Source organism: Talpa europaea, assembly GCF_964194135.1.
Source record: "Talpa europaea genome assembly, chromosome: 2".
Taxonomy (NCBI): Eukaryota; Metazoa; Chordata; class Mammalia; order Eulipotyphla; family Talpidae; genus Talpa; species Talpa europaea.
Window position 1 is genome coordinate 85,240,676 of NC_140068.1, and position 50,974 is coordinate 85,291,649.

At 40.1% G+C, this 50,974-nt stretch overlaps 2 protein-coding genes across 2 annotated transcripts; one reads left to right on the forward strand and one right to left on the reverse strand.

Moving 5' to 3' along the window:
• Nucleotides 1–17,600: 17,600 nt before the first annotated feature.
• On the forward strand, nt 17,601–35,663 carry PLA2G7 (phospholipase A2 group VII; the record flags this gene model as incomplete). The annotated part of the gene is made up of 11 exons (XM_084228874.1): nt 17,601–17,709; nt 22,959–23,080; nt 23,511–23,655; nt 25,156–25,249; nt 26,211–26,279; nt 27,409–27,535; nt 28,715–28,828; nt 29,843–29,934; nt 31,623–31,793; nt 34,249–34,397; nt 35,512–35,663. 11 exons carry the CDS (start codon nt 17,601–17,603, stop codon nt 35,643–35,645), a joined length of 1,326 nt encoding a protein of 441 aa, XP_084085000.1. The 3' UTR covers nt 35,646–35,663.
• A 5,593-nt stretch (nt 35,664–41,256) lies between these two features.
• On the reverse strand, nt 41,257–50,431 carry TDRD6 (tudor domain containing 6; the record flags this gene model as incomplete). The annotated part of the gene is made up of 3 exons (XM_084257495.1): nt 41,257–41,537; nt 42,841–42,965; nt 44,407–50,431. The coding sequence occupies 3 exons, from the start codon at nt 50,429–50,431 to the stop codon at nt 41,442–41,444; spliced, it is 6,246 nt and encodes a 2,081-aa protein (XP_084113621.1). The 3' UTR covers nt 41,257–41,441.
• Between the last annotated feature and the right edge of the window lie 543 nt (nt 50,432–50,974).

Consider the following 50,974-nt stretch of genomic DNA (forward strand, 5'->3'; position numbering starts at 1 on the left):
TCATTGCATTTGGGCAATGAAGGCTCTCTCCCTTCTGCAGACTTGTGTGAGGAGTTGCCATTTCTGATCTGATCAAATGGCGATTGTCTTTATTGAACCAGGTCCTTTGTTTTCAAAGCTTACACTCCAGTATGCCTCCACAGATTGCCAAGACTGTCATTGCTTGAGAGGGATGTTAATCTGGTTCAACTACTCATAGTTGAGAAATCTCTTCTGAGGTGTGAAAGGGCTTGCCCAGCACCCCAAGGAGTTTCCCATAAACAAACAAACACAAAAAAAAATACAAAAAAATGGAGTTTCCTATGAACCCCGGGCACATTTGTTCTCCATTGAATGTGTCTGTCCTTTGCACCTTAGTGAGGAATACACATTCCCTCACCCAGCTGCTTTTGCAGACAAGACAGTCGTTATTCTTTGAAGCTCTCTCAGCATAAAACATCAAGTGCCAACCAGGTCTGTTCTATAGAGTGGGAGCCCTGGGGATGTCAGCTGGAGTTTAAGAATGTGTACTTCTTTCTCTGCGCCCTTCAAGATGGATATTTCCTGTGAAGGAAGGCAGTCATCTGATTGTTTATACCTTAGTGTATCTTAGGCCTGATTTTTTTTACCCCCGAGGCAATGATTATGGCTCCAACTGACCTCTGGAGAGTTGAAAAATTTCCATAAAAATGAAGCATTGAAGAGGAAGTTTTAGGTGAAGAGAGAGTGAAGGGGAATAATTAGCTCTGAAAATATATTGTGCCAGAAATCTGCAGCTTTGTGGTTTTAAGAACTGGATAGTGAGTTTTTACTGCCTTTCTCTATGAATTCAGGCACCTGTTATGTGCCCTCACTGTCACTTTGATTCATTTTATAGGCATGACTCATAACACACTAATGGAAGCAGGCTAATAATATAGGCTTTAAAAAGCAAAGTTAGCAGTTATGGAGAAAGAAAAGTCTACTCTAAAAATAGACACAGATTGAATTAAGTGCACTAGTTGATTTTTTGTACAAGCATTGTTCATTCCTTCATTGACTTCAAAAAATATTTACTGAGTGACTAGTGAATGCTAGACACTGAGTAGAGCCATGATACAGAGACGATAAATGGGTACTGGTGTCTCTGCTTGTATGGAGAGGGAGGAAATGAGGAGAGGGGGGAAGGGGGGAAGGTGGGGGGAGAGAGAGAGGAGGGTGGGAGAGAGAAAGAGGAGGCAGGGGTGGGGGGAGAGAGAGGTTTTCTAAAATTGGGCTTTGAGGAGAGGAGACTTCTCTGAGAGATAGCATTAAGATGAGCCCCCAGAAAATGGGCAGAAAGTTCCACAGTTCTGGTAACAAGCCCCATGTGTTCTAGGCACAGTTGAAAGGTGCTATAGACTGGACTAAGGGAAGGGAGGAAAACTGAGGAATGAGATTGATGGGCAGGGGCCTGGTCACGCACAGCCTCATACATTGAGGTAAGCAGTTTGCACTTTAAGCCAGTGGGAAGGTATTTGGGTGCTATCTGGAGCATGTTTCTAGCAGAAGTGGAGAGGTTTAAGAAGATCAACTCCAGAGTCATTGGCAGTGGCAAGGCAGAACGTGGTGGCAGTGGTGGGTGGAAGCAATTTATGAAGGTGGAGTGGGAAGTTATTTCATATTTCTCTGTCTAAAATTCCCCATCTACATTACGTGGATGCCATTGCTACATCTGGCCCATTTATTTTGTAAAAATAAGCTCATGAATAAGCTCTTATGGGTAATGTAAGATTTTATTGCTATTTGCTAATATTGTGTTACTTTGAACACTCCATGCCTCATTTGCAAAAACTCTTATGCTAAGTTTCAATGTCTTTTTCTTTATTCTTTTCAATGAATTTATTATCCATAAATATTTCTCTCAGTTCAGAATTTTGGGAAACCTTAACTAAGAGCTGTCACTAAAACACCACAGACCGCAGTGAAATTAATGTTCAAATAGCAGCTGACTTACTTTTGAAAGTTGAATGTGATCAGGTAAAATTCAAAATAGAATATTTGAAGATGGAAGTTGTAAAAAATATGAAAAAAAGTTATCCTGCCTTTATCCTGGATACACAGATATCTGAGTGCAAAGATCTGTTAATAATTGAAAAGCTACAAAGTTTCTGAAGGACTGTGAACTGGGCTTGAATGGGACTGTTTTCCTTAAGAAAGTGTGCTCTTTTCGTGGGAACTCTTGAACTTCCCCTAATGATCACTGACTAAATTTTTGAGGCTAAGGGGAAGTTTTGAAGTTGTTTACCAAGTTGTATAGGGATGGCCTTCACAGCGATGACCTGCCACAGTGAAGCAACCCCTAGTTCTCTTTCTTGCCTCATTTTGATGAGCAGCTTGCTAGAAGGAGAGGCATCTGTGTAGATGAAAGTAGCGCTCATTGTTGAGCACTATGTTGTGTGCACAGGGAGAATCTGCTCTTAGCTGCTGGATGGTCTCTGGTTTGTCTTCACTTGCTAGATTCCATTAATTATTTATTAGTCAGTGTATCTGAATTTCAGATTAAAGTAGCCACTCTGATGATTCAAGTTGCAGACCAACCTGACCGTAATTCTGGGACCTGTACAGTTTTGTTTTTTTTTTTTCCTTTTTGCATAGAAGGACTAGGGTATAAGCCAGAGGTGTGGGGCTTGGGGAAGTGGGGGCTGAAAGGATTTACCAGAGACAGAGCAGGGAACAGAACAGGCAGATTGAATGAAATACACTGTTGAGGGGAGGAGCAGGCAAGCGAGGAGAGGTCTGCTGGGCCATGTGGGTCAGCTCTCTGGCCAGGGATCGAACTCAGGCCCTAGCAGTGTTAGCGCTGAGACTTAACCCCTAGGCCACCAGGGAGGGCCTGTACAGTTTTTCTTTTGCTGTATTTACTATCATCATCTCAGGTTTCATGGGTGAGGTTGTAATTGGGCATGTTCAAGGGAGAGGCTACAGTTTCTCCTGGAGGCCACTAATCTATTGTTTGACTCTTAGAACACTGTGAAAGTGTTCTCCAAGATCCAGATGCACGGAGCACTCCTCCTTACATGGCAGTGATGGGCTGGGGTGGAGTGGTTTTCCCTGCCAGATGGTCCCATTTGTCACAAACCTCACTTACCACTGCTTTTTCTAATGCATGGGTCCTATGTAACCTATTTATCTTACCTGAATCATTCGGCCCTGACAGATTTCTGATCATTAACCTAAAGTTTGGGGTTATCCATCCAACCTATCCATTCCACTGTTACCCTCATCCAGTGCAGGAAGCCCTTCTTTGATAACCTTCCTGGTACATCCCTCCAGCCCACCCAACCTACCCTACCCCCACCTATGCTAAAACCTCTCCTCTGATAAAGAGAATATTGTATTTATTGAAAAGCTTCTGCTAACATAATATAGGTCCACATAAAATCTGCCCTTTCTCTATAAAACTAATAGGTGTAATGTGCCTTCTTGACCTACCCTTGGTAAATATCTCTGGTTCCTTCAACAGTTCCTCATGAACTTACTGCCTTGTTCTCTTGTCAGTCTACCTGTTGTTCACTTACTATCCCTTTGAATAAACTTGCGTTTATTAAACGAAAGATTATTAAACTGGTAGGCCTTAGAGCCTACCAGTTTGGTAAGCTGTGTTAGAAGTGGTGTGAATTGTGCCAGCATGCTTTCATCCTGCAGCAACCGCCCAGTGATCCTAGACAGCTTTTAACATTTGTGACCTTAAACCCCCATAGGACACCACACATCTGAACATTTGTAAATAGGATACAGACAAGTTCCATGTTCAGAATCAGTTACTTCAGTTTTACTTGCAGTAGATATGTACTTATACTCACAAAAGGCTGTTTTATAAATGACTTCCTCAAAAAAAGTTTTTTATTTACTTTTTTGACCTTATTTCTTGTCTAGGTTTCAAAATAATTACACAAGAGCTGTAACTACTGCACCCAAATAAGAGGCTTCAGATACTTTGCAGAAGTCAGTGTAGTGTTACACATTTGAAATAATATCCAGATCAAGTTTTATTTCATTAACTAGTAGATTAGAGAGAAAACAATTTTTTCTCTAGTAGGTATAATCTTTTTCCTAGTTTCAATATTAGCAAGTATGCAGTAGGAAATGTTTATGTTTGTAAAAAATAATCATATAGCTTAAATAAAGTTAGAACCTCAAAGTCCCAATATGCCCCTGCATTTACCCCTCTTCAACAGCCCTAATGGGGAACCAGCTAGCTGCGTTTGCATCCTTCTCAAGACAGAGAACTCTCTGTACACTGTGAGATAATGCACCTTATGTGGCCTGATTTTTAAGAAGTTCTTTGTATTGACAAGGTTTCTGCTTCCAGTAGCCTGTTTCAAAATCAAATAAATATTTCTTCTTAGTTAAACAAGGATATAGTTTTTTCAGCATCCCCTAGGCCAGCATTAGAGCAGGGTTTCTCAATCTCAGTGTTACTGACATTGTGGGCCAGATATGTCTATGTTCTGGGGCCTGTCCTATGCATTGTAGGATGCTTAACAGCACGCGGGCCTTAACCCACCAGATGCCAGGAACAGTTCCTCTCCCAGTGGTGACAACAAAAATATCTCCAGACATTGCCAAATATCTTCTGGGATGGGGGGAGGGGTTGTGGGGGGACGACCCCTGTGTAGAATCGCTGCTACAGGATGATATTCCAGCTTCCTTTAGCCTGCTTGGGAATGAAGCAAACATTGTTTCCTTATCAAACAAGAGTATACAAAGAAGCTGGTTTTAAAATATTGCTTGTTGATCTGGATTTATGTTAAGAAACTGAAAATGGAAATGCCTTGTGACTCAGCAATCCCACTCTTGGGCATCTATCCAAATAACATGAAACCATCAGCTCAAAATTTTATATGATCTACAGTGTTTATTGCAGCACACTTTATAGTAGCTAGGACATGAAAGCTATGTAAATGCCTAGCGCTAGAAGACTGTGTTAAGATGTGTTACATCCATATGGTGGACTACATTTCAGTCCTAAGGAAAGATGAAATGTTGCCATTTACAGCAAAATAGAAAGAGTTTAAGGGAATTATACATAATAAAGCAAATCAGGATGACAAAGACATATACTGGATTTTTACATAGCAGATGATTCTACAAAGCTAAATACTCTAAAGTCTAGCAGGAACTAATAAATAAAGTGAAGTTTCTGAAATTAAGAGTATGGGGAGAAAGGGTCAAAGTTATATATCAGGGATGGTGGTGGGAAAAATAATACTTATAGAAAATTATATGAAAAAAATGATATGAGGTCACTTACATCTAAATTATGATGTTTTCACTTGTGCCTTAGCAGAGGAGTGGATTGTGCCTAAGCAGAGGTGTAAAATTAAAGAAGTCTGAACTTTCAGTGTTCTACCTTTCTGTAGTTTTTGAATTTTTAAAGGATTAAAATATAACACCAATGAAAAATAGGAAAAGATACTTTAATTAAAAAGATAGAAGTTAATTTGTTAGAAATAAGGATTGGAAGATTGATCATCTCCTGCCTTCATACCACTGTACAAGTCTAAAGCAGACTTTTATCTTCTTCCTCAATTACTTTTTCATTGGGATAATTATGAGATGTATATTTTTATTTGTTCTTTAGAAAAAAGTGGAGAATTTTATTGGTCAGAAATGTTCCACAGTCTTAATTCTGAGATATTTAAACCACTGTCTTTGACTTTAGTTGAAAGTAAATTGGCCTATTATGTGTTCTCTCATCTCATTCTGTAACTTGATGTGCTCTGTATTAGTTTTCTATTGTTGCCGTAACAAATTATCACATTTATGGGCTTAAAACAGAAATTTACTATCTTACAGTTCTATAAAGTCAGGTCTAGCACAGCCTCAATGGATTAAAGTCAAGATGTCGTTAGGAGTGCTTTTCTTCTGGAGACCCTCAGAAAGAATGTCTCCTTACATTTTCCAGATTCTAGAGGTCACCCACATTCCTTGACTCATGGTCCTCTTCCTCCATTCAAAGCTAGCAATGGTGGGTTGAGTTCTCTCATCTAACCTCTTGGGATCCTCTTCTGTCACACTCTTTTAGTTTTAAGAGCTCAGCTGTTTGCTTTGGGCTCACCAAAACAAGGCCCTCCTAGTTTTGCAATTGACTGATCAGGAGCCTTAATTCCATATATAACCATAATCCCCTTGCCATGTAACGTAGGATAGTCTACTAAGGATTAGGATGATGCTAGATGTTATGGTATTTTGCCTTGTGGAATCATCTGCAATAAACATAGGATCTGAAGATTAGGATATGGACATTTCTAGGGGACAAACGGGTTATTATCAATCTGCTTACTGTATAACCCCCGTTCAAAAGTTAATCAGAAAGAATTTGACAGAGTGCTGATATCTTTTCTCTTTACCAATAACAACAGTTAAGGCATGTGCTCTAATCTCAGCTAGGACTGGGCTTCTCTAGAACTTATTCATTAGCTCTTCACAGAAATTCTGAACTTGGTAGTGGCCATCTTGCCTGCTGTTTCAGTTTTTCTTTTATTTCAAAAAGGGAAATGATACCTGATGGGAACTGAACAATGACAGAGAGGGGGAAATGAGATTAGCAGAGGTCAAGGTAGCAGATGGAGATCTTAACTGATTTTGAAGAGCAAGAAGGAAGCTGTGGTTTCAGTGGTAGACATGAAATGCACAGAAAAAAAGGCATTGCAATAAGAAGATAGCAACTTTCAAATGTATTAAAATGGCCTCTGAGTAAAGGTTTTCTTAATTTTCCAGGATATTTTATTCGTGTCCAGAGTCAACATTGAAGGAAATAACTTTCAGGTTTTAGTATTTAAAAAAAACTGATTTTTTAAATTAAATATTTTCATTGACTTAAAATATTCAAAAACAGAAAAGTGGAAAGAAGATTAAAATTTAGCTTTAGTTTCTAGCTATGTAAAACTCTTTAAAGGTGACAAACTTATAAAAATGTTAGTTCTTTGAATCTATTTTGTTTTTCATTGTTCTGGTCATCTCCTTCTCCTCTTTTATGTATCTTGGATCATGGATAATTCTTTGTATTACATTTTTACTTAATGCTCATCATAAACATTTTCATGGCCATACAAATTCTTTTTATTTATTTTAAAGATTTTTTTTTTAATTATGCACACAAAAGCTGGGGTATAGGCCAGAGGTGCAGGGGGTGGGGTGAGAGAATTCACCAGAGACAGAGTGGGGAGCAGAACAGGTAGATCTACTGAAATACACATTGAGGGGAGCAGAGGGCATGACAGGAGAGGTCTGCTGTGCCATGTGGGTTAGCTCTCTGGCTGGGGATTGAATTCAGGCTGCAGTGGCTGCCTATAGCTTGGTAGCACTGAGACGTTAACCCATGTGCTACCGGGGAGGCCCACAAACTCTTTTTAAAACATCCTTTTAAAATTATTAGTAGTAAAGCAATATACTTGATTATAAAAAGTGTGAAATATTGTGGGGAAAAACAGTTTTACTAACGATATGATATTGTCTTTTTAGTAAGAATTTTTGAAATTTCATATTTTTTTTCCATTGAAATGACATCATAAACAATTTCCTAGATCATGTTAATAACAATAAAACCCCACTGACAATTCCCTTGTTATTTGACATCTGTAGAGTTTCCATGTGGATGTGTGTGTCATGGCTCCTATTCAGTGGGAGTAAATGTTGTAATGCATCATTATATTTTTATGGTTTTATTCTCCTGAGTATATGATTTTTGTGTGTGTTAATCTCAGAAGCTTAGCAAAGACATCAAAGGTTATATATAATTCAAGATTTTCCAAGTTGCCCTCCAAAAATCAGCATACCTTTTCTACTCTCAGTAGGTTGCTCACTTTGCTTTGATAAATTTTGCTGTATAGTTTACCAGTTATTGCTCTGTCTGGCCAGTTAGAAATTTCTATGTTAGCCTATGCTGGCTTGCCCTACATTATGCTTTTATGAGGGCTGCTGTGTCAAAAGTTTCAGTATTCTCATCTTGGAATATCCAGTTCTAGGAGAAATGTCCACAGTCAATACTAGGCTTTTCAGGGTCCTATGCGCTCAAATATCAATGCATTTCTAGTTAACTCATGTCCCCTGGTTGAGAAAAAGGCATTTTTCTGTGGAAAGAGAACTTTGAGAGCTAAAATCCTGTGAATAATTCCTCTGTGTTCAGAGTCAGCAGCCTTGTGTTCATCCTCTTAGATAACTCAATGACCATCTGGAGATAAAAGAGCCAGTGTTCAAGGAACCCAGTGGCCTGTGACCTGTTATAGTAGTTCTTTGTCCAGAAAAGCAAGCAGCACTGTTTTCCTTTTAATAGTATGGGAAATGTTTGGTCATATTTACCTAATATGTATATTACCTCCATAGAGGATTGGTGGTTGTTTATAATAAAGGCATGTAAAACAATGAAAACAGTTTACATAAGAAATAAAATTGGAGAAATGGATTAGAAATCAGAGGAATGTAGTGTTAAGGATTCTCGGGGAACATAGAAGTGTGAGAAACTTTAAAAGATGAAGAGTATTGGACTTTTTTCAGAAGCAACTTAGATCTATTTGGGAAAAGAAAATGGACAAGAAAATATTTTCATTGTTAAAAAGTGATGGTGAATTCAATGCAAAATAATAGTATGGAGTGAGCATCATTTATAGGTGCTGAGGAGACTCAGGAGAAATTGCTGTTGACCTTGATTGAGTCCAAGAGCCCTTCAACTTAGGAAGGGTGAGGTCAGAGCATGGGAGCACGAACTGATTAAGGAGAGAAGAGGGTGAGCTTTGTCTGGAATAGAATGACAGGCGATCTGGAGAAACACAGTCCTGGCATTCTGTTTTCCTCAGAGAAGAATGTTTCCAGGTCTGCAATTATAAAGAATTAAAGCACTGGGTGAAGGAGAATGTATCTATTCAAAGAGAGAACTTTAACCTAATGGGGTGTGTGTTAAGGAATAAAGAAGTGGGGGGTGCTGTGAAGCCTCTGGGACACAGGATAGCTGAACACACAGCTATGTTCACTGAACAGGTGGCAGCTCCAGACCCCTCTACTTGACACCCCCTGTAACCTGCAAATCTACAAAACCATTCAAGCACACCCATACATACTCACATGTCACTGGCTAAGGACATACCATTCTTCTGTGCCTGAGTGAGTCCTGTGTTATTCAGCAGATGTTTACTGTATATCTGGTAGAGATGAAAGGCCCGTACTGCTCCAGAACAGTGGGAACTGTCACTACCTGTAGGGCAAAGGTCACACTCACATATATTGTGTGCCAGGGTCTCTGCTCTGGCCCCTGCTCTTGCTGCCAACATCCATCTGCTCACATCTCCCACCATCCCTCTCCCTGCTCCCCCACCCTCAGCCCAGGCCTGTGGCTTACATTTTCCTCTCTGTGAAGTGTCTTCCTCCTCTCCCTTGATCAGCTTGGGTGAGTTTGTGTAGGGTAAATGGTTTTCAGGCTTTTCTGCCCTCCCACCATTAGGATTGCCCTGCCTGACGGGGCACCTGCAGTTGTTACATTGTTGTAAGCTGTGTTATTTACTTCTATGGGCCATGGCTCAGTATTGAGATATTCGTGGAGAGAAGTAGAAGCAAGAGAGAGACAGGAGAGAAAGAACTCCAGAGAAGCCCAGAGTGAAGACTTGCCTGGGGCTTGGAGGCCTTCTGGCCTCCTGGTGCCCCCCTCTACCCCATGTACCTGGTTGCTGCCATGTACCTGGGTACTGCACTACATGTAAAAGCTTAATGAAAACATGAGAAAGCCACCGAGGGCTCCAGGACTCTACCCTGTCTGCTGGATCACCCCTGCATTTAAAAGGGACTTATACTGCAGGCACACACAAAAGGTTAACAAAGGTTTATTTACAAGGGAAAGGGAAATGAGGAAATGTACAACTCAGGGAGAAAAGAGGGAGATAAATTCTTAAATGTGTCCTAGCTGTTCCACCAACCTGGAAACCCAAATGACCAGCAGAGACCAAACCTGCCTGGCCAAGAGCACCAGCCAAGTCACCCAGACCCCACTAATATGGCTTTTATTTACAAACAGAGAAAATGGCTAGTTAACTCCACTCTTAGGTCCTCGCAACTTCCCTTTGGGGATCATGAAATTTGTAGTTCCCAATGTCTTGATGGAGTGGGGGTGGCATCCACAAAGCCTGTATGGAGTTTGCTCAGGACATCCTTTCCCCCAACAGCGCTATAGTCTGCTAACAGGCCTTCTCTTTTGAGAGTCAGTGGCAGAGTGGCCTCTTCTGGGAGGGCTTCCTGTGTCTCCTGACACAAATTGAGCTTGCTCTGAATCCACTTGTCAAAGTCTCTCTGGCTCCAGACTGCATGTGAAGAACTTCCTGGCCCTCTTCATGCCTCCTCAGCTCTTAGCAAAAGTGGGATGAAGACCCCGAGAAGCCAGTAGCACTGCAAATACTAGCGTCCTCATCCTCTGCATGCAGTTCATGAGAAAGACAACACCAGGTCCCAGAGCATAAAGCTCATGTCCCTGTTGCTTTAAATCATTCCATCCCAGGTTTTTCTGATTGAAATATTCAGACAAAATCACTGCTTTTCTATAAAGATATCTACTTCAAATTTTCAAACCAAACATAAGCATACCTGTTAGGGGGAAAGGATGTCCTGCATCCACAGGCTTTGTGGACTCCACCCCCACGACACTGGGAACTTCAAATCCCATGATCGAGAGCCCACAGTCAGGCAACCCATTTTATATCGGGGTTTGCCCTGTAACATACCCATACTTGCCTTAAAAATTTTGATTTTTTTTTCCAATTTGTATTTTTCTAATACACCTCAGAGGGCTGAGCTTATTGAGCAAGTCTCTGAAACCCACTATCACTTAGCCAATCTCCCCAAGCTTCAGTGTGTTTAACTACAAAACAGAGGTGATAATGCCTGTCTAACTGCCTCCTTATACCTCACTAGAGTGCCAGCACATAGTACGTGCTCAATAACAGATTATTTATGCCTTATCACCTTTTTTTACCCTTGACTAGTAATCAAGTTTTGGATTCGGGAAGTCAAAATGTTTCTTTCCTTGTCCTAAAGAGTTTCTGCTATACATCAAGCCAAACAAAACCAAAATAACTAGTTGAGTTCCTGGAAAATGTTGTCTCTTCTCAGATACCTTGTGATAAGCTGATCAGAAGTTCCACGCTCTTACCTCCTTACTCAGCTTTTCAAGCAGACAACTCCCTGATCTAACAGACTGTTAAGAAGTATCTGGGTGTTCAGAAGTGTGCTTTGTCATGACCTCTTCCTGGTCCAACTTTTTAGAAAATGTAAAACTAATTAAACAATGCATATTAAAATTTCTTTCTTACAGCTTCTTAAGGCTTTTGCCATAACATCATTTAGTTTCAATAAAACTCATCCAGACTGTGTTTCACTATTAAATCTCTTGAGGACTGAAACGTAGATTTCTTCAAATACAGAGCGAAATTTGTTTCCAAAGAGAATAGTTGTTCCATTTTTATTTCCAATTCTTATTGAAAATAGAATTGGTATGCCAGGAACAAAACTGCTGAGATTGTCCCACCCCTTAATTGTTGTCTCCTACATGCCTCCCTCAAACACATGAGTTCCAACACAAACCGTTCCCTGAATAATTCAAGCTCCTGATGGGGAGACTGTCTTCACTGCAGAGCTGCATCTCAGAGCACACCTTGTTCCCTCCTGCCTGATTCTCCTCAGTGGGCACTAGAGAATCAGAGTGGTCACTGCTGCTGGACCTGATTTGGAGGACATGAAAAGTCGTCTTTTTTTCCCCCAATAGCATGTGGGCCTTTCCTTTTGAGTGAATTTTGGAGGCTTTGGTAAAATGCCTCCATAACTTGTTGAAAAGAAAGGTGTTCAGAAGCGTGCTTTGTTAGGACCTCTTCCTGGTCCAAGTTTTTAGAAAATGTAAAAAAAATTAAACAATGCATATTAAAATTTCTTTCTTACTGCTTAAGGCTTTTGCCATAATATTAGAAAAACTCTTGAACACCCAGGTACCTCTTTTTTTTTTTTTTAAAGATTTCTTTATTTATTTATACAAGCACTGGGTACAGTCAGAAGCGCGGGAGGATGAGAGAATTCACCAGAGCCAGAGCGGGGAGCAGAGCAGGCAGAGGGACGCATTTGTGTGTGTGTGTGTGCGTGTGTGTATTTGGGAAGCAGGGGACTCACAGACAGGGTTCTGAAGAGGTTCTGACCAGGGCTTTGTTTAGTAAGACCAATGAGTCATAACATTCTTGTTGGTTAAAAGGAAAACTTTTGTAATAACCAAAGGCACCCACAGGAGAGTGATATAAAGGGCTAAAGGGCCTAAACTAGTAGGGTTTGCATCTTGCTCTGCATGGGACACACAGATGTTTTTTCAGAATTATTGGATGGGGATTATGCACAGATGTTTGTGCAAGGTCAGAAATTGCTGGAAATGGGGAAAGGGTGGAGGGACTGCCCCCTCTGTGCTAGATACCTGTGCTTCTTCAGTTGGCCCCTGGACCCAGCTGTCTTGTATCAGCGGGGGCAGTGTTGGCATCTTTCTATCCCACAAAGCATATTAGAAGTAAGGGAGGAAGGCAAGGCATTGTGTGGTACTGGAAGGTGGAGAAAGGAGAGGTATCTCCTTTGAGCCATTTTGTCACTCAGTGCAATGGAGCGAAAGGAGGAGACCTGCCATTTAACCCTGCCCACGCCGCATGCGCACTGTGTGACTGCAGGCAGGCTGCATGGCCTCTCCACATTTCACTGATCTTCATGCCCCAAAGTGAAAACTAGAGGTGCTGAAATTGGCTTGTCTTCTCCTATGCCCACTAGACTGTTATTCCCACCACCTCTCATAAGAACTCTGTTATAGCATTCATTATGATTGTCAGAGTCTCTCCCTCTGCTGGGGATTTTGAAGACAAAAATCACATCTATTTAAAATAGCTTTTATTCTGAACATAGTGACTGATACTCTTAAAATGGAGTAAATGAATATATGAACAAATGAATGAGTGAGTTAGCTAGTCATTAAATTATTTAGAAAATTATGCTAAATTATTTTATTCTTAATATCATTTGTGGGTGAGAGCAGAGAGCACATACGATAGCTGCAGGATGGCAAAAAAACTCTAAATGAAAGTAAGTACTCATCTTGCTCCATTGCAACTGTTTCCATGCACTATATTCTGGGATTGGCTGTATCAGAATCCCAAGGAAGTCCAAATACAGATGCCCTGACCTGCCTTCAGAAGATTCTAAGTCAGCAGGTCTGGGGTGGGGCTGAAGAATCAGTATCTTCAGAGGTTCCCCAAGACCCTTAGCAGCTTCCACGAGGTTTGGTTGGGAACCCACTTGTGCCATTTAAACTGGCTTTGATTCTGCCCTGCCTGCTCCACTGTGGATCGAAGGTGATGACCCTGTGTTGCTCTGGTAACAAGCAAAAGGGTTATCACCCCAGTTCTGCTTGGGGAACTTGGGGATGCCCTGCCAGCAATTGGCCATCTCTAATTCTTCCAGAGGTTATTCACAGGGATATGTGGTGAATACCAGGTTGGTGTTGGCAAGCTAACCTTCTGGTCAGGACTATGCTCCTAAATATTGTTGTTGATCTCCTTATGTGTTTCACTTTATCTTCTGTTTTTCTCCTCTTCATCCCCAGTGGTCTTCAAATGAACTGGATGACGCACCTCTTAATCAGGACTAGGCTGGCCCTCTGTTCATGTCCCTGTAGATGCTTTCTGCCAATGAGGTTATTTGATGAAAAATCAAGTTGTGACAGACAACAAAGGGTAGTGGTTGGAAGCTGGTGAGCAGAGAGCTTGGCTTCATTCAACTTCTTCTCTTGCTTATTAGGGAAACTATAGCTTCTTCTCTGAGAACATAGCATGCTCTGTAGTTTCCAAGGGTCTTACAATTTACTTTAAGGCAAGAATAAGGAGACAGCCTCATCTCTACAGAACAATTCTAACTTTTAGTTGTCATTTTTCTCAATCCCAGAAACAGTTTGTTTTTGTTTTTTGGTTTTTTTTTAAGATTTATTTATTTAGGGCCTTCCTGGCGGCACAGGCAGTTGAGTGCCACACTGTGAAGCTGTTCACAGCCTCTGCAGCGTGGGTTCAATCCGGGCCGGCCGGCGAGAATCCCACATGATGCCGCAGACCTCTCCTGTCGCACCCGCTGCTCCCCTCAGCAGTGTATTTCGTCAGTCTGCCTGTTCTGTTCCACGCTCTGTCTCTGGTGAATCCTCTCACCCTCCCGTGCATCTGGCCTGTATCCCCGGTTCTTGTATAAAAATAAAGAAGAACCGGGGATACAGGCCAGATGTGTGGGAGGGTGAGAGGATTCACCAGAGACAGAGCGTGGAACAGAACAGGCAGACTGATGAAATACACTGCTAAGGGGAGCAGCGGGTGAGACAGGAGAGGTCTGCCACGCCATGTGGGTATCTCCCTGGCTGGCCAGGATCGAACCCACACTGCAGAGGCTGTGGACAGCTTCACAGTGCATTTCTCAACTGCCTGCGCCACCAGGAGGCCCCCAGAAGCAGTTCTTAAATGCTTTCATGTCATTAAAATATTGTTCTGATCATTAGCTCAAGAAGATCATGGTATCAGGGCAATAGCATTCAGAAACTGCTGCTACTCAAAGTTGGTATGTTGTGGTTACAAGCAAGGACTCAGCCATTCTGGGCTCAAGCACTTGCTAGCCGGATCTTTGGGGCAAGTCCGTTAAACTCCCAGGGTCCCATTTCCACATCAACATAATGGGCATCATTAAGCCCCCCTCTTTGGGCTTAATTGGCATCATTAAGCCTCCTTGTTTTGATGATGATTGAATAATATACCATGTGTTGGAAGCTATTACAAAATGCTTGGCACCTAATAAGTCTTTCACTGTTAGTAATATTATCCATTTAGTGAAGAAACTTCTTTTGAGCAACTGCTACATGCCATTTTAAAAAGAAAAAGGCAAAATATGGTGATGTGTACTCATATGAAAAGACACTATAACTTATTATTAAACTACAAACCTAAATGGGATATGTCGTGTGGAGTTTTGTAAATAACTTTGAAAACAATATATGTAGTTTGCATTGATATGTTTGTGTATGTGTGCATATATTCAAATATAGAAATACATCTGGGAAAATATGTTAGAAGTGATCATCTATGAAGATATAGGTCAAAGTTTTATTGACTTTATCCTGTCCTATTTGAATTTTTAAAATCATGCATTAAATTTATAATAGAATTTTAAATAATACTAAAATAAAACCAAAATCAACTAAAATTACAAAAATCTAAAGACCTAGATTATACATATTTTTTTCTGACTATACACACACACAGACACACACACAGAGAAACCTGGTCACCCTCCAAATAACCCAAGAAGCTTAGAGCACCAGATATAATTTCCCCAATGACCTATTTGGATGTGAATTCTTGTGGTAAGAGCAGTCCTCATTATAGCCTGTCTTCTCAGAAATCTTTCACACTGAATTCTCGTTGCCGTAAGAATTTGTTACCCAAATCATTTAAGAATTTTGCAATGTCCCTTGCAGTTTTCTTTCTTTCTATATCGTATGTTCTAGTCTTGTCTCAAACCCAATGTAAACTCTGCTACTGAAAGGATTATGTCAAATTCTCCAATATTTACAACTGTTGACAGACCAGATGGTGTGTAGTACTTGCTTAGTAAACACCCACTGATTGAATGACTGCAGAGCGAGTATTAGTCGTGTTAGACTGTTATGTGTTGCAATGATGCCATAACTTAACCCAGAAATTTCAGTGACTTAACAGAGCAAATGTTTATTTGCTGCTAATGATAGGCTATATAAATTTGTGGGGCTCTTCTCTATCAGAGGGGTCCAGGCTTCTCTGTCTCAAATACCACCTGTGGCTTATGAGTTTGCGCATCAGGGAAAGGACAGGATGGAGAAGACACACTGACTCTGTCTCAGACCATATCCATTTAAATGTCCATTTATAAAAAATCAGTCCTGTGGCCCCAGTCTAGTCACAGGAGGTCAGGAAATGTGAGGGAGCATAGAGACATTCCTGAGTACTAATTGCCTATGCTATATTATATTTTCTTAGAAAATAACCCTGCCAACTAATTAGCACCCCATTATATCAAGGGCACCAACACTCACATGGGTTATCAAACTTGGCTTGGTTTGTGTTAGTAACCATGTGTGTTAGAAACCATTAGGAATCTGAATTTACTCATTCAACAATGCCAAGCTGTTCTAGGTCCTAAGAATACAATAGGGAGGGGAAAACTGTCCAAATTCCCTATACAAACAGAACTGACTTTCTAGTGGAGGAAGATAAACAATTAACAAATAATTTCCAGAGAGTGTTAGTTTGTGATAAATATTAAGGAGAAAAATAAGTAGTGGGGAACATAGGGCTGGTATTGGTGTAGAGGAGGGGGTGGGCTGCAATTTTAAATTGATTAGGACAGCCTCACTGACAAGGTAATATGGAAACAAAAATAGAGGGGTCAGGGAGCCAGTCTCTTGGATATCAGGTCAAAGAACCTTCCTGGAAGAGGAATCACATGCAAAGATGTCAAGAGGAGTTTTTGGTATGTTTGGTGAATAATGGCAAGGAAGCAAGTGTGGTTGCAGTGAGTGTGCTAGGGTAGCATTGGGAGTCCATTGTCTGCAAATTGTATAGACTTAGAAGTGTAGACTTAGTATGTAGAATGCTTTATAGGTTACTTTAAGGCCTAAGACTTTTTCTCTGTAAGCTAGGAAGTCATTTGGGAGTTTTGAGCGAAGGAGAGTCACAGTCACTTTGGCTGGTATGTTGGCCAAGGCTGATTAGAGGTTATTTCCAAAGTTCATGATAGAGGTGCTGATGACTTGGATCATTTCCATTTCCATCACCCCAAAAGTTTGAGGAGAGAATTTTTAAAGGGGAAAAGTGATGCACAAAGAGTTTTTTGTTAATGAGATATTAGCATGGAGCCCCATTCTATTCTATTCTATTATTGCCATCAGTCTCAATTCACTCATTGAGTCCACAAATTGAGTACCAATTATCTGCCAGGCCCTCTGTTAGGCACTAGAGACAAATAATACCTGACCTCTGCCTTTGGGAAGCATTCAGTGTAGAAAGATTATAGAGAGCATCAAAAATACATCATCAACATTGAAACAACCACAGCTGCAACAATATGATCATTTTATAACTATAGTGGAATCACAAGCCAAAACTTGAGAGATGACTATGTGTTAGATATGCCTATAGATATGATTTATTCTGATTATTATGTGTGACTGTTTCTTCTATTTTGATGTTATTTTTCATAACCAGACTACACTGCTACAAAGTTAGAGAGCTAATGACCAAAAAAAAAAAAAAAAAAACTAATGCAATAGCCTGAAAGTATTATTTTTGTGCTTTACACAGTCCAGAATAACTAAGGATCTTGCTGCCCTGCGCATATCAAAAGCCTAACTTAGTAAATGCATGCTCCATTTTCCCCCAAATGTCTTCTGTTAATATATATAAAATCATATAGCTGGTACCTTAGTCTTACTGATTCTTCAGCCTATAAGTAATCTCTATTGCATGTTTTTTTTTTCTCTCTTTAATAATCTGCTTTGAAGAAAGTTAAACTGAAACCACTCAGCTTCCACGATGGCACCACCCAAATTGCATGCACTTTTCTGCCTCTGCAGCTGCCTTGCACTGGTTCATCCTTTTAACCAGCAAGACTTAAATCCTGTTGCCCATCTGAAGTCATCAGGTAAGAGGTGTTTTGTTTAAGGGCTTGAGCAGCTGATTTGTTGTCTACCCCAAGTGGCCCCAGAAAAGTTGCATGTGTGACTTTCTAATCTAGTGCTATTAAGGAGATGCCCATGGAGGGAAGCTTAGACAAGCCCAGGTGGAGTGGCCAGAGGGGGACAGCCACCTCTTAAAAGGTACATTCAGAGCCCCCAAGGACATTTATTACAAAGAGATAAGTTCTGCAGTGTTGTGAATTTCTGCTATTTCCAGAGCATTGTGATACATGAACTTCTCCATCCCATTCCCTCAGCTGAGCAGGGTAGGTGACATCTCAATGGTGTCTTCACTGTCTGTACCCACTGATCTGCACACCTGGAAAGATGTGGCTCCTTGGATGTAGTTGTTCAGGCTGGATGGGTGACTCCTACTGTAGCACTTACAATGGACCTTTCACAACCCAATTATAGATACATTTTCCCCTACTTTGTAGTAGGGGGAAATGAATGCATCTGTAGGAGAGGGACTGTATTTTATATCTGCATTTGCACAGCAGATGGCATAACCTCACACATCTATTCGTTAGGAATGTCCAGGAAGCAGAGGCAGCAGTGAGACACTGATGACTAAAGAACTTGAACTCAAATTCAAGGTGCTTACAGTCTAGTAAATTAGCCTTTTCATTACTTTTTCTGTGGATTGAAAACAGGTAATATTTTACATGATGAAAAAAATTATCATCTAGAAGACATTTTACATCATGCACTTTTTATTGGTACGGAGTAGACATTTCAAAACATGTTTTATTGCCCTTCATGTTTGAAAATTACTGGGAGACTGTCACTGACCTGACAGAAACCTGAGGACAGAGACACTGCTTTGTTGACCCGTAGTCCCAGTACTGAGCTTAATGCCCCACTCATTCTAAAGGATCAGAAATAAATAAATATTTTAAAATATTAAATGTTAATAATGTGTGAAATATTAAAATGCTAAATGATTATAACACAGCATGTTATCTATATATGTATATATGTATTCTTCTAAATGAATACATAGAAAATATGGTTTTGCAGATTAAGATTAATAACTATGGACCAAAGATATCCTATTCGCTAATGGAAGACATAAAGCCATATACAGAATGTCATCTTCCCAGCAAGTATGCACTCCATCTCCAAACCCAAAAAGTTATGAGATTAATAGCATGATGTAGATTCTAACGCATTTCCTAAAATAAAGTTGAAGAAAAAATAGGAAGTGACTTGTTCTGACCCACAAAACCGTATCACCTAAAAAGTGTTCTTTCCCTGTTTCCTCCTTCATGGTGAGTCCGGACAGATGTTCAGGAATGGAAAATCAGACTTGCTGCAGGCTGGGGACTCTTCTGCAGCCACTCTGGCAACCACCAGTCACAGGGCCCCGTAGACCTATAGCCAAAGCTTGATCAACTCAAAGTTTCCTGAGACCTCCTCAGTGGTCAGGTGTCCTGGAATAGGCAAACCTATGACCTCACCCTGACCTGTGGCTCCTGAATGTTGAGTGAGGAGAGCAGGATTTAGAGAACCAGGGCACCCCCAGGCTATTGAGAAAGGTTCCCTGAGCCTTGGTGGAATTGCTATCTCATAGGAGGAGCCTGTGTGACTTGGAACCTCACCACAGCTCTAGAGCAGAACTTCCAATTGCAGAGGTAGTACCCCAAAGCAGCTGTGTGCTTTCTGGAGCTCCTGAGTGAACTGTGTGAGCCAGAGCCAACCCCCATCACTCCATATAGTTACACCATGCCTGCCTGTGGTCAGGAGCACAGCAGAACACAGGCTGCTGGTCACAGATGGAAAGGCAGGTGTGACCTATCCAACATCTCCCTGTTACATACAATGTGAAGCATAGCTCAGTAGACAGTCTTAAATGGGAGAGGAAGACCACTTTATAATTTTAAGTAGATACTAAAATGTTAGCCTTACCAGTAAGGTTGAGGATTTTTTTAATCTCTAGGAAAATGCCTCGAATTTTGCATCTGCCTGAAAGGAATGGTATGTCTAGTTTAGATCTACTACAACTCCTCTAAGAACTTGAATTTACATAGCCAGAGTTAATTTGAGTTAGGGGACAAATAATATCATTTGTCTGCCTATTCTATGCTAGGTACTTGACTTATATTCTCACTTCATGCTGTGACTGACTGTTCTGCAGGCTGGTCAGTTGCTTTTATTCCCACTTTAACAATGAAGATCAGATGAATAAATTGCCTAGACCAGAGCATCACAGCTTGTAAGAGGTACAGCTCGAATCTAAAGTAGGGTTACCTGTCTCCAATTATCAAGGTTTGTTGATTTCACTCTCTGCCTTCCATGGAACTGTTTTCTACCATTTGACCATGAATTTCTGTCCCTTGTGTACAGCCAGGTAGTCTGGTTCCTTAGCCCAGGTACCAAATTTAGGAGGAACACCTTTTATGATTCAGTAGAATTGGGGTGAGACCCCAGAACCTGCTTTCCAAGCTCCAGGTGATGCCAGTAGTGCCGGTTCTTGGTGAGACATGGTCCCGGAGTAGCAGGGCCTTCGGTGTGGAAAGGCGCATCATTGGCAGGTGCTGAAGCACCGTTTAGAGGATGTAAATGGGCTTCTCATGACTCAAAACCTTTCTGGGTGATGCCCCACATATCCATGTGTGCACCATACCTAACCTAGTTTTAGGTGTGTAAGTGACAGGCAGAGTGTGATAGAAAGCATGAAGGATTCAGCAGGGGCTCAGTCTCACAGTCCAGTAGAAGGGAAGGTGTGGACAAGCTGAATCCAAAATGCTGGGAGTCTGGATACACTGTATTTGGACTCATCACCTTGAAATTAAATATAAACTTATTTGGGGCGCAGAAGGGAGGTGAGTAGGTGAATAGGCAGGTGTGTTGAAGGGTTTGGGCACTCAAGGAAATGTTTAAGAACCTGTGAATAGAAGAATGCATGCCATGAAGTATCTAACAACAGAGAGACCAGTAGCAGCAAAAAGCTTAGCTCAATTTCACAAATATTTATGGAACAATAACTGTGTGCCAACCATTGTGTTAAAACCTAAAGCTATTGCTCTGGAAAAACAGCCTACTGTGAGAGACAGTGCGCAAACATGTAAGATAATAGGCTAGGGGGCATTGCACATGCATACACACAAACACACACACACACATACATGAAATTGATTTAATACTGAGGATAAAATTATGAAGGTGAGTGTAAGGGTCAGGTTTTCTGATCCCATGCAGACCGGGTAAAGGAGGAATTCTGGAGCCATCAGGGGTTTTGCAGGTTTTTATTGGGACTCACCAGGCATATGGCAGGCAGGGGTGCTGGGGGGCCGGGAGGCTGGCAGGCCTCCCAGCCCCCAGCAAGTCTTCACTCTCTCTGGGCTCTCCGGCCTTCTCTCTCTCGGCTTCTGTTCGTTCTTTCTCGGCTTCTCTTTCGGCTTCTGCTGCTGCTTTCTCAGATTCTGCTGGCGTCCCCGTGACGCCACCCTTAAAAAAAGCACAGTCTTAGCTCAGCTGAATCCCATCTACCTACGCCCACACCCTACTCCAGGTGCCTGCCATCAGGCATGCATTCAGGACCGCAAGGATCCATCATCTATCCTGATAGCGGGAGGGCAGAAAAGCCTGACATTTTCTTTATCCTACAGTGAGGAATCAGGAAAGGCTGCAGAGAAGACTTGACATCTGATCGAGATGTTAAAGTTTGAATAAAAGTTTACTACAGGGATGTCAAACCCATGGAGTAGTATTTACAAAGGTGCAGAGGCATCAGACAGCCCAATGAGTAGCCTGGAAATGCCGGAGCTCGTGGAAGGGAGAAAGCAGGAAATTACCAGACGGTGGACCACCACATTATGAAGGATTTTTCCAACTATGCCCAGAAACTTGGGATGTAACTTGTGAGCCTGTGAACCCTTATGCATTTTAACCCTAGAACACTGCAAAGACAGAGCACATTTGTGCCTCATGTGGTGACGGGTGTAGCTTAGGGAGGCATGTGTAAATTTCAGTTCCTCTGTAGGGTAAGGTAAAAGGTATCAGGCTTTTCTGCCCTCCTGCTATCAAGACAGATGATGGATCCCTGCAGTCCTGAATGCATGCCTGATGGCGGGCACCTGGAATAGGGTGTGGGCACATGTAGATGGGATACACCTGGGCTAAGACTGGGCTTATAAGGGTGGCATCACGGGGATGCCAGCAGAGCGAAACAGCAGAACCAGAAGAAGAGAGAGAAGGCCGGAGAGCCCAGGAGGAGTGAAGATTTGCCGGGGGCTGGGAGGCCTGCTAGCCTCCTGGCTCCCCAGTACCCCTGCCTGCTGTGTACCTGGTAAATCCCAGTAGAAGCCTGAAAAATCCACCAACGGCTCCAGGTTCTTACCCCTTCTGCTCGGGTCATAAAGATCCTGCTCCATCCCTGTCCTGCCCCTACAACCACCTGCAGACTCCTTTGAAAAAGACTCCAATACATTCCCTCTTCAAGAAACACCATCTGGTGACAGAAAGCCATTGAAGGGCTTTAAGAAGAGTCACCTGGTGAGATTGTGTTTTAAATCACTTTAGGAGTCCTGTGAAGGATGCATTGAAGGGGCTAAGTTTCAAGGATTAAGACAGTCAGGAGAGATGGCAACTTCCTGCTAGAGCCATGGTACAAGTGGAAATGAGGCAGTTGAGCTAGAGGATTAGAGATGTACTGGAGAGAAAATTCTAAGAAAAGCAAATATTAAAAATTAAAACTTGATTGGAAGTAGAGGGTTGATGAGAAAGAGGTAGGAGAGGATGCCTGCCAAGTTTCAGACTTGGGATACCTGAGATAGGGGACTCTAGAGTTGCAGGCTGTGTGGCTGAAGCAGGAAGAGGAATTGGAAGATGTCCATTTAGTTTCAGTTCAGACTTTGATGGTCCAATGGGAAGGACATTGGTGGAGATACCCAGTGGGAAATGTGAGATAAAGTTTATGCTTAAGAAGAACCATATTTGGGAAATGGTCTTAAATATGCTCTAGATAGGAGTAGAAAATAAGGTCAAGGCTTCAGTAACTGTCAGTATCTAAGTGTCTTGGGAGCAGAGGATCTTTATCCCCACATTGTAGTTTGCATACAGTAGACCCTCCATAATTATTCGACCAGTAAGGTAAAGCAATGAAGGCGGCCAGAAACTATGGGGAGTGACTTGATTCCCTGGAAATTCTTTTGCATGATCAAGCCTGGGGGGTAATGGATGACAAATGAGATAATATTTACCTATGTTTCAGCATGGTTAAGTAAAATACAGGCTCTGATGGCTACTGCAAACTCTGGCCAAACTAAAATCCCCAGAGGGAATGGATCCTATCCTGTTGGTTGCACAGACTTGATGTTTGACTACACTAAAAAGGTAATATTTTAATACAACTTACATTTATTTTCTAATAGTTACTATTGCTATGACACTACTAGAATGTTTTGAAACTTGACCTTGTCCTCACCCGAGAGTGACTCATTTTGCCATTTCTTTCATAGGAAACCTTTGGCTAGTTACATGTCATTCCCCTAGTTCATTGCTGTCATCTGACTAATTTCTCTATAAACCACATTTATCCCTTCCTTAGTGGCTAAAACCAGGCTGCTCACCCTTTCTTTTCACTGAGAAATCATATTATTGTTTTATTTCTCTTCCTCTTCAACTGTATTCAATCACTATGACAGCTTAAGAATTTCTCTGGACCTTTCCTGAACAACAGAGGTATTTGGATCCCCCCATATGCAAAATAACTTGGGATGTGAAATAAACTGAACTAAAAGGACATTACTTTTTTTCCTTACAGAGTACCTTCTTGAGGTTGTATTATCCATCCAAAGGTGATGATCACTCTGATACCGTTTGGATACCAAACAAAGAATATTTTTATGGTATTAGTAAATTTCTTGGAACCCAGAATTTCATGGGCAAAATTTTGCAATTTTTCTTTGGTAAGATTTCTATTGATCTGGCTTTATAAATTCTAAGATATAAGAAACTCTTTAAAACAGCAACTTTTGGGCATGGAGAAGACCAAAGTAGAGTTTCTGCAGTCTGAATGTCTCATAAAATACAAAGTATGTCCTAAAGACCCAGATAACTCTCAGAGAATCAAGGGTTCTCATTTTGTCCAATCTAAGTATAATGGGATAGGTCGGGTCCAAGTGACTGTCCCATGGCTTCCTGGGTGAAGGAAGTGAAAGATTAGCCTCATTCTATTTAGTTTCCCTTCTAACATACTGTGGGGAACATAGCATCTTGGCTCAGGTGACCCATTCTGTTTCTCTGTGCTAAAGAGCTTTGTATAGCCAGACAAGAAGAAACAGAAAGTAGAAGCCACCGTTTCTCTCCAGAAAAAAAAGAGTGAAAGCTAATTTCTTAGAAGCTAGAAGACCAGCCTCTCTCACTAGGACAGGTGGATGTGCATTCATCACTTAATGTGTGTATATTTTTCTAATACTGACTTTTCCTTTTTTACTCTCTGAACAGACATTACTTTTAGACAAGTGTGAATGATGTCTTCTATTTCCCCCTCAAAACAACCTAAAACTTTTGGCATTTGTTTTAAATATCTCCTTGGAGTTTTCTTAAAAACTACTTTATGATAGAAAGGATGAAAATGCTATAGTTATAGACCTCTGTGGTGCTGAATAACTTCTAAATCACTTCCATAGCAATCATCACATTCACTCTTCATGATTAAAGATCTATTTTATAAATGAGAAAAGTAAACAAAAATTATTAATGATGGTAATGATAAAGATAATAGCTGAGAAGGAAAGGCACAACATCTTCCTTTTTTGAGCCCTTTGTTATGTGTCTAGACAGGAGTTATACACATTTTACCTAATTAAATAAAATTCTCATAAAGAATCCTATTGGGTAGGTAGCTTTACCTCTATTTACAAAAGTGGAATCTGAAACTCAGAATTCTTTTAGCTTGTCCAAGATCAGTGCTAATAAGTAGCAGAGCTATAGTCAAGGGGATGTCTAAGCATGAAGGCAAGGACTGTCTACCATTCCCTGATCATGACCAAGATGGAATGAGAGGAATTTCCAATTTGAAGTTTTTGGGTCTCAGTGTAATGTTCCTGAGCTGTAGTTTGGTTTCAAAACTTACCAATTGAAGCTTTGCCCAAACCTTGGAATAGTAAAAGCAGCCTTCCTGCATACAACTGTAAATAGGAAAATGTCTAATTTTAAGTTGAAAAATGGCAGTGGGAATGGATAATGATCCATAGGTGTTTTATGAAAAACACATAATTTAAGTCCTTGGCTGCTGGGTATCTCAATAATATACTTTTTAGTGAATTTACTGAAATACATAGTCCATAAAGAACAAAGTCCAAGGGTCAGGACTTTTTATTTGAAATTATTTAAAAATTATGTCAAATTTTATTATTTTAAATTATCAGAGAAAACATAAGTTATCATCTCACATTGTTCCCTAGGTTCAATGACAATTCCTGCAAGCTGGAACTCCCCTCTGAGGGCTGGTGAAAAATACCCACTTATTATTTTTTCTCATGGCCTTGGAGCATTCAGGTAATATTTGAGAGATTAAATGACTTTAACCCTTATGGATTAATGATGGAAGTATTTCCCTCCCCTCCAAAAAAAAAAGGAATAGCAGATTTGTTGATCCCTTGAAGGACATTGATCAGTTCTAGCCCAGTCTCATCAATTTCATTCCCTCTTTCCAACTCTTTAAAACTGTCTCCCTACAGAGGAGGGAGGGTATTGCATTTCTGGTTGCCCTATATTATAAATGTCCATATAATCTAATATATACTATAATATTATAATACAAGGCAATACAATATAATATAATTCACACTCTCAAGATCATCCTGTGTTAGTTCAGATCTTCACAGAAATAGACAACCAAGCTTGGATGTACTGTGAAAGATATTTATGGAGCAGGACAAGATGGACAGTCTTCAGACCCTGATGCAGGTTGGGCAATTGGGAAAGAGATGGAAAAGGGAGAAGGTACAAAGAGCCTCAGACTACAGCACAGTTCTGAGAAAGAATGGGCCAGGCTGATGGAGGGAGTGCTTAACCCAAAGTCATTCATCAAAGGAGTTTGCCTTGCCCAGAATGGACCTGCATTAGCACCTGGACTGTGTCCCAGCACTAGGAGCAACCCACAGGAGACCTAGATTTCATTTGAACATGGTGGGAGGGCCCATAGGGGCAGAAGTTATCCAAACAACTTGGATAACTTTTTGTTATAGTGGGTTGTCCTGCACATTATAGAATGTTTGGCAACATCCGTCTACCCACTGGATGCCAGTAGCATCCTCCCTCCAGTGGTGATAATGAAAGTGCCTCCAGACATTGTCATATATCCTTGAGGGGTAAAGTTTTTACCCTTTGAGAATCAAAACTTTTACCCAGGGATGAAAGGCCTCCATTTTCCCACATTTATTTTGGACCTTGCCTTGTCAGTTAAGCCTTGTAATCATGGCTGGTGGCTGAATGCTTCCATCTTTTTGTCTTGAAGGACAATTTATTCTGCTATTGGTATTGACCTGGCATCTCATGGCTTTATAGTTGCTGCTGTAGAACACAGGTATGTCACCTGGTATGTAACTGGGCTTTAACTTTCATAAAGGTTTATAAAGAATGTTGATAGAATTATCTACTATGATTTCATAATAAGCAAAAAGAAAAAAACAAAAAAAGAAAAAAGAGAGACTATTAATTAGATCATTGAGAATTCTTTAAAAAAAAAGCTAATATTTCTACATTTCCCAGAATATTTATTGCATGCTGTGTTCATATACCATGTTCTGCAGTTTTTATAACAATCCTTTGAGATGGATATTAAGAGGAAAATGAAACTGAGAAAGGATAATTTGCTCAGAAGCACACAATAAATGGCAGAACTGGGATTTGATTCCAGAAATGAATTTTTAACAAACCCTCCCAGAATTGGAGCTAGACATTTTAACCTTGAAAAAAAAAATAGCATGGGAGAAGAAAGGGAAGTCACAAAGATAAGAGTGAAGTTACATCAAGAATGGACCAGCCCAACCACTATGGAAGGGTGTGTGGAGAGTACTCAACCTGCTAAAGATGGAGCTTCCATGTGATCCAGCAATTCCACTCCTAGGTATTTACCCAAAGGACACAAAAACATTAATTCAAAAGGGCACCTGCACCCCTATGTTTATAGCAGAGCTATTTACAATAGCTAAGCTTTGGAAACAACCCAAATGCCCCAAAATAGATGAGTGGATCAAGAAGATGTGGTACATATACACAATAGAATATTACTTAGCAATCAAAAAAAGACAACTCATGCAATTTGCAGCAACATGGATGGAGCTGGAAGGGATCATGCTCAGCAAAATAAGCCAGAAAGAAAAAGAAAAATACCAGATGTTCTCACTCATAGCAGGAATTTAGAAGACCTGAACAAGGGATCAGGAAAAAGACTAATTATAATAAAGTAAAAATCAAAATCAACAAGCAACTATAAAACCAGAGACACACTAAGTGGGGGGAGGGGGGAGGGTCAAAATAAGGGGAGTGGGAATTGTATGGGGACTATAACCAAGATGAAAATGCATACATTGTGCAAAAATGAAAAATGATGTAAAAATATATATAAAATAAAATAAAAAAAGAGAATGGACCAGGTCCATGGGAGATGAAGAAAAAGCAATTACAAGTGATTAATTCTGTTTGTGTTGTAGAGATGAATCTGCATCCGCAACTTATTATTTCCAGGACCAGTCTGCTGCAGAAATAGCAAACAAGTCTTGGCTCTATCTTAAAATTGTGAAACGAGGGGAGAAAGAGCAGTCTCAACGAAATGAGCAGGTACCTTGCAGTAAGAGTAGTTTGATGACTAAAATGCATATGCAAATTAACGACTGGCAAATTTAATTTCACAGGTGACAATCAATGCTCCTGACTCTCCTGTTTCTCATTCCCAAAATATCTGTCAGAAGATTCTCTGAGAAATAGAAGTCCCTTACTGTAGTGTCTGAATTACTGTATAAGCAAAGAGAAACACAAAAATCCTGGAAGTTAACAGTGACTATTCCAACTTTTTTTGCATAGATCTTCTAATTTTAGAATCTCAAAATAAATTCATAGGCCCCTCTCTTCCCTCCAAGTCTATATAAGAGGAAAATATCTTTAAGAAACAGTATAGAAGAGTATTAAGACTGCAGATCCTGGGCCTCCCTGGTAGCAAAAGGGGTTAATAAGCATAGCATTATGAAGCAATCCACAGCCTCTGCAGCTCAAGTTCGATCCCCAGCCAGCCAGCCAGGGAGCAACCCACATGGTGCAGCAGACCTTTCCTGTCTCGCCCGCTGTTCCCCTCAGCGGTGTATTTCAGTAGATCTGCCCGTTCTGCTCCCCATTCTGTCTCTGGTGAATCCTCTCACCCCACCCCCCACAACTCTGGCCTGTACCCCAGCTCTTGTATGCATAAATAAATAAATAAATCTTAAAAAAAAAAAAGAATGCAGGCAGGCCTCAGAATCCAACTTTCTGTATATGAATCCTGGCACCATTACTTTGCAGTGGGATCATCTTGGACAAGTTACTTCTCTCTGCTTCTATGCTTTCTCTGTTACAAAATGAGTAATAACAGTATTTGTCTCACAGAGCTGTTGGGAAGATTAATTGAAATAGAGCATGTTGGATTCCGCTTTTGTGCCAAGCTTTGTAGTGGATGCTTTATACATGATTTATTGCAATTAATCCCACCCACATTTCACTGAGGTAGGCATTATTATACAACAAATTGAAGCTCAGAAAGGCTAAGTAAATCATCTGAGCTCACACAGCGGGTAAGCAATGAACCAGGATTTGTACTAAGCTTTAACTACCACATCTTGGAGCCCTTTTTATATAATTTGTGTTCTAGTCACTAATCTCTTAAACATTTCTAGCCATTGACAATTTTTTCCCACATGCAAGCTCTTTACAAACTTTAAGTGTTACAACATTTTTCTGTGTCATTTGTTCTTCTAATAATCATATTAGGTGCGACAAAGAGCAAAGGAGTGTTCACAGGCTCTCAGTTTGATTCTTGACATTGATTCTGGAAAGCCAATGAAGAATCTCTTAGATTTAGAGTTTGATGTGAAACAACTGCAGGTGAGCTAACGAAATCATATTTTGCTTGTCTAGTAGTTCCTTATCGTTTGTGTTTCTGCTTATATTGTACAACATGTTAAAGGACTGCCAATGAAATAGAAAAGTAATTATTATAATAATGAGGAATGGATTAGGTTGGTGTTGCCCAGTCAGTTTTGATCTATCAAATGGAAATTTAATATGGTTCAATTTAATGCCTCCAGTGGAAGTATTGTAATTTCTTGGATGGCTCTTGAGGGATTTTGAGGTTGATCTTGAAATGTTGGTCAAAAGTATTGGACAAAATCTTGGGAGGGTGTAGAAGAATATCAGATCAAGTGGACCCCATGAACAAGGTCTAAGAAGTGTGTGTAGAGGGATAGAGTAAAGGGAATAGAGAGAACTAGAAGCACTTCATTTGAGTCTAAGATGGTGGTTTTTTTTTTCCCATACACAGTGAAATGTTTGTTGTTCCTCAACCAGCCACTCCCTCTTGTGCCTCCACACCTTTATATGTTGCTCTGGCACAACCTTCTTGCTGACCAGGTCCTACTTAATCTTCTACCCAAGTCAGGCATATGTCCTCCAAGCAGCCACCTTGGAGCCCAGTGCCAACCCCTGGCCTGGGTTAGTTATCTGTCAGATATGCTTCTCGCACCCCTCCACCATGTTTGCATCCATGCTTTCCTTCCTAATAAACTGTGAGCTCATTGAAAATGATCTGCAGAGCCTGCCATAGAGCAGGTGCTCAATAAATACTCATGGAGTGAACAAATGGAGAGATACGAGTGGAGAGAGGCAGAAGTCAACTAATGATGTGGATGTTTCAAGTGAACGCTCAGTGCATGTGTGCATTTGTGTGTGTATATATATGTGCATATATACAATATGTATATGCATATTTCTTTTAAAATGTCTCTAAAACTTAACCGTGCCTAGGAAATGAGTAATAATTCTGATTCACAAAATCATTTATTTTATGTTTCTAACAGCCTATGAGATAGTTATGAATTTATATCATGCTTTCTCCCATAGGACTCCATCGACAGGAATAAAATAGCCATTATTGGACATTCTTTTGGTGGAGCCACAGTTATTCAGGCTCTGAGTGAAGACCAGAGATTCAGGTAAGAGAATACGGCAAAGAGAAAGAAGAAGAAGTTATTGAAAGAGGGAGAGTGACAACTCATATGAAATAGATTTTTTTCAGTTTAATTCTTTGTGATGAAAGGTGACTTTAGCATCTCTAAGACTATTTTTTATAATTATTTTAAATTATTTAATTATTTAAGAGATTAGTGACTAAATTATACAAATTATTTTTATAATTTTCCTAGACAGAAGTCATCTACTTCTCCTGCTTTAACCCCTATATATTTTCTTTCATCATTTTTATTTATCTTCTCAAGGGCTTAACATTTTCATTCATAAAATGTATGTATGTATTTATGACATAATGATTATGCTACTAATATTGCAATATTACAGTATTTCTAGATTTTCCCAAGAGGCAGGACTTCCATCGTTAAGATGGGGTGAGATAAAAAATTATACAGTTACTTGGATAGGAGTTAGACTAGAGTTCTAAGCCTTGTGACTTGCAAACATATTTTCTTTCTTGAACCACTTCATGCCAAAGTGATGAGATCAGGTAGGACCAAGTCTTCTGTGAAACTTCACCTCGCAGTTCATAAGCTCTGTTTCAATGTAAGGGAATACTCTTTTTTTTTTTTCATTCATTTAATACATAAAACAATTCAAAAAGTCAAGGAACATATGTATATAATATATATATATATAATTAGATTTATAAGTGATAAATTCCATATGATTTTCTTCAACCCCTAGAGCCCTTTAAATGTAAAGGAATGAGTCCAATGGTCACTCTGTAAAAGATATCATGAATAGGGCCTCCCCTGGGGGCGCAGCGATTGAGTGCTGGGCTGTGAAGCTGCCGCAGCCTCTGCAGCGCTGGTTTGATCCCCGGCCACCGGCGAGGGTCCCACATAGGTCTACAGACCTCTCCTGCCGTGCCCGCTGCTCCCCTCAGCAGTGTACTTCGGTCCTTCTGCCTGCTCTGCTCCCCGCTCTGGCTCTGGTGAATTTTCCCTCCCGCGCTTCTGACTGTACCCAGTGCTTGTATAAATAAAGAAATAAATCTTTAAAAAAAAAAAAGATATCATAAATATGCTACAGAGTGTCCGAACAGTGTGAAATACTTTTGGACATAGTACATTTCCTTGGAAATAGTACATTTATTATGTCTTTTCAGATACTGCACAATTTTGAAGAAATTATTTTAAAATTTATTTTGAAAATAATATAACAAAATGTGTAATAAAATTTTATTTTATTTTTTTAAAGATTTATTTATGCATACAAGAACTGGGGTACCAGCCAGAGCTGTGGGGGGTGAGAGGACCCACCAGAGACAGAGTGGAGAACAGAACAGGCAGATCTACTGAAATACACTGCTGAGGGGAACAGCGGGCAAGACAGGAGAGGTCTGCTGCACCATATGGATACTCCCTGGCTGGCTGGGGATCAAACTCGTGCTGCAGTGGCTGCAGATAGCTTCATCGTGCGGTGCTTAGTCCCTTCCACCACCAGGGAGGCCCAGTAATAAAATTTTAAAGTTCAAGTATTCCCAATGCCTCCTTAGGAAAATTATTATATTTTATAAATAATTATTATGGACTTATTATAACCCATAATAAACTGACTTGGTATATGTGCATTAATCTTTTTTGCATTTTTATAAATTCCTATCTGTCAGCCAGTGTATAAACAGCCTTTTTTTCTCATTGTACCATAGATGCGGTATTGCCCTGGATGCGTGGATGTTCCCACTGGGTGATGAAGTATATTCCAGAATTCCTCAGCCTCTTTTTTTCATCAACTCTGAACAGTTCCAATACCATGAGAATATTGAAAAAATGAAAAAATGCTACTTACCTGATAGAGAGAGAAAAATGATTACAATCAAGTATGTATTAGCAAGTGATTTGCTTCGCTATCTGAAACAGAAACTTCAAATTTGGATAAACATCAGCAGTTGTCACTTAGTAGCCATCACAGAATTCTCAAATTTGTCATTTAGACTTTCAATAAGGGAGAATATTAGATCAGCTCCATTTTTCTAGCTGCATTTAGGCTTAATTCTTTTTCAAGCACTGATGTTTTGAGTAGTGTTAGTATATGTAGCTCATATGTAGACAGAATTCACATTAGGATATGTGCTCCTTTTATTTAAGTGCAAGAGCAAACTATGCATTGGGGGGGCTTAGGGTAGGGAGAAGTATTCCATCATTAGGCTAGATTAGGAACTTTTCAGAAAAAAAGGCAGGTCATCTGTTGAGATATGCCATGGCTTTACCTATTTGAAAAGAATATGCATTTATAAATACCCAAAAGTAGTGGGGTGCCCTTGAACATCATGAATATGAATAAAAGTACTCCTGACAGGATTTTGAGCTCACTATGAGATATTACAAAGATTGAGCTCACCCCTCTTCTATCCGAAACCTGGCCTATAAAGAGGAGTTGGCAGGTAGGAAACACATATAGTATACAAAATAAACACAATGGGATCAGATTGGGAGGTGAGCAATGACTGTTGGGGAGTAGAATAGGTTCTTCAAGGATCAAGAGAGTTCAGACAGATGATGAGGAAGGGCCTAATACATACAAGTAGTTTATTAGTATGTTTAAGTCAAATGAGTTCTAAAACAGAAATAATACAGAACACCTACCCTCTGCCTCCTTATTAGACTCTCACTTTTTCCTCTCTCCTCTGCTAGACACCTTGAAAGAATAACTTACATTTAATATTTCATTGTCCTTACTTCATCAACTCTTTGACTTCTGAGTTGTAACTTCCTGAGTCCCCTTCCCCACCTGTATACTGGAATTGGCCCTGCTGAGGACCTCAAGACCCCAAAACTAATGCAGTCTCATCCCCTCTCTGCGTCCACCTTCTATCCCTTTTTCCCTCCCTGCTACCACAAGCCTACTCCTCATGCTTCACCTGCTCTTCAGAATCACCTTCCTCCCCCACTTCCCATTCTTACTCTCAGCTTTTGATGGCATCCAGGCTTCTGCCCTCATCCCTCTTGTGACCCTTGCTACCTTCTTTGTGCTTCAGATGCTCAAGTTTTGATGGTAAAATGAGGAAGAATGGGAGGAAGCCAGGTGGGTCTGTTTTTCGTCTTGATAAGTGGAAGAATGGTGGTTTGCTTATGAGCAAAGTGAAGGGAAATAGCAGTACCAGCTGGAGCTGGGATGGTGTGTTTTGATCTTGCAATTGCATAGCTGGACACTGAGAAATCAGGATAGTGATGTCTGACACCAATTGGGAAAGTAGAATTTGTATGACATTATAGATGAAGCTTTTGGAGTAGGTCAAATTACAAAATGATAGAAGAGTTGGACTTAAAATCTTCTGAAGTACCTACATGTAGGTGAAGAGCCAGTGAGCAACAGAGCAGTTAGGGAAAGAAGGGAAGTTGCAATGTTGAAGAAACATAAAGAGGGAAGAAATGCAAGAAAATCAGGGGTCACATGTGCCAGAGATAGTTGAAAATGAACATAGACCATTCTATTTGTTGTTATGCTTTTAGTGAATTTAAAGAGCAGTATAAGCAGTACTGATAGTTTATATTATTTATGTATTATATTTACACAGTTTATATAATTGATAAGGTGCTTATAGTTTAAATAATACAAAGAGACCTCTGTTATTTTTAAGATTTATTTATTTATACAAGAATGGGGTACAGGCCAGATGCGCGGGAGGGTGAGAGGATTCACCAGAGACAGAGCAGGGAGCAGAACAGGCAGACTGATGAAATACACTGCTGAGACTAGCAGCGGGTGTGGCAGGAGAGGTCTGTCACACCATGTGGGACCCTCGCCGGTGGCCGGGGATCGAACTGGTGCTACAGAGACTGCTGGCAGCTTCGCAGCCCAGTGCTCAACCGCTGTGCCACCAGGGGAGGCCAAAGAGACGTCTTCTTAAAAAAACTTTTTATTTCAAGACTGAAATGCAAAGTGTTCTGACTAGCCCCAGATAGGTCCCAAGTTAAGTGGCCGTGGCGGGACAGCGGGCCTCTGCCTCCATCAGGTCCCCTTCAACATAGAACGCATCCCCTCAACTGGCAAGTATTCTAGTTCACTAAAACTGGACTCATTTCTTCTAAAGTAATGCCAAGTAAGACAGAAATCTTTGAATTGTTTATCTATAGGGAAAGATGAACATCTACTGTAACATCCCTGAATAAATACAGCCTGTGACTTTCAACTACATCTAAGGAGATCAAATCTTTAAGTTTTGCATACTTGGTGTTTGGTAAACAGGCCAACCAGGTCAGCATCTTTCCTGCACCCTAACTACAAAAATAATTTTATCAATGTGATGTGTAAATGTCTTATTTCTTTTTCAGGGGTTCAGTCCATCAGAATTTTGCTGACTTCACTTTTACAACTGGCAAAATTATTGGATGCATGTTCACATTGAAAGGAGAAATAGATTCAAATGTAGCCATGGATCTTACCAACAAAGCTTCATTGGCATTTTTACAAAAGCATTTAGGTAAGAAGTTAATATTTTTTTCATGGCATAAAACAAATGACTCTTAGGCCAAAACTGTCTTTTTTCTTAAGATTTTTTTTTTTTTAAGATTTTATTTATTTATTCAAGCACTGGGTACAGTCAGAAGCGCGGCAGGGTGAGAGAATTCACCAGAGCCAGAGCAGGGAGCAGAACAGGCAGACTGAGGAAGTACACTGCTGAGGGGTGGGGGGCACGCAGGGAGGGAGGTGGCAGGAGAGGTCTGCACATGCCGCCATGTGGGACCCTCACCCAGCGGCTGGAGATTGAGCCAGCGCTGCAGAGGCTGCAGGCAGCTTCACAACCCAGCGCTCAACCGCTGCGCCACGGGGGAGGCCCCAAAACTGTCTATCTTAACATAGCATTAGTCCTATTTGAACTGTCTCCAAATTGGCTTACGATTTAACATAGCGGTAACTCAGTTTGGTGACAAAAAGGTGAGAAATTTAATTTTGCTGTATTGTATACTGTGTATCTTAGAGAGCAAGTCTGCCTGTAAATCTATTCTTGCTGTAAAGACCAGGGTGAATTTCCATGCTGAGGGCACTGACAGCACAGTGCCTCAATCCCATCTTTCATTCACATGAAGCCACTGCAGTGGCCATTAGGCTGCTCACAGAGGCTACTGTGGCTCCATCATCAGGGATGAGGTTTCTGTAATTCATGATGCTATGGTGCCATCTAGAGGAACAGAATTGTTTAATGCATGCAAACGCTTAATATATTTATTCTTTTAATTAAATTAACTTTACTTATTTTCTTATACCATTGTTTATTTTCGGACAGTATTCAATTTTTTCCCTCCGCATAGTCCCCATAGCACCTCACCATTTCCTCTGTTGACCTCTCTCCCTCCTCCTCCCCTGCTGTGTACCTCAGATCTATGGTCAGCTTGCAAGCTTTGCCTTTCTCCTGACCCTATCTATGGTTTCTCTATATTCCACATATTAAGTGAAATCATCCGACATTTATCTTTTTTCCTTCTGCTTTATTTCGCTTAACATAATCCCTTTCCAGCTCCATCCATGTTGCCTCAAATAGCAACACATTTATCTTTCAAAAGCTTAATATATTTATTAATGTTTGTATTTCACAGGACTTCAGAAAGATTTTGACCAGTGGGATGCCTTAATTGAAGGGAAAGATGACCATCTTATTCCAGGCACCAACATTGACACAACCAACCAAAATGCCAGTCTACCAAATGCTCCTGGAATAAATAGCATATAGATACAAGAGCTTTAAAAAAAAAAAATCATTCTAAAACTGTCTAAAAGAATGTGTGTGATTTTGATGTATTTTCTGAAAAGAAAAAAACTCATGTTAAAAAATGTAGGCTGTACAATAACTCTGAAACTTAGACTAATATTTTCCCTTTTAAATGTAAAGAAAGGATTCTGTGTATAAAAATCATGCTAGCCTAAACATTAATAGTACAATGATTCTTTTTCAGTATCAATATTAAAAATTGTGTTTTCATTACCCAGTGGACAAATATATTACATTAGGTATAATGGCAATGAAAACATGTTGCAATAACACATCCTAAAAGTATAATAAAATTTTTTTCTTGCCTTTGTTTTCTTTATTATGAGCAATAGAATTGAGTTTCAGTGATATAATAGTCTAGTTAGAATACGGCACCCCTTCCTTTTGACTTTCGGTGTTGGTAAGAAAAATTATCTCAAGCCGAAAATAAAGCAGTTGCTTTACCACAAAATTATAGATACAGCTTCAATACGGTAATTAAATGGGGAGCAGACGAGGGTGAGAATATTGGAGACAAGGCACAAGCAACATGTTAAAGGAAGTTGGGCTTGAGTTTGCATTTTCTTTTGATGCCTCATCTCTGATGCATTCTGCTTAATAAAGAAAGGCTTCATTGGTGGTGCTGCTACATAAGCCAGGTGAGGGGTCCCAGTTAAACACATTAAATGAGTGGTTCACCCAAGGCTGTGAATTATAACAATGGAAACATTCAGAATTACACTTAACCACTTCATTTGCCTATCAGTTTTATTTATGGAATGATTCTAATGTATGAGTGGAAGTAGAAAAACAAACAAATGGACTTGATAGCTTAAAAATGTAGGCACTCATACATGTGGGTGTCATTGAAAGTATTTTTTGATTCTTAAGGGATAAAGTATATGTTTTGTACATTAAGTATATATTTTGGTCTAAGTTACGGTTTTGTTCCCATGCATTCTCCATAACTAAGTTGAATTAAGCCAGTTTAAACAGGAAAAATAGTACTTACTCAGCAAATCTCCTTAATGATTAACAGTTAATAAGTAACTACTACATGTTTGGATTTGGCACCTCAGGCCCATCTTAGTGCTTTAAGGTAAAAAAACAAACAAAAACCCTTTCCTTTAGAGAAATTTGACTTCTCCTATCCTATAGCTGTTCAGAATAAAAGTTTGAAAATAGGGAGTTAAACTCCTTAGCATGAAACCGAAGACTTTCTGTAATCTGGCTTTACTACATCTTCTCTGACCTTTACTCCCAGTAATCACAACAATATCTCCTGCATGAGTGAGCCAAACTTGTTCATTATCAGAGGAAGAGGAACACAGAAACGATACTCATCTACCTCAATTCACTGAAAGCCCACCCACAGTTTAAGGTTCTTGATTCTCACCAGGCCTCATTCCGGGTGTGATAATGTTTCACGTACATACAACTTCCCCCCACTTCCACACAGTAAACTTACCCTTCCTCACTTTAGAACTGGATAAACATTCCCATTCTTGATATCTCAATGCCAAAAGGAGAAAAGGATCCAATGGGCTAAGGATTTTTTAAATAACAATTACCTAGCATCGTACACATTAGTATCTTTAAGGGAAAGCAAGAACTTTTTTTTTATTAAATACTGCTTTTCAGTCACATTACATAAATTATTTGTAATCTTAAAATCATTACAAGAAAGGAGTTATCTTCATTTTGCAGATGAGGAAAATCAAGATTCAAAGATATTACAGAACTTGCCCAGGTTTGGTATCTTGCAAGCAGCATATAGCTAAGATCTGTGTCCTAAAGATAGGACTTTCCCTACCACATCCATTCAAAACAATGTTTAAAAGAATGGGTTTTGAAGTTAGATGGGTCTGGGTTTGATCAAGCTTCTGAAACTCTAAGACTGGTTCCTTGACCATAGGTAAGTTTTTTAACTTCTGTAAAAAGCTTCCATTTTCTCACCTATAAATATGGATATTAATACTTAAAGGTCAAGGATTGAATGAGAAAATATATTTAAAGTACTAGCTGAGGAATAACTAAGTCACCACTTAACCATTACTTCATTCCCCCAATTATAGAGTTGTGGTTCCATTACTATTGATGTTCCAGAAGAACAGAATTTTATTTTTCTTTTTAATTAAATTGGATCACCATGCCTTTCAAGACAAACTTTTATTCAAATGTTGTCATAGTAGAATACATTCAAATTCAAACAGAACATTTCGTCAAATGGTTAACTACATACATAAGGCAAAGCCACAGAAAGAAAAAAAAATCCTGCAGAAGTATTGCTAACGAAGTCATCCTACAAGTAGCATCATATGATATACTTACCCTAAGCCTATAATTTTCTATTTTAACTTAAAAACACAATATCCAAAAGAAACCAAAATAGCTTTTTTTGAAATGTAATGGTAGCAGATTGTTTAGCAAAATAAATCCTCCCAACTGATTAGAAAAATAACACATTTAATAAAGCCAGGGAAAGATGCCAGATTCAAGCCTATGTAGCAATGTACTATAAAGCCACTGCATCATCAAACTGAGATTTGGGTTTTGACACATCAAATTTTTCAAAATTCATAACTTCTTGAGGTTATATGTTCTCAAGTTTCTCATTCTGTTGGTCTGGGTAAGATGCTACTTGCTTAAGAGCAGCTCCCGACTGACTGGTCACCTCTGGATCCATGGGTATAGCTGTATAAACTTCAGACTCCTTTTCTGAAACAAGCCCCAAGTTAGGAAACAAAAACAAGAAAATTATTTATATGAATGCTTTCATGACAAATTTAATGTCTTCTAAAAATGGGAACTGGAGGCAGATGAGAGTTATTCCTATAGAAAATTTTTTTTCTATGTTAGTATTTTGATTTTCATACTACATCTACTATCAAACAAGATTATCTAAAATATTATAAAACTAGCTACCAAGAATTGGTTTCATTTGCAATGTGCCTCAAGTCTAAAAATCAATGAGATCACAATAACAAGGAATATCCAACAAAATGAATCTTTTTCATGTAAAAAAGCTAAAAATCTAGGAAGAAATTTAAAGAGATTATTTAACACAAAGATTATTTGAAAATGTAGAACTAATTAACACTGAGAAAAATCTTTTAAAATATGAATTTATCAGATTCACAATTCAATTTTTAAGATTAAAACAAAAAATGATTTCCTATAATATAGCAACAAATTCTCTTCTTAGCTTTTTATCCTCATAAGCATACTTAATATTTTTAGCTAATGTGTTTTATTTATTTCTATTACTAATACATAGGAAAACTGATAGATCATTTTTATGTGGGGATTCAGGGTCACAGTATCTTAAAGACTTGGCAATCTGGGTGATAAAAGTATTCTGTTTTAAAAATACAATACCTTTAATTGCAGTATCATCTGATGACATGAAGTAAAGATCTTTCTCCATTGTTTGGAATATAGCCTAACAGTAACAACAGGAATCTTTGGGTTATTACCAATTCTTTGTCATAGGCACAAAATAGTTAAAATCAGAGAGGTGACCAGAAATAAAAACAGGAAAAAAGGGAAACCACCAAAAATGATGCTTTTAAAAGTTGTCAGTCTGGATTTCATCATGAAGAATTGCCCTAAGAGCATTTTTTATTTTTCAAATACTTCTCTGGAATATCTCCAGTGGAGCGCCACACTAGGAGTAAAGTACCACTTTGCAATATTTAATCCCCAAATTTAACAAACCTGATATCTGGTGCATTCTTCAAGGGGCTGCTATTCAAACAAATTACTGGTGGTAACCTATAATGATTTTCTAAAGACTTAATGAAGAAATACATTCCTCCTATATTTCTTCCAATAAATAATAGTGGTATATGTATGCCCCATATTTATATAGAAATTAATGCTTGAGACATAATTCATTTGGAGAAGAGAAATTGATCAGATTCTAAAAACTATAATCAGAAAAGTACCTGGATCTTAGTGACTTGATATATCACAAAAAATAGTCCTGCATAATTTAACATCTCATAACATTTGCTGTTAAAAGAAAACCAGCTCATTTGTAGATAAGCATCCATAAATCTAAGAATTTCTTCAACTTTGAAGAAAGAATAATTTTAAATTCATTATTAACCAAATAAAAAATATAAAGTCTCTCTTGTATGCAGATTTCTTATGTTTGCTAACTTGCTTAGTTAAAGCCAGATGTAGCTGTGTCTAAATTGTTTTATGTTCACTTTAAATTGCCTGAAATGGTTCTCCTCTACTTGGGCAAAGGGTGGTTTATTCAAATTGAATCATGTTTGTATCTACGCATTTGGCTGCAGATTTTTGAAAATTAATGGATGGAAGTGATCAGAATGTAAAAGAAAGTTTAAGTAGACAACTGAGCCAATGTAAGGAAAGCAGGTTGTTATTTTTGATAAGTAAACACAAATGGAATTAATAAAAGGTGAAGAAAGATGGCTGGTGATTTTTTCATTGCAAAAATGTCAAATGACCACATGTCCAACACCAGGAGAAATGAGTTAATAAAAAAACTGAGCAATGGAACCAGGACAAAGATGCTTTGTTATCTAAAGAGTGTGGGCGGGAGGAAAGGTTATGTTTTCCTCTCTTTTCTGTATCTGCTTCTCTCCAAAGCAGCTCAATCAAGCAGAACTACAGCAACACACAGAAGGAAACCAGGGAGACCATTCTTTCTGATGAGAGAGTCAGAAAAAGGGGCCACTCCAGGCTATATAAAAGAGGATCCTGGGAGCCAGAAAGTGTGGAGGAAATCTCAGCAAAAAAAGGAATTAGAAAATTTGAGCCCCAAATACTGTAGGTGAACTGATATAAACCCCAAGGTCACCCCTGAACTATGTATATGAAGAACAGAACTACTAAGTAAGCATAGCAAAGTCTTTAATGTCCACTATGTCCAGACCACTGCTTAAGTCACAGATCAACTCCTGAGTGACTTCTGTCCTGGACACATCTAAACGACCCAGCAAAAGCTTTGAAAACTAAACTGACACTGGAACCACCAATCACAGGAGCAGAGAGAGAATTTTTGGTATAAACCTGATGAGTTTGATCACCTGCTAAATAACAAAAACTTTAATATTTTTCAGAAGACTTTAATAGGATCCAAAGTCTTACAACACAATAAGTGAAACCATGCAATATTTTTATTTTTCCTGCTAACTTATTTCACTGAATGTAATCCCTTCTAGCTCTATTCAGGTTGCTGCAAATAACATGAGTTTATCTTTTTTGATTGCTTACTAATATTCCATTGTGCATATGTATCATATCTTCTTTATCTAGTCTGTTTTGGGGCATTTTCATTGTTTCCATATCTTAGCTATTGTTAATAGCGCTGCAATAAACATAGGATTGAAGGTTTCCTTGTGAATTGGCGTTTTTGTGAACTTTGTGTTTATTCATAAGAGCGGAATTGCTGGGTCATATAGTAGCTCCACTATTAGTAGCTTGAGGATCCTCCATACAGCTTTCAATAGTGGTTCCCCACATTTTCTGCATCAGATATTTATATTATGAAGGTCATGAATATGAAGCAACTTTCAATTTTAAATCGCAGAATGAAAATCATTTAGTAACACATTAATAAGTAGATTTCATGCAAAGGGATACTTGGCAAAAAGGCCAGAAACGCTGATTTTGTTAGTTTTTGTTGCTGTTGTTACAGTATTACTATTTTTCTACATTATCTTAAAAGACAAGGGCTTTGAAAATAGTTTAAGCCACTTTTCAAAATGAAGGACAATGATCTCATTAATTACAATTTGTATAATTCTATACCTCAGATGGACTCTTATCTAATTTGGGTATGCCATTCCAGACATTCTCAGGTTTCACTATCTCCTCCATACCATCCGAAAGGTTCAAAACCTAGAAGAGAATACAGAAGATTTGATAAAAATCTGTCCATTTCCAAAAACTGTAGTTTATGTACCATGACAATACTTTTAAAATTAAATACTTAAAAATCAATATAAATGATTTTATTAAACTTCAATCTGGTACCAACTCAATAATGCTTCAGTTCTAAAAACATATATTGAATATCTATTCTTAGAGATCAAATGGACAAAATTTAGATGTCAAAAAGTTTAAAATTTAGTATAGAAACAGAACTCTAGACAGATAAAATGCAACGAGTACAGATTTCTGCTATAGGGTGTAGAGGAATATTATATAGGTATAAAATTTATTTTGGGGGGCAGGAGGTAAGAAAATAGAGAGATTTGAAAAATAACTTTGTGAATGTTTCCTGGAAGAGGCAATGGCTAAAGCAACCTTTTAAAGATAAGTGGAAATTAATCAGTTTGGGAAAGGGATGGATTCTGGCAATCAGGCAAATTGAACTGCATTCTTAAACATATCAAAAAACCTAAGCAGAATAGTATGTCTGAGAGAAATCAAACAGTTTGATGCCCATGTAATATAAATTTAAAAAACATAAAGAGTAAGCCCTAAGGCTGATGAGGTACACAGATGCTCCAGTTTGGGGGACCTCTTTTGCCACAGTAACAGTCTTTAGTACTTTTCGATTCTAGGCCGCTGGTCCTCAAATGTTAAAGCTATAAGTACCATACTGGTGCTATTCTCAGAATTCAAAATCAGCCAGCAAGGGCAAAGTCCAGGAATCTACAACTTAAGAAAAACAGCAGGTGACTTTGATATAGGTGGTTTTCAAATAGGAGAAAAATAATCAACTGGAAGTTCCCAAGAAGTTTTACAAACAGGAATGATGTAGTCAGATTTGTATATGACAAACTTCCCATTGGCAGTGTGTGTGTGTGTGTGTGGGGGGGAATCAACTGAAGAAAGAGTAGAAGAATTAAACTAAATAGAAAGTTACTAGAATAATTAGGTTGTGAAATGAGGGGTATAACTAAAGCAATGGTATTAGGTATAAAAAGCTTCAAATAAGACATAAGTAGGAAGTGTGAAATATAGTGATTGAAAGGATCTCATTGTTAAGGGATATAAAAGGGTGTAGGATAATTTCTTGCTAGAATAACTTTATATGGACTTTTAAAATGATTTTTTTTTTGTACTGCATCAAATTACCAGGGGGAAATAAGCAAACATCTGTTCTACTGCATTTTCCAGTCTGATAAATGTTTGGTAAAATTTCCTTAACAGTCTGTAAATACATTTTCTGATAAAGTATTTCACCTTTACTTACCCTTGTGCCTTCTTCAGCTATTTCCAAAATCTCACATTTAGACCATGTATTTCTTAGACTTGACCACACAACACATTTGGATCCAACAGTAAATCCCTTCAAGATGTAGATGTTCTCTGGTTGAGCTGTCACTATGAAAAGAGTAAGACTCAATGCATACCATTAAGTTCCTTAATCTTATATAGATAAGCAAAGCATTTACTAATCCACATTTACTATTCCTATATAATCCTATATTCCTATAGATCCCTATTATATTTCTATATAATTAATATCATGGAATTAGCACATTGGCACAATATTTCTATTTTTCTTGATTCCATCTTTCCTCTATAAATGTCACCATGGAATAATATGATTTCTAAGGATGAGAATATGATTTCTAACATTGAAATTACTAGCAAAGCTGGTTCTTGCCATCTGTGGTGTGGTCTAGGGTTACAACAGCCACTGCTAGAGGGAAGCATCATATTGTAAGTGAGCAGACATTAGTAACACAAAGCAATTACTGATTAAGCTGTGACAATGAGGACTAAAAATTAGGGTATGCCACAGAATTAAAACAGTTTGAAAGTCTATTTAAGGCATCAAAATATAGGGTTCAACACTGTACGAGTGTACAATCTGTGTTTAGTTTTTAAAACTACGTAAATAGACGTACATATGAAGGGAGAAGGCTAACAAGAAGGAAGACTACCACAGTGGGAACAGTGGTCATTGCTTGGTTCTAGGTTAAGATAATTTCCATTCTTCATACTCTACTTTTTCCTATTTTTTGCACAATGATTTAAATTTAACAATATAAAAATGGACATTTCAAAGTCTAACACTGATACTTAAAACACCCCGAAGGCTGTCTTCTTGGTAGTCAAGAAAATAGCAATAAAAATAAATTTTAACAAAGTTAATGGTTGTTAACTTTTTTGGTTAATTCTAGGTTATCTACGTCTGATTGTTGGCAAAGTATTTCTAAAAACTTAGAAGTGAAATTCATTTCTAAATGAATTACAAGATACATACATGAGTCAAATAAGTTAAATTTGAACATATTAACGTGATCTAGAGCACAAATTCATCTTCATAGTAGTGCTTAGCAAAGAAACACTGCATGTTTTTAGTCTTACCAAAAAATATAATTTTTTGATTTTAAAGGTGATGTCTTCACATTTTAAATGTGATTATTCTCTGGAGGCAGACTTAAAGCATTCTATTTTTAAACACACAATTAATAATTCAGCATTTCACCCAGCATATAAAGTATTATTTAACATTGATTTCACAATTCAATTTCCCCACATTAAAGATAACTTTCATAAAATCCAAATCTAACTAACTTCCCAGGCGTTAATCTTTTCCCCAAAAACATAATTTTTAAAAATCATATAAATATTGTCTCTTCTTTAAGATGTACAAGTATGTAATTTTGAGAGCTACTAAGTTAAATTCAAATAGAAGTGAAAGAAATCTTTATGTAGTTGATAAAAATGTCAGATTATAATGCTGTATACCTGAAACTTTTATGATATCATCAACCAATCAAATTCATGTTACAAAAAATTCACATACCTGAGACACGATCTGGTAAAGCATTATCCGTTTTCCTCCCCTCTCTGGATTCTTCTTCAGGGAACAATGAAGTCAATGATGACATGACATCTCTGGGTTTATAATCTGTCAATGCTTGTTTATATATATTCATTTCAACATGCATTTTGGTATCACAATTCTTTCCGTGTAGATGCAATGGTAACCTATGCTGGTCATCAAAACACTCCACACAACTAGCCTTCCTTGGGTCCTCAGTTCCCATGGATTCCTGGTCTTTCTGATTAACTTGTAAAGAAAGATAGCTTACTTTGTCTTCTAGACACAGCGGGGCTGTAGGTAATTCGAGTTGCGGCTGTTTCTCTGCTTCACAACTGAGTGGAAGCGGCACTGTAAATGGCCGCAGCGCTGCTTCTGTGTCACAGTCTTGAGGCGGTGGCACCAGACTTAACTCTTGTTTCTCTTCATCACCGACTAGAGAATGCTGTAACTCAATGGATTCTAGTTCCAAGAATTCTTTTGATTCATCATCAGGAGAAAGTGGCAGCTCAAGTGAATTAAGTTCTAATATCTCCTTTGTTTCACTCATGTGTGGCAATCGTGTGTTAAATCCTGTAAGTAGGTTTTCATCGTCAAACTTTGTGTTATCAACCAACTGGCATTCCATTTTACCTTCCAGTACCTGAGTACCAATTTTATCCATGCACGGATTTTCAAAAACTTCAAAAATGTTATCAGCATCAGGGTCATACAATTTACTTAGTTTAGTTTCAATCATGTTTAAATCCTTTCTAATTCTTTCAGAGAGCTCATCTGTCTCTGGTTCTACATAGAGTGTTTTCTCATGTCCAGCTTTAGTAATTGGTTTCTTAAGTCCAACATCATGACTGGGGGACCCCATTAGCGTGGGGCTTTTTTCATAGAGCAGACCGCTGTTAGCCATCTTAGAATATTTCTTCATTTTCTCATTAATACTTTCGCCTTTGCTTTTTAAGTCAACAATTGCTAAAGGGATGTCACAAACATCCCGTTTGACCTCCAGTATTGTTATCTCCAACACATCTTCAGTTACTATTTCATAAAAATAGTCATTTCCCTCTTGTGGGCATGCACCTTCTGAAATATTAAATCCTGAGAGGCAACATGGGAAGGCTTGCATAGGAACAACCAAAAGTCCAGGAGGAATGTTCCAGAGTGCTTTTGGGTCCACACAGTCTTCAACATTTCCAAAGTCCACGAGCCTGACAGATACAAGATAGTCTTCACAAATGTTGGTGATAAGTGCCCTATAATAATGTCCATCTTCTCGATACCTCACTATGCAAGGATCTCCAATGCGAGGACATGAGATGTGACTTCTCAAATCTGTTACTTGTTCTCCAGCAGTTTGTACTTGTGCTTCTAAATAGTGAAGTTTCTCAGTATCAGCAAACTGACACCAAAAATATTCAGGTCCATCTATCACAGTGGCATAAGCTCTGACCATCTTCATCTTTGGGTTATACCAGTGAAGAAATACTGACGTGTCAAGGTCTGTTTTGTTGGCAGGTTTTGAACTGGAACCTTGACTTATATGGGTAGAAAGTCCTACTTGAGATGTTTCACTGAAAGCATATGTGTTAATCATATCTTCTGCTATGACCCCGTGTTCATCTGTAAGAATAACTTCCCATCTATCTTGAAATTTAACAAATTCACATCTTATTTGAGCCTCATCTGTCCTTCTGGAAAAGTAATGCATTATTTCCTTCGAGTTTAAAATCTCAGGAGCCCAAAGTCCCCGTAAGGAACAGTGAATGGCCAGACCTGGTAACTGTGCGTTTATAAGGTCAAGCTTACCTATCTTGTTAGTATGAATTATGGAAACATTGCCATAATCTATAAATTGGACAGAGAGAAGGCCATTGGATTGTTGTTCTTTGATCACAGCACGATACCACAAATTATCATCTGGAAAAGTGGCACATATTACATCTCCTTTTTGCAAAGCTGGACCTGTATAATATTCGGGCTTTGTTCGAACATCGTTTAATCTCTCTGAAAGATGATTGATTTCAGCTTCATCTTCTGTAAGTTGAACATAAAAGTCTGAAAGATCATTTATGTGAGAAACATATACAGTTGTTTTAAAGCCGGGAACTATAGTTTTCTGAGGGAACTTAGAAAAATTTAGAGGCAAATCTGTATTATGTATGTCTCCTACTTTTCTCTCTGCAAGAGTGGCTTCTAATTTTGTGGCTTTCAAAGGCAGATCAGCAAAACCTTCTTTCTTTTCTGCTAATGGAAACAATTGATTATTTTTATTTTCAACAGAGTCCTTATATTGAGAGTGTAAGTCTGCCTTTGTTGAACTCTGTAAAAGTTTGAGTTCTTTACATGCTGATCTGATCTTAGGGCTGTGTAATTCTTCCAAGACTGCCATACTGTGTAATTTGTTCCCTACTGATTTACTTAAATACTTTGTGGGTGACAACTTTATGTTTTCCCTCTTTATTTCAAGAATGTCAGTTGTTGACTGGAGTACTTTACTTTCCTCTTTTTTTCTTGTCTCACTTTTGTAACCAAGTAGCTCTAACTTCTCATTAATATTAGCATTAATTTGAACACTATCATCATACAGTTCTATAATCAGTCTCCCATCTGGATCTTTTGCTACGACCAAAGCCTTCAATGATTTATCTAAGACTGTCTCCTTAAACCATGCTGTGATTTCTTCTGGTATCTGATCAGGAATATCAGATAACGAACACTTAACAGCTTGCATGGGCAAAAGTAAGACATCATAGGCATCACTAGGGATTGGAAGCAGATCATCATTTGTTACCACATAAATGTTCCCAAAATCAACAAAGAAGATGTTATTTGGTTCTTTTTCTATTATTGTCCCCCTATACCAGTTGCCATCAGTATACTTGGCAAGACATAAGTTTCCAGGGATCAAAGTACTCTTTTGTAAATTCAGCAAAACTTTACTGAGCTGCGCAATGCTGCATGACAACTGCCCTAAAATATGTGCATTTCTTCCCAGTTGGCAATAAAATGTCCAAGGGTCATCAATGTGTGTTATATACACTGATTCTTCACTTCCAATTTTCATGTCATGTGTAGAATAGTAGTAAGAACGTAGCTGAACAGAGGACTCCAGAGGCTTCTGCAGTTTTACTGGTCGTGCAAGTCTCTTTTCTACCAGCAAATAGCACACACTCTGAAAGGGTGTTAGCAAATCCACAATATTAAACAATTCTTCACCATGTATTGAAGCCAAAGCAAATATTGTGCATTTTAATTGTAGATTGCTTCCCTTTGCATTATCTATAAATTCATTAAAAGCTTTTATTGCCTTCTCATCCCAAACCAAGGGATCCTGACCAGTTGGTTGAATTAAATTGTAAAGACTGCACCTAAAAGCCTGAGCCTTTACTGTGAGAAACTCTTCACTGATTGAATAAATATCCTTCACAGATACCTTATCTTTGTCTCCATAATCTACAAATGTTACCTGGACATGCTCTGATGATTGTGGCCCAACAATCAGAGCTCTGGACCACTTTTCATTTACTGTCCGCTTTGCCAGACAAGCAGGGGTCGTTCCTTGGTAAGGGGTAGCTGTGTGCATACAATAGTCCTGAATATTAGACATCAGAGTTCTAAATCCTGGCATATTTTTGGCTAGCTGGCACCAGAAACAGCTAGGGTTTTCAACATAAGACACTCTGACTTCCACGGTACTTCCAACTTCTAACTCTTCTTTGCTAGAGCCTGGCTTCACTTCTAAGAAATTCTGTACAAGAGGAGAATACACCAATGCTCGTTTTTCTTTTTCCTGCATAGCTAGTCCAGCTGAAACATTTGGAACAGCTGTTGTGTCAGTCAACGCTTCTGAAACAGATGTAGTTTTATTCTCTCTCTTGACTTTCTGTTCTACTTCTACCTTCTTGGCAGAAGCAACTTTGTTATTCTCTGAAGTAAACTGATTTGAAGCACTCCCTGGTGAGTGGGAGTGGGGAATTAGGGGAACATTTTCCTTTGTGTCAAATTCCTGATACTTGGCATACCCAGCTTGAGCAATGACCTTGCTAATGTTTTCTTCCCCAGTTCTTGATTCATCAAGAATCTCAATAACAAATTGATTATCCTGCTTATCGAGGACATGGATAACTAATTCCTTGTGGAGCACAGTCTTTTTAAAAAAGGTAATTGCCTCCTGGCTCCAAATTTTCCCCAAAGGCCAAATGTCAGCGAGGGTGCACCGCAGAGCCAGGATTGGGAGCCGCCTGAACTGGGGAAGCAGCATCCTCACATCATACCAGTCCACATTTTCCGAATTGCCTCGGTCAACCAAGAATACATCCACACTCCTGTCATCTAATCGGGTGACTATTGCTCGGAAATAGCCATTTTCTTTCCATTTGACACAACAAAGGTCATCAGGTTCAGGTTTCAAAACGACACCATCCAGCTTAGAGGCAGAGGAATAGAAACTGCACATTCTCCTCATCAACTTGCTGAAGGTGCCATTGTGTTTCCTCAACCTAATCCAAAACTCAGAAGGACTTTTGACAAACTCTACCTGGGCATCATAGAAGGCGTTCATCTTTAATCTGATAGATCTTAAGGCTGGGAGTGAAATCTCTTCATCCACTTCTTCAGCAGGAGACTGAGACTGAAGAGCAGTGTCTGGTTCTTCCTCCTCTTCCTCTTCCTCTACCCCCTGGCTCTGAAGGAATCGGTCAGCCAAGCAACAGGACTGTACTCCAAACACACAATTAAGGTTAATTCCATCTTCTCCATACAGAGTGACGTAATACACATGCTCAAAGGAACAGTAAAATTCAATCTTCGCATTCACTGCCTGGCCCAGTATCAGTGCCTTCAGGTCACCGACCTGTGACCGAGACCAGCCTCTCCCACCGTCCCAGAGTCCATACAAAGCGCAAGGGTAGGTGACCACCGGCATCCGGAAATACTCCGGCAGCAGGTAGCGCAGGCTACTGCAACTCACTAGCTCCTTCCTTCCGTAGTCTACGTGCAGCACCTGGGCACAGCGCTGGGGCCGAAAAGTCTCCAGCAAGAGCGCCCTGTACCAATGTCCATCCAACCCACAGGATGCACACGGAGAGCCCGGCTTGTCTGGGCTCTCCTCCCGCTCCTCCCAGGTGGCGCCAGCCGAGCTGTCATCGCTGGTCCTGGTGGAAGCCCGGTACACCTGGGCCATGCTCTCGGAGAGGCGGCGGATCTCCTGCGAGAGGCTGCGGAGCTGGCAATGGATGCGGTGCGGGTGGCACACCTGGGTGACCACCACGGGCTCCGTCACGCCTAGTTGCAGCTGGGGGTAGAAGAAATCCAGGCTCGGCGGCTCTTGCTTGGGAGGGACTCGCGGGAGCACCGGAGTCCCGGGGCCCAAGCCAGCCGTGGTGGTCTCGAGGGAGCGCTTGAGCAGCGAGCGGAAAAGGCTGTCAGGCACCTGCCGGGCCAGGCCGAGCTCCTGCATCTGCTGGAACAGGCTGGGCACCTCCAGGAGGACCAGGCGATGGAGGAGCAGCACATCCAGGACCCGCCCGTGCACCTCCTTGCCCTGCAGGCTGCTGAGGAAGTCCACCGCGCTGGACGGCCAGTGCTGGGGCTCGCCCCCGCCCGCCGGCACCAGCCCCGCCAGCACGCAGCCCAGCACCTCGGAGGGCAGGTGGAAGAACTCCCCGCGCCCGGGCGCCAGGGAGCCGGCGCCGGCCGTGATGGTGCGGCCCTCGTCCAGCAGGAAGACGCGGCTCTCCTGCGCCTGCCGGCTGACCACGCGGCAGCGGTGCCACATGAGCCCCACCTGCACCAGGCACAGCTCTCCGGGCGAGGCCGAGGCGCCGCCCAGCGCCCATGGGCCCCGCGTGGCCGCCGCTTCCTGGATCTCCAGGCTCAGCCGCACGTACTCCTCCCGCCGCTCGCCCACCAGCCCCCAGAGCTGCACGGGGATCACCTCCGGATGCACGTCCACGAAGGACACCCGCAGGGCCAGCGAGGCCCCGGGCGCCGGCAGGCTGGGCGTCGAGCACATCGCGGGCGGCCTCGGCTCGCTGAGCTGCCCGGGCCTCGCGTCCGGCCCCGCCGCGCCCCCACCTGCTGCGGAGAGTCCCGCACACCCAGGCTCAAGGGCCAAGCGACGGATGCCGCTCCGGGCGCCGCGCCCTCGGCTTGGGCCCCGCCGCCAGGCTGGGAACTCGCGCTGACTGGTAAGCCCCGGGCCCCACCAACCGCCACGGTTGCGCCGCCGCGCAGGTATCTCCGGCGCGTGGCGTCTCGCTTCCGGCCGCGGGCGGCGGGCCCGGCCCGCGTCGGGGTCTCACCGCCCGCGGCCCCCGCGGTGGTCCGTGCACGGACCAGGGCAGGGACGACTTGCGGTCAGGAGGGGTTTTGGGGTTCTCAGGGGCCTCTCAGGGAGGTAAGAGGTGGCAAAATTGGGAGCCGCCTGTTTCTCTGAGCTGTTGGACTCTGGAGGCTGCAGGGTGAGGCCCAGCAAAGGGTTTGGGGGAAGAAAAGAGCAGGAGGTTGTTACTTTCATGCAATTTACTCCAGCTGGGCTGTCCTCCAGGCGAGGCGC